The 65,671-nt window shown below is 41.1% G+C and overlaps 1 protein-coding gene across 1 annotated transcript; it reads right to left on the reverse strand.

The window, feature by feature from the left end:
- Window positions 1-9,811: 9,811 nt before the first annotated feature.
- Window positions 9,812-58,974, reverse strand: LOC310866115 (voltage-gated delayed rectifier potassium channel KCNH1; the record flags this gene model as incomplete). Its single annotated transcript, XM_083775473.1, has 11 exons — window positions 9,812-10,017; window positions 12,856-13,108; window positions 15,374-15,573; window positions 27,851-28,122; window positions 29,259-29,416; window positions 44,305-44,697; window positions 45,134-45,252; window positions 47,787-47,915; window positions 48,574-48,680; window positions 51,171-51,294; window positions 58,902-58,974. The coding sequence occupies 11 exons, from the start codon at window positions 58,972-58,974 to the stop codon at window positions 9,812-9,814; spliced, it is 2,034 nt and encodes a 677-aa protein (XP_083631599.1).
- Between the last annotated feature and the right edge of the window lie 6,697 nt (window positions 58,975-65,671).

Consider the following 65,671-nt stretch of genomic DNA (forward strand, 5'->3'; position numbering starts at 1 on the left):
TGAAAAAACCGATGGGTTATAGCCCATCGTTTTTTGAATTTTTGAATTTTTTTTAATCCTCGTTTTTCATAATTTTGGACAATATCGTACGGCATACTATAGCACGCCGTTTTTCATCATTTTTGAGGATTTTAAAAAAATGAAAAAATGAAAAAAACGATGGGTTATAGTCCATTGTTTTTTTTATTTTTGAAGAAAAAAAAATATCCTCGTTTTTCATCATTTTGGACCATGGGCTATAGCCCATATCGTACGGCATACTATAGCACGCCGTTTTTCATCATTTTTGAGGATTTGAAAAAAATGAAAAAAAACGATGGGTTATAGCCCATCGTTTTTTGATTATTTTTTTTTATCCTCGTTTTTCATCATTTTGGACCATATCGTACGGCATACTATAGCACACCGTTTTTCATCATTTTTGCCATTGAGCCCCATTGTAAATTTGAAAGCACTATATTTCTAAAACTATGAAACATTTCAAAGATTCCTTTTCAGGCAAACATGTCCACCGTAAGATGAACCTAAGTAGGCTAGAATGGGGTTGCTAGGTGTAAGTATGTAGGACGAGTAGCATGCCAAAGTTTGTGCTATTGCCATAGAGAATGCATTGGGCGTTTAAGTTAAATAACTCCTAAACTACAAAACATAAAAATAAAAAAAAGTTCCAGCATGTGTCTCCACAGTAAGCTGAATAATAAAAAGTGTGAATGGAGTTTCTAGGTGAAAGTGACTTTTGACGTGCCTATAGAGCTGCCATTGAGCCCCATGTTAAATGTCTCAAATTTGAAAGCACTAAAGCCTATTTCTAAAACTATGAAACATTTCAAAGATTCCTTTTCAGGCAAAAATGTCCACCGTAAGATGAACCTAAGTAGGCTAGAATGGGGTTGCTAGGTGTAAGTATGTAGGCTTCTCTGTTGTTAGCAAAACATGCTAATGTTTCTCATCCTCCGCAACACCCATTCTCATACACCGCTATACTTTTAAGTATGTTGCGGTAGAGAGAACGTCATCATTTTGGACCATGGGCTATAGCCCATATCGTACGGCATACTATAGCACGCAGTTTTTCATCATTTTTGAGGATTTGAAAAAAATGAAAAAACGATGGGACATAGCCCATCTTTTTTTGAATTTTTGAAAAGAAATCCTCGTTTTTCAACATTTTTGACCATGGGCTATAGCCCATATCGTACGGCATACTATAGCACCCCGTTTTTCATCATTTTTGAGGATTTGAAAAAAATGAAAAAAACGATGGGTTATATATAGCCCATCGTTTTTTTATTTATTTTTTATCCTCGTTTTTCATCATTTTGGACCATGGGCTATAGCCCATATCGTACGGCATACTATAGCACGCCGTTTTTCCTAATTTTTGAGGATTTGAAAAAAATGAAAAAAAAAAAAAACGATGGGTTATAGCCCATCGTTTTTTGCATTTTTTTATTCTTTTTTTATCCTCGTTTTTCATCATTTTGGACCATGGGCTCTAGCCCATATCGTACAGCATACTATATCACGCCGTTTTTCATCATTTTTGAGGATTTGGAAAAAAAAGAAGAAAAAAAAACGATGGGTTATAGCCCATCGTTTTTAGATTTTTTTTATCCTCGTTTTTCATCATTTTGTATGTAGGACTAGTAGCATGCCAAAGTTTGTGCTATTGCCATAGAGAATGCATTGGGCGTTTAAGTTAAATAACTCCTAAACTACAAAACATAAAAATAAAAAAAAGTTCCAGCATGTGTCTCCACAGTAAGCTGAATAATAAAAAGTGTGAATGGAGTTTCTAGGTGAAAGTGACTTTTGACGTGCCTATAGAGCTGCCATTGAGCCCCATGTTAAATGTCTCAAATTTGAAAGCACTATATTTCTAAAACTATGAAACATTTCAAAGATTCCTTTTCAGGCAAACAAGTCCACCGTAAGATGAACCTAAGTAGGCTAGAATGGGGTTGCTAGGTGTAAGTATGTAGGACTAGTAGCATGCCAAAGTGTGTGCTATTGCCATAGAGAATGCATTGTGTTGCGGAGGATGAGAGGAATGCTCTCATCCTCCGCAACACCCATTCTCATACACCGCTATACACTGCGAGGATATGGGCTATAGCCCATATCGTACGGCATACTATACTGTAGCACGCCGTTTTTCATCATTTTTGAGGATTTGAAAAAAATGAAAAAATGAAAAAAACGATGGGTTATAGCCCATTGTTTTTTTGAATTTTAGATTTTTTTTTTAATCCTCGTTTTTCATCATTTTGGACCATGGGCTATAGCCCATATCGTACGGCATACTATAGCACGACGTTTTTCATCATTTTTGAAGATTTGAAAAAAATGAAAAAAACGATGGGTTATAGCCCATTGTTTTTTTTTATTTTTGAAGAAAAAAGAATTATCCTCGTTTTTCATCATTTTGGACCATGGGCTATAGCCCATATCGTACGGCATACTATAGCACGACGTTTTTCATCATTTTTGAGGATTTGAAAAAAATGAAAAAAACGTTGGGTTATAGCCCATTGTTTTTTTTATTTTTGAAGAAAAAAAAGTATCCTAGTTTTTCATCATTTTGGACCATGGGCTATAGCCCATATCGTACGGCATACTATAGCACGCAGTTTTTCATCATTTTTGAGGATTTGAAAAAAATGAAAAAATGAAAAAACCGATGGGTTATAGCCCATAGTTTTTTGAATTTTAGATTTTTTTTTTTATCCTCGTTTTTCATCATTTTGGACCATATCGTACGGCATACTATAGCACGCCGGTTTTCATCATTTTTGAGGATTTGAAAAAAATGAAAAAATGAAAAAAACGATGGGTTATAGCCCATCGTCTTTTGAATTTTAGATTTCTTTTTAATCCTCGTTTTTCATCATTTTGGACCATGGGCTATAGCCCATATCGTACGGCATACTATAGCACGCCGTTTTTCCTAATTTTTGAGGATTTGAAAAAAATAAAAAAATAAAAAAACGATGGGTTATAGCCCATCGTTTTTAGATTTTTTTTATCCTCGTTTTTCATCATTTTGTATGTAGGACTAGTAGCATGGCAAAGTTTGTGCTATTGCCATAGAGAATGCATTGGGCGTTTAAGTTAAATAACTCAGAAACTATAAAACATTTCAAAGAAAAAAGTTCCAGCATGTGTCTCCACAGTAAGCTGAATAATAAAAAGTGTGAATGGAGTTTCTAGGTGAAAGTGATTTTTGACGTGCCAATGTCTGCCATTGAGCCCCATTGTAAATTTGAAAGCACTATATTTCTAAAACTATGAAACATTTCAAAGATTCCATTTCATGTTAAATAACTCAGAAACTATAAAACATTTCAAAGTAAAAAGTTCCAGCATGTGTCTACACAGTAAGCTGAATAATAAAAAGTGTGAATGGAGTTTCTAGGTGAAAGTGATTTTTGACGTGCCAATGTCTGCCATTGAGCCCCATTGTAAATTTGAAAGCACTATATTTCTAAAACTATGAAACATTTCAAAGTTTCCTTTTCAGGCAAACATGTCCACCGTAAGATGAACCTAAGTAGGCTAGAATGGGGTTGCTAGGTGTAAGTATGTAGGCTTCTCTGTTGTTAGCAAAACATGCTAATGCTAATGAGAGAACGTCATCATTTTGGACCATGGGCTATAGCCCATATCGTACGGCATACTATAGCACGCCGTTTTTCATATTTTTTGAGGATTTGAAAAAATAAAAAAATAAAAAAACGATGGGTTATAGCCCATCGTTTTTTGAATTAAAAAAAAAAACAATCCTCGTTTTTCATCATTTTTGACCATGGGCTATAGCCCATATCGTACGGCATACTATAGCACGCCGTTTTTCATCATTTTTGAGGATTTGAAAAAAATGAAAAAAACGATGGGTTATATATAGCCCATCGTTTTTTTATTTATTTTTTTATCCTCGTTTTTCATCATTTTGGACCATGGGCTATAGCCCATATCGTACGGCAGGGATGACAAACTCAATTACACAGTGGGCCAAAATAAAGAAATTGGTACAAGTCGAGGGCCGGACTGTGTTTCAACACACGGGCCATTTTTGGGGAGAGGGGTAGCTGAAAGTTGACCACAAGTGATATACTTTCACTGCTAAACAATAGTGAAGAGAAGACGCATGCTTGCGCTTGCGGGCCCTCGATACGTGACAATGCACTCGCAGTGCACTGTGGGACTTGTAGTATTATGGTGGTCCGTGCAATATACCAGAGGGCCCGTTCTAATACTAATTCAATATCATCCCGCGGGCCAAAGATAATTCATTCACGGGCCTGATTTGGCCCCCGGGCCTTGAGTTTGACATATATGTCGTACGGCATACTATAGCACGCCGTTTTTCCTAATTTTTGAGGATTTGGAAAAAATGAAAAAATGAAAAAAAAAACGATGGGTTATAGCCCATCGTTTTTTGAATTTTTGAAAAAAAAATCCTTGTTTTTCATCATTTTGGACCATGGGCTATAGCCCATATCGTACGGCATACTATAGCACGCCGTTTTTCATAATTTTTGAGGATTTGAAAAATATGAAAAAAAGAAAAAAACGATGGGTTATAGCCCATCGTTTTTTTAATTTTTTAATTTATTTTTTATCCTCGTTTTTCATCATTTTGTATGTAGGATGCCAAAGTTTGTGCTATTGCCATTGAGAATGCATTGGGCGTTTAAGTTAAATAACCAGAAACTATAAAACATTTCAAAGTAAAAAGTTCCAGCATGTGTCTCCACAGTAAGCTGAATAATAAAAAGTGTGAATGGAGTTTCTAGGTGAAAGTGATTTTTGATGTGCCAATGTCTGCCATTGAGCCCCAATGTAAATTTGAAAGCCCTATATTTCTAAAACTATGAAACATTTCAAAGATTCCTTTTCAGGCAAACATGTCCACCGTAAGATGAACCTAAGTAGGCTAGAATGGGGTTGCTAGGTGTAAGTATGTAGGACTAGTAGCATGCCAAAGTTTGTGCTATTGCCATAGAGAATGCATTGGGCGTTTAAGTTAAATAACTCAGAAACTATAAAACATTTAAGTAGTGAAGTAAAAAGTTCCAGCATGTCTCCAGAGTAAGCTGAATAATAAAAAGTGTGAATGGAAGTTTCTAGGTGAAAGTGATTTTTGACGTGCCAATGTCTGCCATTGAGCTACATTGTAAATTTGAAAGCACTATATTTCTACAACTATGAAACATTCCAAAGATTTGCACTTTACAATAATGACCCGTTATAAAGCATTTATAAACGTTTATAAACAGTTTGTAGACTATTAACAAATCATTAACAACCTGTTTGTTTACATTTGTAAATGATTACTAAAACCTTTATAATAAATTTACAAATCATTTATAAGGTATTAGTAAGTATGAATAAGCCATGATTATTAAATAATTTGTAACTGATGTTATATAATATATACAAGCTATTTGTATACTTGGGAAATGTGTTTGTTCATGTTTAACATATACTTTCCTAACATAAACATTCCTAAAATATCTATAAATCCTTAGTACATGTAATTATGTGCCCAAAAGTAAAGTGACGACAGACACTGTTAGCTGTGCTGTGTAGCCTGTGTTACATGAGAATTCACTGACATGGAGTATGTTGTGTCATACTCCATGACTACACAGCACAGCTAACAGCTGTGCTAACAGCTAGCTAACATGCTAACCGTTTTTCAAACAATTAAATAAACAATGACATATTATACCATGTCATACAAAAACGAATGTTACTGTGTAAACACTGTGCATATCTGGCCACTTATATGAAGTTTAGATGTTTGTAATTAATTTGTTTGTGCCTGAGCAAACAGGAGACCATCTTACCCTTCCTCTGTCTGTACTGAGGATTACCCACAATGCAACACAACATCTTCAACATAAAATGTAGGGTTAAACGTGAACAAACACATTAACAGACAGTTGAAAATTATGAACTGTCGTCACTTTACTTTAGGGCACATAATAACATGTACTAAGGATTTATAGATATTTTAGGAATGTTTTACAAAGCAATATGTAATACAATATGTTAAACATGAACAAACACATTAACAGACAGTTGAAAATGATGAACTGTCGTCACTTTACTTTAGGGCACATAATTACATGTAGGCCTACTAAGGATTTATAGATATTTTAGGAATGTTTTACAAAGCATAATTATGTTAAACATGAACAAACACATTAACAGACAGTTGTAAATGATAAACTGTCGTCACTTTACTTTAGGGCACATAATTACATGTTCTAAGGATTTATAGATATTTTAGGAATGTTTTACAAAGTATATGTTAAACATGAACAAACACATTTCCCAAATAGCTTGTATATATTATATAACATCAGTTACAAATTATTTAATAATCATTTACAGATGTATTATACATGGCTTATTCACACTTACTAATACCTTATAAATTATTTGTACATTTGTTATAAAGGTTTTAGTAATCATTTACAAATGTAAACAAACAGGTTGTTAATGATTTGTTAATAGTCTACAAACTGCTTATAAACGTTTATAAATGCTTTATAACGGGTCATTATTGTAAAGTGCTACCAAAAAGGCTTCTAAATCCTAAAAAGATTCTGAAAACCTATGTTTCTATGTCAGTGGTGCTCAACCTTTTTCATGTCAAGCACCCCCAGAATTATCTCTACTGGGCCACGGACCCCCATCTCAAAATATGTTGTTCCAGGGACCCCCCAGAATATATTAGTATTTTAGTTAAAAATGTTTGCTCGGAAATATATATTCAAAGATTTTCACCACATTTTTATGACTTATCAAAAATAGCAGACCTACAAGCTCGTAGCGCGCCACTCGGTGGCACGCTATGAGCTTGTAGATCTGCTATTTTTCAATAGCTAAAGTAGAACAGGATGCTTAAAACACCAAAAGGGGTCCCCGCCCAGAATGGGTTAAGCAGTATCCTTTCAATCAACGTTTTCCAAGCTGTATAAATCCAGAATGTATAGGACCCTAGTGAGTGGTCTGTTCAACACAATATAATGAGATTGCTTTTCCGGGTGCAAGCAACCCATTCATCGCATTCAGTTCAGTCTCTGAATAGTTACTGTACTATTACAGTAAAATCCTTACTCCTCAGTGGTCCAATATCTCTCTGAGAGTATGAAAATGTACCCATACACCATACTGCTGTTGCATGTCACTGCTGAAGTGTCTCTGAATGGAGAATATGACAGTGGCTTGAATGTGACACTATGGGCTGGAGTTGAGCTGCGTGAAATCTTTTCAGGCGGCTCTGGCTGCTTGTTTGACTGCATACATACAGTAGGACACCAGACCGGTCCTACATGCAGACGTCCTGAGATTGATATCACTGGACTCTCGCAACCTTTTTGATTGACAGCCACATTTTATGCTTGCAAATGTTCCCATGCTCTGGACGGCCGCGTAAGTGAGCCGGATGTACTGCACATTTGCTGACTGTCTCCTTTACTTACCAACCATGACGAATATATATATGTGTGTGTGTGTGTGTGTGTGTGTGTGTGTGTGTGTGTGTGTGTGTGTGTGTGTGTGTGTGTGTGTGTGTGTGTGTGTGTGTGTGTGTGTGTGTGTGTGTGTGTGTGTGTGTGTGTGTGTGTGTGCGCGTGCATGCAGCATTCACTCTGTCCGCTCCGCCAGGCTCTGCCTGCTCTATTGGTGAGAGATTCGATAGTGGATGTACGTTCTGTTTTATATACACAGATTCAAATGTAAAAAGAACCACCGCTCATCTGCTGAAAAAAACTAAGTGAGGTGCAGGTGAGGGATAATGAGAAAAATAAAGGGAAGCTCCGCACACTCAGATCTGCTGACCTACTGACCTTGCTTCAGGCCTGAAGAAGGTCAGTAGACCGAAAGCAAAATAAATACTTTGATTGTGCGCAGATCTGAGTGTGCGGAGTTTCCCTTTATTTTTCTCATATACACAGATTTACAAATAAAGTCACATACATGACACATGTCAGTTGTTATTTTCTCGTCATTCGTCATTGTTGATTAGATAGTCTCTTGAAAGTTATCACGGGTTAATTGCCCACCTGCCCCTGGCAGGTAAATAAAACTTTCAGGCAGGTGAAGATTGCTTTCAGGTTGCCCCACCGGGCAAGTGCTCCTTTGAGAGGGGACACAACTGTCTATAAACACAACACAAGATATCTGTCTACACCTGAACACAGCCAGAGCGCTCTGTCTTCTGGTCTGCATGTAAAATAATAGCACTATAATGTGCTTTTTCACTGTTGCTACACTTAAAAATATCAAATAACATGTGAACCCATTGTCATATTGCCCACATACATATAGATATGTTGGTATTTGGCATACAAATGTAGGTATACTGTATGACATGTTTTAATGACACAGGCCCAGAAATTAAACACATATATAAAAAGGTCAAATTGAACGGTAATTAAAATTTGACCTCAATTGTCATTTTATAATGGACAATTTACTTGTAGGGCAAGTGGGTGTGACCTTTGGGCAAGTAGAACATGACCTGTACTTGCCTCTGAGACCTTTAGTGTCAACCCCTGTTATCCCTAGAGAGCTTTTAGATAATTGAACTACAGTAAACACAACAATGCCAACAACAATTGGGAAATGTTTTGGGAACTTCATTTAGCAAAGTGGTTTAATTAAAAATGTATAACTGTCTTAATGTGAAATGGTAACCTGGCAAAAAGAAAATGTGAAGAGAAAATAGTAAGGAACGAAAAACTGTATTCAGTAATATCATTAAACCGTCATTAATTCCACTAGTTCGACATGGAAGCCTGAGAAATGTTATTCTCTCCTGAATTACTTCCACTGTATAAATATGACTTCCACTGTATTAAGGCTGATGAACCGACTATAGTGAGTGAACACAGTCACTAAGCATTTTTCAATATCAAGCATCTTTCATTAAACTGAAATTAGAATCCTTAATTCTACTCATCATTTGAGACCAGCATCTGGTAGTTGAATCGTTTTGTTGTTGTTGTAGTCATTTATTGTTCCAGCATTGTTCCAGCATGTTACTTGCCAAATGTCTGATGGAATATATTTTGTAAATAATATTGTGTTTGGTCAATTCTGTACAGAATACTAAAGGATATTTTGCTCTCAATTATCATTTTCTTTTTTCTTTGGTTTTCCCCCGCTCTTTTTACCCCAATGTTTTTTTGATTGATTGATTGAAATACTTATTAACAGTTTGCAGAATTACAGTACATTTCAAGCACAAACTCAATACAAAGACTGTTAACTGTGAGTGGACGACCCAATTAAGCATGTCATTATGCCAATACCTGAATTCTCCATAATACTACATAACAGTGCTGTCCCCTACTGTTTGGTTTTGTGGGGTTTTCGGACGGGTTGCTCCTACAACCACATGCCTCTTCCAGTACACATGGAATGTCCTGCAGCTTTTGTGAACCACTGGATGGACATGGAACTTTGCACTCACACTCCCACAGTTGGCCATGAGGAAGAGCCAAATCGGCCTCATAGGCCCCTTTTCCACCGGTTGGTTCCCAGCGGGAACCGGTAACTAGTAACTAGTAACTAAAGTTTTCAAATAATTGTAGTGAAGTGAAAGTACAAATTGTGGCTCTGAGATGTAGTGGAGTAGAAGTAAAAGTACTGGGAATTGGAAATACTCAAGTAAAGTACAAATACCTCAAAATGTACAGTACTTAAGTAAAAGTAATTAGTTACTTTCCACCACTGCCTGAGTGTGAGTGACCCATGCACTCAGCGCAAAAAAAGATGTAAATGCGAGAGCCAATTAACTCACCCTCTTCCGCAGGTTGTACGTGAGAAGCAGATTCCTCGAGAAGTGATTGGAGAAAGCTGTGTAGAACTCCAGCACCTTTTGCAGAGCGTCTCGTTTGATGATGTGAAGGTCGCAGTATGTCAGCGCTCGTACGTTGGCGCACGCCTGGGCCAGTGTGACCTCTTTCCAAAACACGTCCCCGAAAACATCCCCCTTTCCTGCAGAGCAAGAAGAGACATAACTCAGCTTTGTCAGGTCCCCTATTACTTTCTGCAAGTGCAGCGCACTTCTTCCAAAGTGTTATCTGTTGGGAGAAAAAAATATTTCAGTCTTTGTCTGAGGAAAGGATAAGTGATCTGTGATTGATATGCTATGTTGTCTGTTCTGGCCTGTTGTCACATGGTCTCCAATCATCTTCATGCAGTATACTGAGCTCAGACAAAACTGTTCTAGCCAGTGTGACACAGATCAAGTTCTTGATAATAAACCATGATGTATTATAAATATTTTGAACTGGAACAGAATCAACTGCTTTTCGTAACACAATAGTAAATGTACCTACAGTATGCTTGACTCCTTACAGTGTGTCTAAATTAGCCTGGTATTACCACCTGGCGAGGGGGGAGGGGTTTACCCAGGATATGTCTAATGCCTGAATAAGAAAAATCATATATATACCTTCAGTAACACCCCTCAAAATGACATGATGATGGTATAGAATGCAGACATTGTAATAATTTCAAATCTTTCGACTAGTTTAGTAAAGGTATTCAAAAAAGGGAGTAAGGATGCACTTGGATATACCCTTAGTTTAAATCAGTGCTGGACAACCATGTCCGTTTGATCTACCAGTAGATCTACAGAGTAGAGAACTTGAAAACCCGGATGAAGCCATCCATTCAATTATTTGATAGCAACGGTAAGGGAAATAAAAGGGGGATATTTAGATTTTCAGAGCAGCATAGAGGAGCACATGGTCCTAGTACAGAAGGAAAGCTCCATCTTGTGAGTCCTTGTATTTTACATTTTGTCTTAAGAGTGCCATTAGGCTAATGAGAACCTGATTCATACTGTAGCAGTAACAGGTTTATCATCGGAAGCTCCATTACACTGAAGTGAACCCTCCAAAGACGCACAAGCAGCCTAAGAGAATATTGATTGCTCCAAAGACAAACCAACAGCAGGTTATTGATGGAAATCAGTCAAGGCTACAGTATTCCATCAATAAGTGTACCATCAATTAATACAGTATACAGTTTGGGCTTATCAAAGCATGCTTTTTAAATGGCCACTTTAGTGAGAAAGAGCATGGCAGGGTCACGCTTATACGAAGATGCATGCAATTTCCATGCTGTTAAATTATTTGTGTGTGTGCAATATCGTCCCTTATTGGGAAACTATAAGACTTGTCTTTTGAACTGATAAGGGACACACTTTGTTCCTTTTTGGGGGAATCAATCAATGACACACAACTTAAAAGTTCAAATAGCACATAGGAAAAAGGTATACCTCCTCTAGATATTGTTAACAGTGGCCAAAAAGACTATCACAATAAATTGGCTAGGAAAGCACCCTCCATGAAATTAGAGACATGGAAGAAATTACTTATTTGGTGAGGCTACAAAATGAGCAATTTATTAAGAAATGGACACCCTTCGCACGCATCGAGATTTAACATTACCAAGATGTATTTCTACAAAGAGATTATGAATGTTTAATGTGATATATGATTGTGGGTAGATGCGCACTGTGACAGTATTTATAAAAACATGTATGGTACGTTCTGTAACTCACTATTTATCATTCTCTTTGATTGATGGACCCCCTCCCTTCCCCTCCCTTTTCTTTTCTCTCTTTTTTTCCCTTTCATGAACGTTGACTGAACTACTCGATACATTTCTTCACTTTATTATTATTATTATTGTTAGTATTAGTATTTATGATAACGGCAATGATGACGGCAATGACAATAAAAACAATAAGTTGAAAAAAATAATAATAATAAAGGTTTTAACTTTGAACCACTTAAACCCTCTCTAGACTCAGTAAACTGAACCTGAGTTGTGTCTGTACTTGGACTGCTTCTTTCGGTCTACCGTCTATCTACAAGCCCACAATGTTGTGAGTTTGTAGATCTGCTATTTTAGGCTAATGTTTCCACCAGAATATGGATGCTGGGGTTCAAGTGGTTAATATCGACGTCCCATATTTTTTCTTAGCAAAAAGGCACGCAGAATGGGGACTGCCCATAGATCCGAAGTCCCGTTAGTCCGAACATGCACTTAAGGTTGGCGAACATGCACTGCTCCCGTGCTTGCGGTTAGGTTTAGGTTAGGGTTAGAGATAGGGATAGTAATTTCAGAACAATGAACCTTCTGACTAATGACACGGCACCCGCAGAAAAAGGGTGTCCCTTATTTGAATTTCAGGTAGTTGGAATTGGCAAAGCTAATTGTGTTGTGCTTGTTTAAATTAAGGTTAAATATGCAGTTTTGTAATATGCAGATCAAATAGAAATTAGCGAGGTAGGTGCAAAAATCCTATTGGGACAAACGCCATCATGTGTCCTGAAGGGGGTCAAAAGGCGACTGCCCATAATTCCGACATCCCATTACTCCAACTATACGTGGCTTTGCGTGGCGGTTTGGGTTAGGGATAGGGTTGGTAATGGGAGGGAGGCGGACCAACGCAACGCCGGAATAATGCGCAGTCAACTATGACACTGCACCAGGCAAAAAGGGGAATATATGATTTTACAATTCTGTCCCTATCTGGACATAACTCGGACAGCGCTGAGTTGACTCATGTGGACTTTGACATGCTCGGCATGGCTTCTTGCTCGCCTAAGCTTGCTCGGCGGTGCCTCCCTTGGCTCAAGTCCAATGCCTTTTTTGTCGGACTGACTTTGTTGGACCGTCAAAAACGCTGGAACTGGACTTATCCCCCCCCCCCTTCCTCCAGGGTGACACATAATCTCATGGTTTCCAGCATCCCAATTCTGTCTCTTGAAAGGACATGATGCAAAAACAAACTAGATTGAAAAAGGTTTAACTCACCTAAAATGGCCACCACCTCATCATCCTGAATAACCTCCAGTGATCCTGATACCACGAAGCAAAGGCTGTCCACACTTTCCCCCGCGTGGTAGATCAGGTCACCAGGCGCGCAGTGGATTGTCTGGAACTCCATGGCCAATGCTCTGAGGCACCCGTCACTCGCTAACCGGAAAGCTGGATGCTCTTTAAAAACCTTCCGGTTTAGATGAACGCAAATATCCGCTCTCATATCTTTGGGACAAATCTGCAACACCTGGGAGGAGGAAAAAGCATGCGGAATTGGTGGGTTGATGGATTCATGCTCTGCGACTCCATGATGATGAAAAAACGACTACCAAGTCCAAAACTACTGGAAGTGATATGCCTTGCCAATAAATAAACTAAAATAAACTAAAAATAGCTTTTGTTATGGTCAAACTAAAATGTTTATTAACAGGAAATGCCTTGTTTGAGCATTTCCTTCTGAGAGCAGTTTTTGTAGGCATTAAAGGGACACTTCGCCCTTTTTGGCAAAAAAAATATATACGTTAATGACGTTTAGAAGATTTAGAACACTTTCCTGGGGGTCTTTATGTGTGTAATATGTGGTTTTAAATATTTTTGATTTTAGCAGTGAGCCCAGTGTCTCTGATGTCATGGACACTAGGCTCACTTACTTCCTGGACTACAGCCCTCCCCCTGTCCAGGAGCAGTGCACCAAAGCATTATTTGTTGATCACAAGGGTTGTTTACTTTCCTGCTGGCGCAGCTACCATACGTCATGTAGACACGTCAATATGATTGACAGACAGTCCCAATCCAAAGTAACTTGAAAAAGGGGACGGCTTTCTTCAGCGATTGGGCTACAGAGATCCCAGATGGAAATACGTTGTGAAACAAAATGTGATTGTGAAGCAAGCGTCTCTTCCATCTGGCGGAGTCAGGTTACACCCATGGTACACCAGCCTTCTGATGCTATAGCCTAGAGTGCACCACCATTTTTTGGGCAGTATATGTGCCATGCTATAGCGGCCTACCCTGAGCGCATCCCATCTTCTGGCTAGAATAAGTAGTTCACTGTAGATTGAACTTATTATAGCCTATAGAATAAGTAGACCCCCCCCCCCTGACAAAATTTGAATACACAATACTACTTGTACACCTAGTCACCTATTATTCCGTTTATAGGCCTACTTCCTGTTTACAGGAATTAAGAATATGAAAGCATTGAAAGCATGAAAGTATTGGATTCCTGTCTGTTGGTCAGTGTTCTGGCATTGAGTGAGCACCTTTTGTCAGATTCATTGCACCTGGGAACCGTCTCATTTCAGGTGGGAAGGATTAATTGAAATGTGACTAAACTGCAACACTGGATCTCAGAGGAGTGATACTGTACACTGACCGGCGCAACCTGTTTGTGAGGGACTACTTGTTGGGGATACTCGCTGCACAGATAATTTTATGGACTCTTACTTCCCCTAACCATTTAGTCTAGCTTTAGTTTAGACTTTGTGAAACCTGCACGTTTGAACGTTTTTTTTCTTGGTGTGCAGAAAGCCTAATTTCACTCTATATATGTTGTGCCTGGGACCCACATTTTCTTGTTTTGTGCATAGAGGAACTCGTTTTCTGCCTTCTAGGTCTGTGAGAGACTATAGACCACAACATATATAGGTAAGGAATACCGTATGCGTTAACTCTAAGGCTTCACTCACACCTTTCCATCAAGCATACAACATTGATGCATGCTAGATGTAAGCAAAGGGTTTGTTTACATCTTGCCCAATGGAAGTCACATGGTTTGACACAACATTTGTGTTGTATGGCTTTCGGCTGTGTTTCGACTGCCCCCCTAGCTCCCCCTCATACAACAAAAATGTTGTGTCAAACCATGTGACTCACATTGGAAATGAATTGAGAGCTTGCATCAGTAAACAAGTCTCATAACAACAAGCATATACATCAATCTGTTGTGCACGTGTGAGTTAGGCCTAACTGTGTAAAAGGGAAAGAAGTCCTGTATGTTTATGTTATGTTCAAAGGCCAATAGCAGTGCTCTTGTTATTGAACAGCATGTTGTTCAAATACTGTATTCCACCACCACACAGTGCACAGCTTGCTGTCTGTTATAGGGCATTACTTTAAACCAAATCTCTTTGAAGGTGAATATCATGCAGAGACAGATTAAGTGACGATTTTAGACCTCTGGTTCGGCCTGGAGCCTGTTGATAAAAACACACATACATGGCTTTCAGTATGCAAAACACTCACGGCATGTCACTATTATGTGTGGAAGGTGACCCAACAAGAGACTAATTAAAAATAAGTTCTCCACAAGATCTGTGAGAAATGGAACGTCAAGCTTCAGTGACTGCTACTTTGTATATTTGCCACATCGTTTACTTATTCATTACCAACCAGGCAAGCTAGAACAAGAAGGGAGGCATTTGCTTATGTGCCTGTAACTGAGAAATAAGAATAACTGTGATCGTGAGGGACAGTATAGATGAATGAATGCATGGCTTACAGATTGAGATACCTTTTCAGTATCTATACCCCGCGACATCGACCACGTGGATGCAATGTAGTCCATGACTCTCTCGCTCAGACCCTTGGGGACCTGGTAGAGCTTCAGGAAGTCCCGGACGCTGTTCAGCATCTCGTGGTAGCGGTTGGTGTTGGCGTACATCTGCTGGAAGATGGTCGTCACGTTACCGAAGATTGTGGCATAAAGAAGGGCTGCAGGGGGGAGAGACAGAGCGGAAAGCTGCATGAAACCATTAGTGTTTTTCTCACCCGGCCGGTGCTGTCTATGGAGAGTTGAGCTTTTGCACCATTCGATGCTGTAGCAATTCGTTTAATTAATTTAAGCATGGATGAGACATTCCCTTCTTGTTACATCATGTCAGACTCATCACTCTGCATAGACAATGGACAACAAATAGGCTACTGCCTACAAATACTGCCCACGTAATGACACATGGCATGTACTTGCACTTGCTATGCGACACGCATGCACACAGACAGACAGACAGACAGCACGCACATGCGTGCGCACACGCACGCACACACACGCGCACACACACGCACACACACACACACACACACACACACACACACACACACACACACACACACACACACACACACACACACACACACGCACACACACACACACAACACAAGTTGGTCATTAAATAGAAACATACAGTATATGATTTGGACTGGAATATTGCAACAGCTGGGGTGTGTTTGGATCAAAGGCCTCAGATTCTGCTGTGTGTAGTGTAGTGTTCTCTGGGCAATGAGCACCTAATTAGCCCCGCTGCTAGAAGGTTTTGAGAGGAAATGTGCACACACACGCACGCACGCACACACACACACACACACACACACACACACACACACACACACACACACACACACACACACACACACACACACACACACACACACACACAACTGCACGTTTCAATTGTCCAGAGATAATGACAGCAACCTGTGTGTTTGCATTCACAGGCGTGCAAGTGCACGTCGTTTGTGCATGTTGTTTGTTTACAACACAATGCATATGAAATGTCGGAAAACTGTACGGGGAATATTGCAGATAATTGCTATAAACTGCTCAAGGCCAGTGAGAGCTATAGACTGGAATCCCTCAATGTACAGTAGCCTACAGGTACAGTACAATACAGCACATGTTGATTGTGCACTGTCTTTAATGCACGTTAGCAAGAATCAGTGATTAAACTGACATCCATCTCCATCTTCAACCGCTTATCCGTAGTCGGGTCGCGGGGACTACAGCTCCACCAGAGTGCTCCAGACTTCCCTCTCCAGAGCAACATTAATGACTTCCTCCTGGGGGATTCCGAGACGTTCCAAGGCCAGTGAGTCGATGTGTTTCCTCCAACTGCGCCTTAGTCTGCCCCCCTGGGGTCTCCTCCCAGTGGGAGACGCCCGAGAGGCATCCTAACCAGATGCCCGAACCTCCTCAGCTTGACCTTTTGGTGTTAGCATTATGTTATGCTTTAGCTATTGAAAAATAGCAGATCTACAAGCTCATAGAGCTTGTAGGTCTGCTATTTCTGAAAAATCAAAGAACGACTGACATATATAGAAACATAGCTTTTTCAGAAAACTGTCAGGATTCAGAAGACATTTTTAGAATCTGATCTCAGGTCAAAATGATAAGATCAATAAAAATAAAAATAAAGTGTTAATAAAAAAGGGCTAATAAGGGAGATGCCAGCCACCCGTCGAAGAAAACTAATTTCGGCCGCTTGTATTCATGACCTTATTCTTTAAACTGACAATGAAAGGATAAAGGAGGGATTTAACTATTGATATTTTTTATCCCCTCCTTGTTGTTAGAATGATAACTACAGTACCATGCAAAAGCTGCTTTGTTCGAAAGTCAGTTGTCAGAAAGTAAGGCCCCTGGCCGACAGTTGCTATGGCAACAGAACATATGTATACCTCCACCCCCCCACCGCACCCCCCACCCCTCCGATCCACCGTCACACTATGATCTGCTGCTGCCAACACCGATCCGCTGGTGATGGTAAAAATAGAACACTATATCAGCACATCCATATTTCATAGAAAACTGCCGTGGTACTAAAAAGGGGAGATTGCAATTCTCTGAACAAGTCTGTGTGGGCGTGGGTGTGATTTTCCACATTCTCTACGAGAATTTGGCTCTGGCGACGGAATAAAAAGCTCTCTGAGAGTTTGACGGTGCCCTGCAGGGAGCCTATGTTCATAATCTGAAAGGCGGGCGCCGTCACGACCTCATCAGAGGGATGGCGGCGGTGGCTGCATGCAGAAGATATACATGTACAGCAGAGCGTGCAGGTGAAGAGTTATTGCAGTGGGATTGCAGGGAACCCTGGGATGAATTGATCCAGTGGTGCTGGTATTGCTTGGAGTTGCTACTCTCTCTCTCTCTCTCTCAATAGCACTCTGCCTGCGCTCACAGATATAATGGCAGTGCACTGTATTATTCACTATACACCATAGACACCTTATCCATTTTTAATATGAAAAATACTTGCTGCACAAACCTGCTCTCCTTTTCTTTCACCTTTTAGATGTATTTTGTCAGTGATAGGGGGCTCTCCTGACGAAATGCAGAAGGGACAGCTACAGTTGCTTTCACTCATGGTTAATTGTTTATGTAATTATTCCTCAACAAAATGAGCTGTGTGATACCCTTATAGCTCTCCTGATTATTTGTTTTGACAGTGTAGTATGAACATTGCTGACATTGTATGTTGAGCCTTCCAGACATACATTCTTTATTGATGGTGTAGATTAAGCTGTCCGCTTAGAAACTATATATTTATAGAATTCTAAAAAACCCACGTCACCTGGGTCTTGAATATTCTGATTGGCCTGGGCCGTGGCTCAGCGGTCCAGGCACCTTGGCTGGTAGTCCAGTCTGTCAGTGTGCCATCTCTCTCCCCCTTTCCTGTCAGCCTACTATCTGTCCCTCTATAAAATAAATAAAAATAAAGGCAAAAGCCACAAACAAACATTAAAAAATATATATACATTCCGATTTAAAATCCCATAAAAATGAAAAAGAGAGTCCAGCAAGTGGCGCTGTATCATGTATGAGGGGATGGCATATAAACCTCAGGCCGGGAGCGAAGGTAATTATTATGAATGGTGTCTCTGGTAATGCAATGTCGTGGTTTGGTTTCCTTTGTTATTAATTGAGGAACTGTAACAGTGATTAAAGGCTAGTCTTGGTCTGTAAGATGGCTTCCCTGGCCCAGGCCGTAGCGTAACGGTCTGGGCACCGGACTGGTGATCCAGTCGCGGTGTGCCGCGGGTTCGACTCCCGGACCCGACACGGCCCTTACCGCATGTCATCCCCCCATCTCTCTCCCGTTTCCTGTCAGCCTACTTTCTATCCCTTAAAAAATCAATAAAGGCGTAAGCCGCAAAAAAATATCTTAAAAAAAAAAAAAAAAAAAAAAGATGGCTTCCCATTGAAGCTGATCATTGAAGATGATCATCCCACTGATCATATGATCAGTAATTAATTATGGCCATTATCATATCGTGTATAATTATTTTAGTCTAAGTTGGAGGCAGTTTTGTCTGTCATAGTCCAATGCGGCTGAATCTCGAACAGTCCGGTGCAGTTTGTAGCTACCTTAAACCCATTCTGGGCGGGAACCCCTATTGGTATCTTACCCCCTCAGGCCGGGCACCCATATTTGGGTTCTGTACAGTATGTACAGTATTCAAAAATGTTGAATGCTGCTATATAAATATTTGAAGTTTTTCAGAAACCTTAGGTCAGGATTTAGAGGCATTTTTAGAATCGGCCTTAGGCCTAAATGGGTTAACACCCAGACCCATTTGGTACACAGCAGGTAAACTATCCCTGTTCATGCATCTACAAGCATTGGTCAAATTACTCATGGAACTCAACTTTTATTGTGTTCCAGATTGTGCTGTTCTGCACTTCTGCTGCTTGAGAGAAAACAACAAGATGGCAGCAGTCTCTACGCTGATGGCCTGACGTTTTATCTTTTAATTGTAACTCATGTATACGTTTTGACATTTTTTTCCCCTCTGTAACATCTTATATTTGTCGTGATGTCTGACAGACAGACAGACAGACAGACAGACAGACAGACAGACAGACAGACAGACAGACAGACAGACAGACAGACAGACAGACAGACAGACAGACAGACAGACAGACAGACAGACAGACAGACAGACAGACAGACAGACAGACAGTTTGTGAAATAGGCCATGTAAGAATACTGGTTAGGCTTTTGTTTAATATATTTCTTCAATAATGTATTACATTACCCAGTCAAACTGGGGAACAGAATTCCATTTAGGTATTTTATTTGAGACCATAAACAAATGACTGAAATATAGGAGGGGAAACATGACCTGTGTCCTGCGGGCCTGGGGATGGTGTATGTGGCCAGCAGTTATTGAGCTGCTACTAGCCCATTTAGGCCTAAAACAATTGTTCTAAATCCTCCAGTTTTCTGAAATAAATATTTTCACGATTAAAAAAAAATAGCAGACCTACAAGCTCGTAGCGCGCCACTCGGTGGTGCGCTACGAGCTTGTAGATCTGCTATTTTCCAATAGCTAAATTATAACATAATGTTTAAAACACCAAAAGGGGTTCCCGCCCAAAATGGGCTAGATGCAAATCTAATCTTGTGGTTTGTTACAATGATACAAGGCAACAGACGTCATTTATAAAAACTGCAGGGATTCCCCCCAGTGTCAAAGGACATATGATAGGCCTATACTATCATACATGCTGACATAGAACGTCTGCATGAATAGCAACATTATTAATTAATTTACTTTATTTCGTTTAATGATGTGGATGTCATAAGAACCTCTACTAACCTCTATCTGCCCATGCCGTATTACTCATTATGGGTTTAAAAATGCTGTTTTGTTTTGATTGCATTCTATATACTTCATTTTCAAATGACCTATACCGGTATCAAGTAATTGGACATGCTGTTTAACTGAGCATGTGATTATTAAGTTGATACGGTACGTCAAGTTTGAAAGTTTGCCATACATTTAGAACAGACGAAACGGAAACGGTGTCACTGCAATGTAATAATTTGGTCTGATTCTGTGATATTTGACCAGTAATTTCAATACAGTAGATATTTAATTAATACCCCTTTCTACACTGTTGCGGCTGTTGCCATCATAAATCTGTATTATTTTGTGACAGCTAGAAGACAGAAAGAAAGAATGGCTGTCTAATGACAATATGACACTGCAACTCGCACGCAGAAACTCACAATAAGACAGTTACGACAGGTCTTTCAGAAAAACCCTCAAACACTGTTTTATCCTTGTGTTTGTGTGTAGTGTACACTGTGTTTCTGTGTATGAGTGCTCTGCTCGTATACACACAAATACACAAAACACAGTGTACACTACATACAAACGCAATGATATGAAACAGTTTTTGAGGGTTTTTCCTGAAAGACCTGTCGTAACTGTCATATTTAACTTTTTGGCTGTCTCATTTTAAAGGAGGGGTTAATAGCCTCTACTAGCAGAGTAAGTAGGTTGTACATACAATAAGCGACGAACATTTGAAAAGGAATATTGTCAGAGCTATTACATTTAGACCCGAAACCCTGTTGACCTCAGGATACATCACTGAGGATACGTCCCAGGTGCATCCATGCGATGTATTTTTTTGTTATAGTTCTTCTATTTATAGTGACTCATAGGAATAGACTATGTGACAACCAGGTATAGTCTGGTGACCACCGGAGAGACGGGTGACAGCCGGAATGTAGACGGCACCCGGGTGAGCAGTATGGGTTAGCGCCCCAGCCTGTGTCCTCCGTGAGGAGGAAGCCCAACAACCCTCGGTGAGGCCTTTAGGAGGGCCATGCAAGCAGCAAGTGGAGCCGCAACACCATTGCCCACCACTCCTGAATGAAGTGTCTGGTGCTGGGACTCTGGTGCAAAGCACAATTTCCTGGGCCTGGTGAGAGTAGGAGTGGACCTGGTGAGACGTAGGAGGGGCCCGGACAGGAGACAACCCACAGAGCCTAGTCCTTCCATGCGCCAGAAGTGTACCTCCCAGCCCTGGCAGAGTAGTTCTGGAGTAGTTCCAACGGATTATGTGGCCCTGGTTTTGCCCTAGTAGGACTGATTGAGGGTAGCTACTGGGACGTAAGTCGGGACTTGATCACCCCGGCTGGGTCGCCTGAGTGAGGGGTATGATGTTGGTAGACCCGATACCCCGTTGACTTCAGGATACATCACTGAGGATACGTCCCAGGTGCATCCATACGATGTTCTTTTTAGTTATTTATTGTTTTACTTTTTTCAAAAGGAGATGGCTATTTGCTTTGTATTGTACAGGGTAAATACAGTACCATCCAAGGATGGTACTGTATTTCTTTTTATAAATTGCTCAGTCAAGACTGAGCAATTTCTCATTTGGATCAGAAATAGCAATCTTTTCTGAATGCATTTTTATAGAAACACATTCTATCCCAAACCCATCTGAACTGACTGCCTTATGGAAACAATCGTTTAGCTGATCACCTCCGGCCTCTGTGCTAAGAACATCCTAAAGTGCCATCCAAATGTGCGTTCTGCCCATCCAATCAAATGTTAACAATAAATGTTAGGTGAACAAATTGAAAAAATCACACCCGTGTGAAGTGAGGGGCGCTAATATATTAAAGTCTATCTCATGTTGATTAGGTGATGTAATGGTGACGTAAAACAAACGGTGCAAACACAAACATTAAACGCCATTAACAATAAAGGGACAATATGGTGTAAATGACACATTATGACGTACATTTTCCCTTCATTGTCAATGCATTTACAACACAAACATTGAACTAAAGACAAACATTAAACCTGTACATATAGGAGGGGCTAGCGCCCCTCAAAAATAGCAGAGGATACTTCTAGTGGGCCTACCGTTTCTAACTTCTGATGGTGTGGACACTGGGCAACCTACAGCCTACAGTACCTCCTATTGTTCACTTCAGACACAGAGCTCTGGGGCTCCAAATGTCGATGTAAACTTTTGAAACATAGGTGTAGTCTCAGACGCCTCTTATCAGTATAGGCTTAATATGAGTTTCCTGTAAAGGGATTATATCAACATGTAATGATAAAGCCTTTAGATAAGTAAACACTCTCCCCTGTTTGAGTGCCTGACAGAGTCCTCTGGAATTCCAGGAGGTAAATGTAACACTGCCGACCAAATTGAATTACTTGCTTGCATACAGTATCGCAGGATCAATAGAAATACAGTTACAAAAGCGCATATTGAAACAGAGGCTTTCTGGTAAGAGAGCTGTACTAACTGTAAAAAACACAGTGTAGCTGCAGTATAATATTATACATAAACTTTCTTTAGGACAAAATACTGGACCCCCAAGCCTCAATGACCTCTGCCATCGGACAGGAGTCCACTTAAAATGGGCTAAAAAAACCAACGAAAATGTGCCCATCTCTGATGGATTAATAACAGTCTCCAGTGTGAGGAGGCTACACTCTCACCGACCAGGGAGGAGAGACTAGACTACAGGAAGAAACAGCTACAGTAGAAGGGTTCTGCTTAGTACGAAACAGGCTGAAGCCAAACAACATTGCTGTGGACTTCGACTGCAGGGAAAGTTGGCCTGTGTTGATTCAGCTGATCACTCTGTTTCACATTCGATGTACAAAAATGCTGTTATTGGGGAGAATGTTTTAAAAGTCACCATCAAAGCAAGACTGAAGTATTACCAACCAAAATGGTAAATGGTAAATGGTGCATTTATATAGCGCCTTTATCCAAGGCACTTTACAGAGATTGTGCATTACATTCACCCATTCACACACACATTCATACACCAATGGCAGCGGAAACCATGCAAGGCACCAACTAGCACATCGGGAGCAATTAGGGGTTCAGTGTCTTGCTCAAGGACACTTCGACAGTAACTCTGGGGGAGCCCGGGTTCGAACTGGCAACCTTGCGGTTCCCATCCAGGCAGTCTACCCCTGAGCCACCGCCGCCCGTACCAAGTACAATCAATCTGGTATCCCGACATCCTCACTCACTTCAGACAACTCTGTATAAACCATCATGATTCTGAATACCTAGGTGTTCAGAATGAATGAATAGATGTAGGGCATAAACATTATAAGTACCAACCATTACATGGAATCATAACAAACCTGGGGTATCAATGTAGATTCGCCATATTATTTGGAAGGCTGGGCCATCCTAAGTGACCTACCTGGCATGACAAGAGCAAGAGAGCAAAGAGATCCCGCACACTGTCTGGGACTTTCAAAAACGATTCTCAACCAATTTAGGCCTGAGGCTGATTCTAAAAATGCCTTCTAAATCCAGCCCCTGAATCGCAATTCGCTAGCCATGGACATTAAAAAAATATGTTCTTGAATATTAAAGTGAAATTAAATGAAAATTCAGGCCAGTGTTGTTCAGGCTAGGCGGGTGGACCTCTGGCATCACTCGACACATGTCCACGTCACTCCAACCCAGAGTCCCGATGGACCCAGGACCATGGCCACTTATAACTCAAGAAATCACCATATACAAACCCGACTACAAACACTAAACACGTGTCACATGTGCCATTGACAATGAAAGGAGAATTTACGTCATGTGTGTCTGAACAAATCAGGTTTTTGTGGCAACACAAAATGCCATTGACAATGGAAGGATAACTTACGCCATATGTGGACGAGAAAAATCAACTTTTCTAAACATAGTGCAACTGTTTGAATTCAACTCAGGGCTTGTTTATGATTGATAAGAGCGTCCCTCACTTCACACAGGTGTGATTATTTTTGTTCCAGACTGGACCTCTTTCTTTGATTAGATTTTTATATTATTATTATTATTAAACTAATTGTAGGAAATACTAATAAAAAAGTTGACATTTATTTGTGACCTCAAACAAATGGTTCTGTGACCTGAAAATGGGTCCCGAACCACTGTTTGGGAAACACTGAACACTGCATGATATCGGTCCTAAACAGCTGAGTAGAATGTTTTGCTCACCGCAGTATACACACTCCCCTCTCCATGTATGAGCGTGACTGAAATGTAAGATTTATACCCTCAAACAAAACTCTGAATCTGCATGATTCATGCAAGTCACCAAAATGTGCAGTGTATAGCACTATCATGACCCCATTGTGGTTATATTCTTAGAGTGTGTAGCATTAGCACCTCTACGTGCCTCCAAAATTAAAGTAAAAAAATCACACCCGTGTGAACTGAGTGGTGCAACTCCCCCCCCCCCCCCCCCTCTCTCTCTCTCTCTCTCTCTCTCTCACATTAGCAGTCAACAGCGCCCCTACTGGTACTAATAGTCATACTCGTGCTCATTAACGTCACACGGACACATGCAGTAGGTGAACACATGTGAACACGGACATTGCTGTTCCTTGGAGTGGTTGCACCACTCAAAAAAAGTATCTTGACTATACTTGCATACATTTCTTGTTCTATTATGTTACAATAGTTCTTTCTCAATACGCTTTTCCCCACCCAAAATGTAAATCCTGGCTATAATATATAGCCACTGCTCAGAATGTATACTGTATAGCCCACTTTAACCCCAGGGATAGTTTGTACATAATGGAGAGTTTAGTCCCTCATACAAATAAAACATCAATCATTAGCTCCACCTGCCTGATCTCCTCCTGTCTGGCTGTCTTTGCCCAGCTGGTAAACTTCCAGATCAAATCATGCATGCATGTGGTTCAGAAACAATCAGTCTATAGCTAATTTGCAACAGCTTTGTTTTTGGCTATTTTGGGGTTGCAGCTGTGCAGCCTCTCTTCAGACTGACAGTGGTCCCGTACCTTCACTTGTTCTGTCAATCATGAGCGGCAGCTAGCTATAGCGCTGTCAAAGTTGAACAGAATTTAACTTTGGATGATTGCTGTTCAAAAACAGACCACCTGGCCGCCGCTGTTCCATTGGAAAAATGGAAAGCACCACATTAAATGGAGTTGGAACAACTGATGTTCAGGAGGAGGAGAAACGCGCATTGGCCCTGCCCTTCATGCCACTCTCCGCCCTCCACGTCAATCTACCTGCCCCCATTTATACCTGCCCAGTACCACCCAGAATCCTCCATGCTTCGCCCGCCTCGCTGCGTCGCACACCAGCCGCCTCCCTACAGGCTTCTCGCAACCCACCCCCACCCCTTCACCTCCATAGCAGCTCCTCTCCCCGCTCCCCCCAAAGGAGCTACTACATCCACCTCGCCAAAAGTGGATCAAACGATTAAAACAAAACTCTCTCCTCTCCTTATCAGGTTCCTGCGGGGGGATATCGTCCATGCGCACCGTAAGACGAACGCCTTATGACGAACGCCACACGACGAGTGCCATTCGACCTCCTCCCCAAAGGAGGGGGGGTCGGCGACCCCCCCGGAACCTACACATCCGCATTCATTCATCCCTCCTTCATCCCTCCATTTCTTCACTGTCAATAAATTCCTTAAACCTCCCCAATGGCGTGTTTATTCCTACTAGTGAAACACTCATGTTTACTTTGCTAAACAATTAAAAAAAAACAGCGTTGTGCACAGCCCATACAGTGTAGCTGGCTGACACTGGCTGCTGACTACTTGACAAGTGTTGCTCTTTTTTAAGAGGCAGAGCAAGAATTGTTTTTGCAAGTATATGTTTGTGTGCAGACCTGGGAGATGTTTTATTGGGGTGAAAATCCATTGATTTCAAGGTTCATGTTTTAGGTTGTTATTAGAGAAACTAAAAGGTGAGTGTTAATTTTCTTTCATTTGCTGCTTTCTTTTGTTTTTGGGATGTTAGCAGTTTTTGACAGGGGGGCAGGGCATTCGAGCATGGGGCTAAATATGTGTTTTTTTTTTACAAAATATTATGGCGATTAATGAATGTGACAAACTGACATATTGATATACACACAGTATAAGCCTTCCCCCAGTAGGCTACCTTCACATTCAGTAGATCCTGTGATCTTATGTGGCCAGATGTAATTTCTTGGGTTTTTTAGGACTATAGTAAATAATAATAAAAAGTTATCACCATAAAGATTTGTAAAAAAAAATACATATTTAGCCCCATGCTCGAATGCCCCCCCCCCCCCCCCCCCCTGTCAAAAAGAGCTAAAATCCCTAAAACAAAAGACAGCAGCAAATGAAAAAAATTTAACACTCATCTTTTACTTTCTCTAATAACAACCTAAAACATGAGCCTTGGTTGAAAAAAAACTAAAGTTGTCCTTTAAGTACGTTTTGAGCTGGAAAGAGGGTCCAGAGTCTCTGGGATAAAACTTTGAGATGTCCCAATACCGATACCAGTATCGGAACGCTGCCCGAAATCCCCTTATTTGGTCATATCGGGTCATATCGGGATCGGCGAATATGCCAGTCTAACCACCGATCCGACACAGGGCAGACACTATGCCAGGTAAATAAAATGTTGAGTTTGATTTCGATTTGCCCAAACTGCAAGTGCATGTTTGAGTGAGAAGTCACAACACGAGATATGTAGCTAGATAGCTATAAACACAACACGAGATATCTGTCTCTAAACACCTCCGCTCTGCTCCGTCTCTCTCCCCTTCTCTCTCCCTCTCTCCACACACACAGTATAACACCACACGCACGCACCTACGCACGCACGCACGTCTGCAACATGCACACTCAACGTGCAGTGGCTCAAAAAGCTCATTAACTCGAAATACATAATAACGAAAACACCTGCAGACTTTTGACGCATGTTCCCTACGGTTCCAAAGCTCCGAGGTGGAAAGCCTGGTGACGCATCACGATGTTAGTCAAAGTGTAGATAGCATTATGTGTCAAGTTAGGCGAGTGTCAACCCTCGACTTCCGGTCGGTGAACTTCAAAATAATAAGACTTATTTTCCCCCTTTTGTTATTATTATTATAGGGTTAGGGTATTGGCTAACACAGAAATTGTGGTATCGGGATCGATTATGAGCACATAATCATTTGCCCCTATACAGCCATATGAGCATTTGTGCCTGTCATAGACATGCGCAGAGCAAGTTCAGTCAGGGAACCTCAGTTCAGTCGCGCTGGCCGTTAATTGGGCCGCCGCAGCATCAGGCTCTCATTCACATGATTCACTCAGGCAATCACACACTCACTCCATCTCATACCGGCTACTTTAACCGGAGGTTTTGCATTCCTCCTCCTGCTTCATGCTTGCTTGCTGCTGCTATACTGTATACCTGCGCGCTGCTGTATAAAAAGTGCTCACCCACCTCCACCCCAGCTACCACCTGTCATTTTGGATCTACTGTTTAGGTACGGGGGATTCGGAGTCCCTATGGTCGGGACTGATACATCGCCAAACCATAATAAATATATTGTATTGCTTATCATATATTCAATAAATATATATATTACATCCTTCTTGAGTTGTCTGACTGAACTGATGATATACGAAAGAAGAAGTACATTAGGACTTGATATACTCACATCCAATCATCATCATGGCCACCGCAAAGATTTTCTCCCCATCCGTAGTGGGAGCTATGTTTCCAAAGCCGATGCTGGTCAGACTGGTCATGGTGAAGTACAAGGAGGTGATGTAAACGGAGTCTTTGTTAGGGCCACCCTCCCATTTCCCTGAGCCGCTGGCATTGAAGCGGTACGGCGTTCCCACTGTCTCGGCTAACATGTAGAGCCAGCTGTCCACGCGCACAATGTTGGTGTCTTCGTCGATGACCTCGTAGTCGCCAATGCTGTACCTGTTTGAGGGAAATGTATTAATGTTGCATTTCACGACCAGAGGTGGCGTTTCTATAAATCATCAAGTTCATGTCTCTCTTTAGTTGCATGCATATGGCCTCTTAAGTGATAAAAAGTGGTCATTAATGTGTGTGAGGCTGTCAATTATTCATAAGAAAAAAAAGAAAAAGAAAGATTGGTGTCATGACTCGAAATACATGCTACATGGTACATCACATACTTCACATACGTATTACTTGGCCCGGGAGGTGCTAACCATGAGAGTAGAGAGATTGTAACTGGGTAGAAATATTACAGGCTGAAAATGTTGCGAAGCTACGCATTTTGAGCTTGTAGATCTGTAGCCTCGGAAAACGCAGGCATTTTGTTTTCAAAGGAAGAAAATAAGCCTGGGTAAGCCAAGCAGGAAAAGTGGCATAGGAGTAGGAGTGAACCTTGTATTTCGCTAAACCAATAACAGCGCAGGGGGGCGTTGCTCCAAATTATAGGCGACGCCAGTGTTCTCTGCTGTTGTACTGGGGACGGGAAGGGAGGAGGAGGGGAGGGGAGCGGGGGGAGGGATGGAACTAGGGGAGGCGGGCTCATAGGTTGGTGAACCAATAGGAAGTCGGAGTCGATTTCCAGCGCTAGATCTGTTCTACGGCCAGAAAAGCATAGGTCTCTTTCAGATTAGTAGATCTGCTACTTCAGGGGCGCCCGCTGGCCTAGTGGTCCAGGCGCATGCCACATATAGGCTCTGGCGTGTCGCGTGTTCGAGTCCCGTTCATGGCGACCTTTGCTTTACGTGTCTCTCCCCTTCTCTCTCTCCCTCTTTCCTGTCTATCTTCACTTGATACTATCAATAAACGCAGAAAAGTACAAAAACAAATCTTTGAGATCTGCTACTTTAGCTGTTTTTGAATTTGAATCCTGAAAAGTAACAGTTTGGGACATAGTGGTTTCCACCCGACAGAGACGACAATATGAATATAATAACCTGAGACGATAATAATATACTACCGTCATTTTACCCTGAAGAAGGAAAGTTAGTTAGCTCTTTGGTTTTTCCTTCCTCTGCGTCCATAATGAAGGCTTCTGCTCTACAGTAATGAAATATAATAATGAAATGACACGCATGTTTTCCGTTTAGACATACCAAATGCAGGCTAGCCAGTGGGCGGCCAGGCCAAAGACACACACCAGCAGCACCAAGACGGCCGCCCCGTACTCAATGTAGTGGTCCAGCTTGCGGGCGACCCGACCCAAACGGAGCAGACGGACCACCTTCAGTGAGCTGAAGAGACTGCTGATCCCCTAAAGGAGGGACACGGGAAGAGATGGAGAGAGAGAGGCACATCATGTCACCGTGGGCTCCATATCAACGGTGGGGAGAAAGCATTGCAGTGAAACCTACACTTGCCCTCTCAGTGCACTATTAACCCATTTTGGACTGAGGTCGATTAAAAAAAAAGGCTTCAAAGTCCTAACATTTCTGGAAAAACTCATGTTTCTATGTCAGTGGTGCTCAACCTTTTTCATGTCAAGGACCCCCAGAATTATCTCTATTGGGCCACGGACCCCCATCTCAAAATATGTAGTTCCAGGGACCCCCAGAAGCCAATATTCTTGTTAGAAATGTTCGCTCTGAAATATATATTCAAAGATTTGCACCACATTTTCACGACTTTTCAAAAATAGCAGACCTACAAGCTCGTAGAGCACCACTCGCGCTATGAGCTTGTAGATCTGCTATTTTTTTCAATAGCTAAAGTATAACATAATGCTTAGTTAAAAACACCAAAAGGGGTTCCCGTTCGGAATGGCTTAATGAGCCATTTTAATGCCATAGCAACGCCAGCCCAGACATTCTCTGGAAATCTCCCATTATGCCGGGCAGGAGACCTCTTCAGCCAGATTAATATGTACCGCAGTTAAACCTGCGGTAATTTCATTGCAACCAAACGACCTCATATTGTTCAAACCTCCCGAGCCAGCTAAATTACATTACATTTTGTAATTGTTTTTTTGCCAGGCCGTCAGGCCCGGGAGATGAAGACTATATCCATTTATAATGTTTTTCCATCCTTCATTGCCGTCGGGTTCTTACGCCTGAAGGCTCTTACATACTCCAGTTTTTGGTGATAGGTTATTACCGTTTTAGGTGATAGCTTATCACCTAAAACGGTGATAAGAGAAAGAGTTGAGGCCATCACACTCGTGGTGATGTCCTTAAGGATTGACCCCGCCTCCCTGCGGTTCACCCAACTTCTAGACCAATCAGTGAATGGGGCGATAGCTCCAGAGTGAAAAGACTTGTCTGATAGTAAAAACAGAGAGATGGGTCTGTGTCCGCGGTGATAGCTGATCATCACCGCGACTGACGTAATGGTGTAGTTTTCCAACCCTTTAAAAACTACACCGCGGTGATAAGCTATCACCAAAAACTGGAGTATGTATGAGCCTTAAAGTCTCTCATGGCCTTGTGGTTAGAGTGTCCGCCCTGAGACTGGGAGGTCGGGTTCAATCCCCGGCCGGGTCATACCAAAGACTGTAAAAATGGGACCCAATACCTCCCTGCTTGACACTCAGCATCAAGGGTTGGATTGGGGGTAAGTCATACTAGCGTCATGTCCAGGGGGTGTACTTGTACATCAAGCTGCCTCACGCTACAGAAACAGGAGATAGGCTCTTGCCCTATGGGCCTCATGGCTCGGCAAGGCTACTTACTTATAGTCTCTCCCTTGAGGAAGGAGGCAAGGTTTGGATACGAGGTTGGAGGAATCGATCGAGGTTCAACATGAAAATGCGAAGCTCCCCGCTCCCTGAAGTGTTATTTTGAAATGACGGCAAATTGCTTTCAACGTGTTACCAGTTACGCTGGTAATTGCTCAGATGATTTATGATAAGAGCGCCCCTCACTTCACACCAGTGTGATCTTTCTCTATTACGCATAGGAATTGAGCTGTTTGACATGCGTTCTCCCATAGATCTACCCCATGACGCACGACAAACTGCGGGATTGTGTAACTAAAAATCAATCAAACCAAACCATTATTGAATTTGTAAGTATAATCACATTATCAGATGGTCAAATGTTTATAACGAGAGGTGCAATTTGTGAAAAGGAACAGAGGAATAGAGAGTGAGAATAGGATACATTTTATTCCTAAAGAATAAAGACATGAACAGTGTACAATATTCCACAACAAACCTGTGATAATCTGTAGGACGTGCAACTACTTAGAATAAAAACTGCTGAATGAATAAAGCAGCTTTGATCACTATCATTTCAGTATCTCGTCCAGTCTAATTAAGTGGGTCACTTTCACTCTCAAACCTTGTACTGTAAATATAGAATAGGGTAAAGAAGCAAATAGTTCTTAGCATTCGGCCTTGTCATGTTTACATGATTAGAACGCTAACGTTTCAACGGCTCCAAATCATCCTTTTGAAGTCTGCAGAGCTGTTGCATTCCATCTCCCAGACATCATAATTAACATCTCATATACAGTAGCCCAAGGGGATGGTCCATTGCGGTATCCAATACACAGATATCAATTCTCAAAAGGCCAGTCCACTATACGACAAAACAAACATATTGCTCACATTAACAGCATGGAAAACACAAGGTCAGTGCGGGCACAGATAGTGTGTGTGTGTGTGTGTGTGTGTGTGTGTGTGTGTGTGTGTGTGTGTGTGTGTGTGTGTGTGTGTGTGTGTGTGTGTGTGTGTGTGTGTGTGTGTGTGTGTGTGTGTGTCTCACTCAGATTGCACTGCAACACAGATTCATGGCGTTAGACGCAAGACCCGTCTAGTGTTACTCAACTTAATGTGACAAGTGAAAGTTGCTCTGTCAAATTTGTACCGCAGTACTTACTCATTTTCAGCCTATCTTCATTTAATGAATTCGGTTATTTTTTAATAACTCAACTCAATAACAGACCGCTGTCTAATCAAAGATGCCAGCCATGAAAACAAACAATATAATTTACAGGTTCTCCCAGTACCGGCAGAGTAGTTCCGGAGCAACGTGTGGCCTTGCTCATTCCTTGATGGACTGATCGAGGGTAGAGCAACTGAGACGTAAGTCAGATTTGATCAACCCCGGCTGGGTCGCCTGAGTGAGGGGTATGATGTTGGAAGACCCGAAACCCTGTTGACCTCAGGAAACATCACTGAGGATACGTCCCAGGTGCATCCATGCGATTATTTACAGCTAAACAATTGTTCTATGTTTTTGAAAATATTTGAAGAGAGAAATAGACATTAACGGAAAATGTATTCTATTTTATCAACACTTCCCGTTGTTTTCCGAGGCGACCCCGTTGCACTTCTCATACATTCCGGAATACTTTCATTACCGTAAGCAATGAAATCCTTAATTTTGTCCTGACGTCTCTCGCTCATCCCCTGGGATTTGGAATAACATTGGGTCATCTCAAAATCATCTCACATAAGCAATGTCGTCCAAAAATAAACAAACTATCTCTGCGATACTATATCGTATACGATAGTCTATATTAGTCACTCATATCTGATACATGTTTCTGGCGAAAAGTTAACACATTTCGTGGCAGTTGATTATTCATATGAGTATTTAGTTGAGTAAGAAAAACGTCTTTGATGCTCTATAGCAGCGGTTCCCAAACCTTTCTGGCCGTTCACCCCTGTTACCTCCTGACCTAGCTGACGCACCCCCACATGGAAGTAAAAATTGCATAAGCTATATAGAGACATATATTTCCTATACACATCATATGAACCTGAATATGGCATATATATGCAGCATAGGCTATATTATACATATAGGCCTATTTGCCATAATATTGGCATAATATATTAATATATTTTAAATAAAACCATAGCACCACCATTAGCCTTTTCATATAAGGTTCTTGCGCACCACAGTTTGGGATCCACTGCTCTGTGGGAAATCAATGGGGAGCGGGGTCATTATTGAGAAATGAACCCCTTCAAAGTGATTATTAGACTCCTCCGCTATCGCGTGGCGCAGTGGCGGTCTAATCACCCTGTCATGCCTTATTTCTCAACCATTGATTATCCCTTGCATAATTGGTCCTCACTAATGCTCGTTATAATATGGTAAAACTTTTGTCTACACCTGGTCTGTCTCAGGGGAGGGATGTGGACAGAACAGAAACACGCCTACTGCAGTAGCCATGACCACCATTATATAAAGATAGGTTGAAAATGTTTTTGAGGTATTTAAACGTGCTTTTAAAATGCTGATATAATAATAATAATAATAATAATAATAATAATAATAATAATAATAATAATAATGATAATAATAATACAATTAACAAGAAATTAAGTAAAATGTCTTTATAATATCAATGCATTGCATTGCTGTATTAACATTTTAACCAAAAACGAATTTTCCAGAAATTTCAAAAAAAATATCATTTTTGTGGTCCTTTTTGGAAATATTGAGAACCACTGATATAGAATCATAGGTATTTCAGAAAACTGTCAGGATTTAGAAAACATTTATTTTTTTAATTTCTACGTCAGGTCTGAATGGGTTAAAGGGACACAGGTAGACAGACAGACATTCATACACATATATGACATACAATGGACACAGGTAGACAGACGGATACAGAGATGTCTATATATGGGCACAAAAGGGACACAGACATATGGGTACAATGGGTACTTTGACAAAGCCCCCGATGCTATGACTGCATCATATCAGTCGGATGCAGTGCAGGTGTGAGATCTGCGCAGTGGCCCGAACCTCTAATAGTCAAAATAGCAGATAAGTTACAAGTTCACAGCGTGTCGCAATGCAATGCATATAGTGAGCTTATTTCAAATAAGACCTTACATTCATAATCTATTTTCCCTTCCTAGAAATGTAGTAAAAAGTAAAAAAAAAACTATCTGTCTTTGAAATTGTAATGGAGTGGAAGTCATCAAAAAATACAAATACTCAAGTAAAGCACAGGCCTATACTCAACCAGTGAACCACTGATTATAATATAACATTGACGTTGACATGCTATGGAAACAATCTGGCCTTCATGTGTCTGTCACTGTCTAGCTCAGGACAGCTCAGCTGTCTGCTGTTCATATTCCAGTTCAGGACAGGACAAATTGGTGAATGTAATGCACAATCTATGTAAAGCGCCTTGGATAAAGGCGCTATATAAATGCACCATTTACCATTTACAGCCCTGTCTGCTGTTCATATTCTATGTGCCGAGGGACTGTGACAATATTACCGTTGCTGTGGTCAATCGGCCGCGGCTTGGCGCCTGGGTGTAGACTGTCCAGTTTCATATGTCACAGCCCCTAGTATGTCTTTGCTTCCTACAGGTTCTGAGTTGCTAATCAGTGCATTGGGAGCACCTGGCCAGTAGGGCCAGTGTGCTCTCTAAAGGGCTGGGAGTTGGCCGGCCTCATACTCTCTCTCTCGCCTTCCATTTTATGGGGCAGCGGTGGCCGAACGGTTTGCGGAGCGGTCTTGATATCGGAAGGTCGCTAGTTCGTATCCCCGGACCGGCGCGTTAAAATTACCACTGCTGAAGTGCCCTTGAACAAGGCATTGAACCCCTACCATGAAATGTTCTATGAGCAGGGCCTGGCTGTAAACAAGTTCTTGAGCTTAGTCCAGTTACCCTGGGTAAACATAGTAACTTTCTTTCTTTCTTTCTTTCCATGAGAGCAGCAGCATTTGTTTGCACCATTCAACACCCCACACTACACTCACCACTCACCTACTGATCTACTGATTAACACACTCTACTTGGTACTTTAGTATTGTTTGATGGATATTAAGTTGTTTATGTTGTAAATAAATATTGTCTTTGTAGATTCTGTTCCACACAAGATGGGACAGGGTGGTACCACTGGGATGCCTTGTCGGTATGGGGGACTCAGGAGGACCACTGAAGACCAGGGCAAGTGGTACCACTTGTGGAAAGCCTCACTGGCCCCTTGGGTAGCCTAGGCCTATGTCTTTGCTTCCTACAGGTTCTGAGTTGCTAATCAGTGCATTGGGAGCACCTGGCCAGTACTCGCAGTGTGCTCTCTAAAGGGCTGGGAGTTGGTTGGCCTCACTCTCTCTCTCACCTTCCATGAGAGCAGCAGCATTTGTTTGCACCATTCAACACCCCACCCCACCCCACACTACACTCACCACACATCCAACTCACCTACACTACTGATCTACTGTACTTAACACACTCTACTTAGTACCTTTTCATTGTTTGATGCATATTAAGTTGTTTATGTTGTAAATAAATATTGTGTACACTTTTAAACAGCGCCGTGTCTTCCTCCTTTTGTCATGGCCTAAGAGCCGAGTCATGACACATAATTGCAAAACACAGTTTTAGGATACTGTTGCACTTTGTTGCAAGTTGCAACTCATTGCGTTGTGAACAAATCACAAAATTTGTAGGAGTAATTATAAAAAATGTTTAATAAAAATTGGTGTCCTGGTGGCGCTATAATAGGGCAAAGTTAAGACACGCAAAATACAGCCCTAGATGTCAATCTTCACCAATCGGGATGGAATATGAAAAATCAAACAGATCCGTCTTGAGTATAGAGATACGTGTACAGATTTGCAGACACGTGCAAAATATGGTCTCGGCCTGGCGGAGGCAATTATAACTAGTTGGGATGAAAGGGCGAATGAATCGGCGGTGGCTCAGGGGTAGAGTGACCGGATGGTAACCACAAGGCTCCAAGCTCGAACCCGGGCTCCCCGGAGTTGGTGTTGAAGTGCCATTGAGCAAGACACTGAACCCCTAATTGCTCCTGATGTGCTGGCTGGTGCCTTGCATGGTTACACTGCCGTCGTCTGTGTATGAATGGGTGAATGTAATGCACAATCTATGTGAAGTGCCTTGGATAAAGGCGTTATATAAATGCACCATTTACCATTTTGGTTGGTTGAATTCTTGAATACAGGAATACAAAATCAGCATCAGAGCCTTTTTCCCCTGTCATACAGTATGTGTTTGTCTGTCTGTACGTCTGTCCGTCCGTCCATCCGTCTGTGAATACTGCCGGACCGATTGGCATCAAATCATGCCTGCACACTTGCAGTAAGTTAAGGAAGACACATCATGGTGATGATGATACTGTAAGAGCTCGCTTTAAAATTTGGCATATAACTCTTGAACCATATGTCTACAGAAACAAAAATATTTTATCTGGATTCCAGCTTGGACCAACTTCCCATCTGTGCCTGATTACATTTTCTACATTACAAGTTTTTGCTACTACAAAACTCACTCACTCAGATTTGTCATATTCTCCATTATTAGAATCCGTCCTGGTAGAGATCTGCGCTCAGGGGACTGGACTTTTCTAGTTATTTCCTTTGTTTGCTCTGGACAAGGGTAAAAACCTGCTTCTAATCAGACTTCTGTGTTTACATAAAGCTAAAAATGATAATACAAATAATCAGTAGGAACAAAACAACACAATGCTGTACAGTACATGAATCTAATTAAGTAACCATTAACAATAGCTGGGAATCTTTCCACAGCACAGACTAGTGAACGATCAACTCATCTTCAAAGATTTTCCGAATAACCAGTTCCTGGTCCTAAACTAAGACGCTTATATGGTTACTGTGTGGATACTGGACCCGCTACACAGTACCAAACAGTAAACAAAATGTCTTATACACACATAGTGCTGCACAATATCTCACCGGAGATGGAAGAGGTTATACACGACTGGCACCCTACAGTATAAATGTCTACTCAGCCTCCTCTGCATATTGAAACACCCTCTCAGTGATAAATTTAAAGAGACAACACCAATCGCATCAGTGTGCTGTGCCGTTGGTGAGTGTATAGGATTTCTTTCCTTTGGTGGTGGTGGTGGTGTGTGTGTGTGTGTGTGTGTGTGTGTGTGTGTGTGTGTGTGTGTGTGTGTGTGTGTGTGTGTGTGTGTGTGTGTGAGGGGCAGAGGGGGTGCAGGTATTGATCTTTCTAATGTGCTGTGGTGTGCAAGGAGCACACGACTGCAGCACTGATGTCACTTGATCTGACCTGGCTGCCATGCAGTCGGAGCCCTCGGCCGGGCCCTGACATCAATTTCCAGATGAGAGGTGCCCCGCTCTATTAGATTAACAGTAAGGTTATTATGGATCTAGATCTGAAGTCATTATTCCTAAACTCCATAAAATCATTTTTTTTGTAAACAAGCAGGCTTTACCTGAATCCTATAACTCGATATATCTTAAGTCATCTGGTATCCAGTCAGTAAAGTCAGTCACTGAGGACTTTGTTAACGATTGCATAATGATTTATTTTATTTGTATTTTTGTATTTTTGTATTTTTAATTTTTTTCCAAATGGCAGATGTCATTCATGAATTGAAAGTTGTGCACATATACGCTTTGCTTTGTTTTGTTATGACTTGATATGATATCCAACAAAATATCCATCTATAATCCATTTTTTTATAACAAATTTATGACATCTGGCAATCGTTTTAGCTCTGCATAATGCATTCGTTACTTAGTGCATTCATTACTTTGGTGATGGGTCCGGTTTTCGTGGTAAATCAGTGCAATAAATAAAGAGGTTAAAGCCGATCTGAAGCAGTGTAATGAGGTTAATAATACATTATATTGTTAAGGAGCTCCAAAGATGTTTGTCTACTCTAGGACATGGCAAGCTTTACTATCACATTTGATCAAGTTTCTAGACTATAATAACTTCAAGCAAACAACCGCTCCCATAACTGACTAGTTACACTATTTCATATACAAACTAATTTCTATTTCACACTAATGTAATGACTTAATTGAGTCAGTTATCCAAATTAGGAAAACAAATAGAAAAAGTGCTCCAGGCCAGGTACATCATCGACAGTGGGCCTCATTGTAGAGGTGAGAGGAATCGCTGCATTCATGATTTGAGGCATTTTGTTCAAAACAAGCCACTCCTGAAAACTTTAGATGCCAATCACAGCCAATCACGGTGGAATATGAACAAGTCGATGTTGATCACATGATAATGTGCACCGATTTGCATGTACAAAATATGTAGGAGTAATATTTAAAAACATACTGTATAAACAAAAACGGCCTCCTGGTGGCGCTATGACAGGCCGATGTGAAATAATTGGGACGGAGGTTCTGCTCTGGTATCCAGAGAGTGTGTGTGTGTGTGTGTGTGCACAGTTTCACATCGATATGAGTGCCGGAGATTAGCTGTCCAGTGTCCACAGACGGACGGACGGACGGACAGACACATGGACGGACGGACGGACTGACAGGGTGCAAAACATGACCACACCTTTGACCTGGCGGAGACAACAACAACAACAACAACAATGGCCACTGAACACATACAGGCATGAAAATACGCTACTTTCACAAACAAACAAAAATAAGAAGTACACTATATAATTTTAGCATATAATTTTAATATAGTGTACTTCAATAATGTTCATGCCAACGAACACATAGTTTGGTGATATGAAAATAAAATGTATTGCAGTGTAATTGTTCTAAGGGAATTTGAACATAAAAGTAGTACAGTAAGTATATGGTCACATAAATCAGTCCTCTGTGTGACAGGGCTGTGTGGAGGAGAGAGAGAGAACATGAATCATGATGGTATATTCTAATCAAACTGAAGCCTACTTGAGTGACAGCGCGGTGGTTCCAATTCTTCCCATCACGTCCCATGCATTGAGAACAGGCAGAAGAGGGAGGGGCCATGCAAACAGAACAGAGGAATAAAAAAGAAAAAAAAAGACGAAAGTGAGAGAAAAGACACTTCATCAATAATAAGTGGTGAATTCAACGACGACAAAACTAATATTCAATAAGTGTGCTTGCTATTGAACACAATACAAAAAAAAAAAGACAAAAAAAAACATAAATTATGTAACAGCTGCGGACCAACAGAGATGAAATTGTAACGAAGTGCAATGTCCTGTACAAACCCAGATGATCTAGAGGTTAATCATCAGAGAATCAAGGCTTGGATAAATATACACACACAAGCCATGGAGCCGACAGAAGTGCTCTTGACCAACACGTAACTCTTTCAGGAGCAAACCGGTGGATGAATGGATAGTGAATAGTAACCATAATATGACATCTCTGGTTTGACTCCAGCAGGAGGTATGTATGTCTCATGTCTTTCACCTCTCTGCCCTCGGCTTGCTGTCTCTAGTCTACACTCTTCACTATCTGAAGAAAATCCTGTTCCAATGCCAACCTAATGCAAATAATCGTGACAGACAGGGCCTTCTCAGTTGCCACCCCCTCCCTATATGGAACACATTCCCAGCTCACAAGGCATGCTCCCACCCTCACCATGTTTAAAACCACACTCAAAACCCACCTTTTCATACTCTAATCCACTACCTAATCATAACGCCCTTTTCTTTGCCTTTCTTTCTTCTTTCTATAGTTATTAAACTTTTAACTTGTTTTTTCCTAATAACATTGCTTTCATTTTGTATAGAGACTTACATGCGTCCACGTGTGTTGTTGCGTTGGATCGCTATGGATAATACTGTTAAATGCTCTCCATTGAGTAGAGGCAGATAAAGAAAGCCAGGACGCAATTGGTTCACAACATTCTTACTGTACAATACATGATGAGCTGTGTGAATGTGAACGCACAAAAATAGATACGCTACTTATGGAAATTAATGCATCTCCTTTTCTCTCTGTTTCTCCTCGCGGCTTGTCTTTCTTTGGAGACGCATAGCAGGATTTTTCAAGTGCTCGAAAATGTTTTGTGCCGTTTGATTACAACTGTTTACGTTTCTTTTACCATTGTCACTTAAAATGCTGACCGAAATTTACGAAATTTTAAATTGTATGGATTTCGATTGCAATCAGTGTGAGAGCATTGTGAACCACCTCCGCGTATCTAAATTCGAATGAAAGTAAATGCTAAGGACACGCGTACGTTTGCGCTCTACGTTAAAGAACTGCGCCCTCTGGTGGCGGGCGGGTGGTGTTACAGCGTGACACACACAGACAGACATGATCTGCTGGGTCTCATAGTAAATGGCTCACTGCGTTCGCAAAACAAACTCTGGGCATAAGACAGCAGTGTGCTCTGCTAGTGCCAGACCACACATCATTTTAAGACATCATTTTGGCCGACACTGACACTAGACAAAAAGGCCATGGGGGGGGGGGGGGGGGGGGGGGGGGGGGGGGGGGGGGGGGCACCACAATCAGTATGGTTCACTGTTCACCCCAAATTCGGGCCAATTAGATTAGGAAATCCGAGCCTGTGGTTGGCAATAGAGGAAAGGCCATGAAGGTCAACAGAATCAATAGGGGGCCATATCCTCTGGGAGCATATAGGTGCACAGCAGATTCTATGGCAATCAAGTTAATCTTTTCGAGATATGCGTGATGGACGGACCGACTGACATTGCTATTGTTAGAGCTACAAAGAAATTAAAATACGATAAACATGCCTAACATCATGGCATAACAGTTATTCTGAAGGGAATTCCGGATGACCTTCATAGTGATTTCAGATGACAAACATGCCCTTCTCCTGACATCTAGACTTGTAATGTGATTTGTCTGACCCGGGGCCTCTTGACCCCTTCATGCTGCTGATCTGTTGAAAGACTAGAATGAAGTGAAGTGCTGCACCTGCAACTACTGCTCACATGAGTGCTGATGACTGCCCACAAGCCAGTCTTTTAAGCGTGACCACAGCATTTCAGTGCCTTAGTGCATTGGGAAGCAGACCGCCTGCCCCCCCCCACCTAAGAGCCTAACATACACTCTGCTGGCCTCTGACTGACACATTGGGACATTAAAAGCAATGACAGCATTTTACACACATGCTCTGTCCCAGAAATACGTAGTTTCACACACGCTTAAAACGCAGGCACTATAATGTGCTGCATAACACACTATGATCCATAGATGTAACGAACACTGGCAAGCAGAGCCCAGAGGCTACATTTAGAGAGAGAGAGTGTGTGTGTGTGTGTGTGTGTGTGTGTGTGTGTGTGTGTGTGTGTGTGTGTGTGCGCGTGCATGCGTGCGTGCGTGCGTTAATTTGTGTTTGTCATTAATTTCAAGTGTATGCATAGTACAGGCCAACTCTCCTCAGGCACAATGATGACATCTCAGAGATGGAGGTGAATTTCAATCAGATGCAGGAGGTACAAGTGGTGTTGGTTGTAGGCTTATTGTGTGAATCTATATGTCATGAAACAATGCATACTGATATCTCTGAGTTTCCTGTAAACACGAGGACTCCACCTGTAAAATGAAGCTATACATGAATAGACAAGCCATCCTTCTTTATATATTTTTATCCCACGATTTGTAACCCATTTTTCACCCCTGTGTCAATCATCTAATGTGATGCTGGCTCTACACACCCTCCACCAACCTAGTCCCCATAATTATATGGGGGACAAGGGGAGAGCAACGGACTTTAACTCATGCCTGAGTGTCCAAGTTGCTCCTTTACCCTGACAGGGGGGAGTTTCCCTGGACGTAGCGCGTGGAAGGAACACGTTATTCCAACCAGTTCCTTTCCCCTCCATCAGGCGCCCCGGCTGGCCAGGGGGAGGCAGACAAGCCATCCTTGAAAACGCCAACGAACAACACAAACGGTACAATGCAATATAAAAGAGCAATTTGTCATGAGTGGACGTCAGTGCTAAGTCTAAGATGTAATATCTATTGTGCTGAATATAATAGTACTTTTGCGATGGAAATATCGTATTATAATCAGGGACTTGACTATTTGACATTCAATGTTCTTTTTCCACAAATGAGTCTTGAGAAATGGGGGTCGTTTTATAATCAGTCGTCTTATATTCAGCACAATGCAGTAAATGTTAAAGTAAGACAAAATTGACCGAAATACTTGCTTGAGAAAGTATAAAGTATAAAGTAAAACTATTCTGTTTTGATCAATGTAATAGCAGTGATGCAATGGCAGACTTTGGCACTTTCATTTCATAGCTCATGTAATGACTAAAACTAAAAACTATTTCAATTAAAGTTAAAGAATGACTTTACTTTTAATAATCCTTTCTGATTAATCATGAACTGGATACCTGCTTTCATTTATAAACTGTATTGTACTGTACTGCTTGTTTTTTGTTTTTTTTTAATCACACCTGAGTGAACTGAGTGGTGCAACCCCCCCCCCCCCCCCCCCCCCCCCCACACACACACACACACACACCTCCCTCTCTCTGTCTCTCTCTCTCTCTCTCTCTCTCTCTCTCTCTCTCTCTCTCTCTCTCTCTCTCTCATTAGCAGGCCACAGTGCAGCACTATCCCTCTCTCTGTTTCTGGCACAACAGCGCCCCTACTGGTACTCATTATACTGGTGCTCATTAACCAACACATACAGTAGGTGAACACACGGACACGGACATTGCTGTTCCTTGGAGTGGTTGCACCGCTCAAAAAATAAATAACATTGAGGATGCCCAAACCGTTCGTCTCTGTCTGTCTATGAGCAATCATTGGCCGGACTTTCGTGAAAGTTGTTGGAAATTATCAGTAGCTGAAAATTCATCAGTTGCCTCCCCTGAAGTGATTATTAACTTTTCGGGGGGGGAAGGGCACAGTCAAAATGACATAATCAGTCAAAGGGCATATTTTGACAATTGCAATCTGTAGTTTATTATTATTGTAGTTTATTAAAACTGTAAACAAACAAACACAACATATATTAAAATAGTCTTGTTACTTATTTGGAGCAAAGTGAAATGGCTCTATTCATCTTTTACCTTTTGAATTTGACTTACACCAACAACTCTGTCTCTGATCCAATGAATTCTACCCCATCTTGTTTACACCCTGTCTTGTTTAAACCACAGCGACTGAACAAAAACACTGACACTCTATCTACCTGTCTACTGTATCTATGACAACACAAAGATTTAAAAATTGCACAATCCATTTGTTTAACTTGAAAATAGCCAGATATTCTCTTAAATTTACATTTCAGGCCACAATGGGAAAAAAATAACAAATAAGTCTCATACATAAACGTATGAGAAGAGCGTGGTACTTTTTTATTGAGAGCTGAGAGCTCCATAATGCAATGAGGCAAATTGTTGCCAAAATGTGCCTTTTATGACAGTCTGTTATCATAAAGGATTTGTGAAAAGGGAACAACTATTGGTATATCGCCAGCAATTTGGACTGACTAAGTTCAGGATAAATTCTTAGTTTTAGATTATATAACCTTAAAGTCTGAATTTACAAAACAGTTTGTTCTGTTTAGAGTAAGTCTGTTATTCTGCACATACGTAGACATGCATGCATGGCCATGGGATACATTACCTGCCTCTCCAGTGTGGGATTGTTTGCGATGTCACATTTTGACAACTGTGTGAGTATCACCTGTGAATATTTGGCATATACAGTAGCACTGTAGCACTCTCTCAACCACCACAATGTTGCACTGTAGTGATGACGAGTTAAGGAAGGGGTTCCCAAACTGTGGTGCGTGCATCCCTTGTGGCGCGCAAACGCCCTCTAGGGGGTGCGTGACATGAAAAGGGTAATGGCGGTTTTATGTTATTTAACACAAACTGCAAAATCCAGTAAGACACTGTTGTAAGGAGATGTATAGAGCAGCTGCGGGAGTATACAGCAGCTGCATGTCTCTCAGTGCAGTGACATTCTGTGATTATTTTGCCATATCATCTTAGAGAAATGATCATTTTCGGACCAAATACAACGAGACTGAGCGTTGGGGGGGGGGGGGGGGTGCGTCAGCTATAGGTCAGGAGGTAACAGGGGGTGCACAGACATATATGTTTGGGGACAGCTGATGTTAAGGGATAGAATAATATTGGTTTCAAAGGCTAGTACAAAAGGTTCACGGTTTTAAATCACATGCTGCACCTTCCTAACAGTTCCCCAACGGAGCAATGTAGTTTACAGGACTGACATGATAAATATTGACAAATGCTTTGAAACCACAAATGGACAAATGGCTTCCTCAATAAAGAGCTATTTCAGCTCTTTGTGTATCTGTATAAATAAAGGTCTAATAACAAATGACCCAAACATGTCAGAGACAGACTGATCTGTTCATGATTAATGAATGGGTTACCAAAAACTCTCAACTATCCCTATCCCACTGACTACACTGTGGTAGAAAAACATTTTCTTAAAAAATATATATATATATTTTTTTTTCCCCGAGTTCCAAAGAAAATGATCCACTAACCTCATCTACGTTCTCAAAAGCATTGATGACGTCGTAGGGCAGGCACGACAGCAGGTCAATGACGAACCAGGTCTTCAGGTAGTTCATGCGAATCAGCTTGGGGTCCGAGATGACCTCGCCCGCGGGTCCCACGAACGTTGTGTGAAAGTTCAAGACGATGTCCACCAGGAAGATAACGTCCACGATGCTGTCCACCACCAGCCACGTGACATTGTTCTGCTTGGTCTTAAAGGAGACATTGTAGGGCACCATGATGGCTGTGTAGAAGGTGAGGATGAGAATGACCCAGTCCCAGGTGGTCTTGAACAGGCAGTAGTGGAGGATGATGTGGGGGGGCGTCTTGGGGGTCTCCTGCTTGTACTGGGGTAGAATGTCAGAGCCGAGCTGTAGTACCTGCCAAGAAGAGCGCATTTACAGCTAATAAATTAAGTAATCAGACATAACTGTACATAGGCCAAAAATACCTGCAGGGGGACAGGCATGGGCCTGGACACCTCTTGTTTCATCCGCTCAAGAATATCCATCCTGTTTGGGTAGCCTAAAATAAGCTACTAGCTCACTGGCACACCATGACAAAGCTAGAGAACCGAATCCAAACATACATCGTTTCTATTAAAGGACATGTGTATTTCAGAAGCTGATTATTCGTGGTCTATAGAAACGTATGTTCACGATAAAAACCCATACTGACAGCAGTGCGCTATTTCATCAACCGCGGAGTCATTATCTGGAAGTCAAGATTGCTTTTCCGTGAAACTCTACGTCTACGAAACGAAGCTCTACTTGTTCCTTGTCATCATTCATAAAGTAACTTATCGACATAAAGTACCTCAGCTAAGCGGGAGTGCTTGTGGACATTCTCTCCCTTGTGAACGGTGGGCTGCAGCTGTTGCAACACGCCTCTGCTGCTGGTTAGGGCACGAGTCAGACGAGCAAACTTCCCCCAACCTGAGGATACAAAACATATCAGGAACAATGTGTCAACTCATAAGGTGATCATTTCTTCAGATCAGATTATTTTCTGTTAGACATTCACAGATGCATGCAAAATATAGAAATTTGCATTAATATAAACATATACTGTATACCTCAACTTTACATTACAGACATATTGTAATAAAAGAATAGTTACTGTAGAGATCTATGAAACAGACTATGGCTGTGTGTATAAAACTGCTTCTCATGTTATCATGCTATGTGAATTAGTAGATAGTTTAAATACATTATACTGTGTCTAGCAATTCAATTGGTTTCTTTTTTGCATGTATACAGACAAGGGGAAGTACCATACTGTAGTATTGGGAAGCATGGGTAAGGGTTTGAACTTTGAACAAATCTGGCAAGAGCTCAGGTAAAGGAGCTCTGAGTCTTAAAGCTGCACTATGTAACCATCCTATTCTACCCCAGATTTGAACCTGGTTTCATTCGCAATGCTGACATTTTTACCATTGAGCTAATAGAGCCTGCCTGCTTGCTCAGGGGATAAATTGAATCTTGAACAATCTGATCTTGTGTCTACACTCTACAGTAGGTGAGACATGACCTTTGACACAATCTAAATGTCTCAATAGAAGAAAAGGGAGACCAAATATAACCACCCCAATTCTATAAGTTATATTGTATTAATAACAAATCCTACCATACAGACTGGACAAAATGAAAATGTATTCATAAAAAAGTGATGAGTTACTGTAACTACAGCATTATGAGACCCAGATGGGCTAACTCTATGGAACCGTATATGACAATGTCAGCTGGCACAAGATGCTTCACACTTGGGTTACTCGTGTGGGCTTCAAAGTGGTTCTACGTGTGCATTACTGTAGGTGTGCCTCAACTAGGTCATTTGAAGCGACACCCAAGTGGACCCTAATTGGGCTTGCCCATGTGGGTTTTAATTAGATTCTACCAAGGCCCTAGGTCAGACCGAACCTGCTCATTTCTGTGGGGTTGACATGGCGTAGGTAGACTGGAGATGACGTCAGGTTACACTTATTTTTTTGTTTTTTTGTTACGCTGATTGGCTGAAGGGGTTGTTTGCAACACTGTAGTCCCGTAACCAGAGTCAGACTCCATTTGCATGTATGGAAATGCAATTTCTGTGACGTGGCCAAAAAAAGGCCTTTTGACGAATGAGTGTATGAGGCTGTGAGCTTCAGTTCCTGAGTTCCTGAGGGATCCTCACGGCTCTCTACCATATTGCCGAATTCCGTGAAAAACGACAGCACAGAACTGCCAAAACTGCTAAACTGGCGGAATTTTCACGATAACAAAGAGGGTCTATGCCCTTTGGGCTTGACCGCAAAACATAGTTTTCCATAATCCAGTCTGGAAGTGCACTGCGGGGTTCGACTCCCGATTCCGATGGCCTTTACTGCATGTCACCCCCATCTCTCTCCCCATTTCAGCCTACTGTCTGTCCCTCCATAACATTTTTAAATAAAGGTGAAAGCCAATTTTCTTTTTATTATATAGCTGCAAGCAGAGATACAATGGGACCAAGCAATGACAAAAATTCACACCCGTGTGAACTGAGCGCTGCAGGCTGCTCAGCAACACCACTGGCTGGCTGCAGTTATAGTGCTCAGTGTGAATGGCCCTTTTAGGCTGATGCAGCTGTTCGTACGACAGGCAGACAGGCAGACAGACAGGCAGACAGACAGACAGACAGACAGACAGACAGATTTTCACGTACAAACTTCCTTGACATGAACACAGAGAATACACACATTTATCGATAGACCAAGTGTAGCGATGGAAAAAACAATGAAACCCTGCAGTTTGGGTTGGCGCCCCAGGCTGTGTCTTCCGTGAGCAGGAAGCCCGCCAACAAACCCACAGTGAGGCCTTTAGGAGGGCCATTCAAGCCACAAGCGGAGCCTGCAGCACCACCATGCAGAACCATTGCGGCTCGAGAATCCACCACTCCTGAATGACGTGCCTGGTGCTGGGAGACTGGTGCAATGCACAGGTCCTGGACCTGGTGAGAGCAGGAATGGACCTGGTGAGATGTAGGAGGGGCCCCGGACAGGAGTCGACCCACAGAGCCTAGTCCGTCCACGCACCAGTTCCTCTCACTCCCAGTCCCGGCAGAGTAGTTCCGGAGCATCGGATTGTGTGGCCCTGTCTTTCCCTAATGGGACTGATCGAGGGTAGCTACTGAGACGCAAGTCGGGACTTGATCACCCCCGGCTGGGTCACCTGAGTGAGGGGTATGATGTTGCGAGACCCGAAACCCTATGATGACCTTAGGCTTAGGATACATCACTGAGGATACGTCCCAGGTGCATCCATGCGATGTATTTTTGTTTAAGTATTGATACAATCGATTATTTACATTTCCATATACTTTGACGCAGTCACTAGATCGTTACACCCCTAGTTGGTACTGTAGCATTGTCTCACAATGCGAAATGTAACTTTAAAACACATCTGACGGGAGATATGGAAACCAGACGGGAGATTAATTTACTGGTGCCAACCTTTAGTAGAGTCGTCCTCGATGGGCTGTTTGAAGGCTGTGATGTCACTGAACTGGCAAAGAAATAGAACAACCTTCTCCTGTTCATTGCGAATGGGAGCAATTTTGACAAAGAACCAAACGGGTGTCCCTGAAACAAAAGGGGAGAAAAAGACGATTGATACTCATTTAATCAGACAATGGTATTAAATAAATAAAGCCGAAATCCATATTGTACATCATAAGTATAATGTTGAAATTGTACTAGTCTTTGAGAACCTTGAGAAACATTTCTAGTAACACCTGCTGGTACCCACTGATCTTTGTAGTCGTCTAGATGGCAAAAAATCGTCTAGAAACTGGGGTAAAAATAGTCTAAAAATGAAAGTTTTTTAGCAGTCTAGGCTTAGATTAGACGTTGAAACAACGTCTAATCTAATAAAACAACGTTGTTTCAACGTCTATATATAGACGGTCTACATTTAGACCACAACGTTGTTTCAATGTCTAATCTAAGCATAGACTGCTAAAAAAAACTTTCATTTTTAGACTATTTTTACCCCATTTTTTAGATGGTCATTTAGACGTCTAAAAGCCGGGAATTGCTCAGTGGGTAGAAAAAGGTTATAACATGCAAGTGGATATAAATACATGGTCTGATTCTCAACCAATTAGTACTTCTGCCGAGCTAGAAATGTTATGGGCTGCCTTTGAACTCTGCTGTGCATTACAGAGGCCAGGAATACATTAGCATAATAAGAGATTGGAGGAAAACAACATTTATCTCTCCACTTGACGAAGCTACTTACTGTTTTTCTTGTACATTAGTATTTCAAATGAATTCATCTCGTAGTTCTCAAACGTTAGTCGCACTTTCTCACTTGTGTCCTTGTCTGTGAGCTCCCCATACATGAAACTGGAAAGCACAAAGGAAAATATAATTTTAAATATTTCATATCCATTTGGCATAATGAGAAAAGCAGACTTTCAAGCATCTTTGCACCGCATTGCAACTCTTAAATGTGTGAATTATTTTTGTAACAGAAGACAGAGGGTGAAATATTTTTATATTTTTTGTTCTATTTTGTGCCGTTTATTTTATATATCAACAAATAGGATACATCAATGAGGATACGTCCCAGGTGCATCCATGCAATGTATTTTTGTTTTAGTATTGATACAATCGATTATTTCCATTGCAAAAATGATTCGATACGATTATTTGCATTACATACATTTAGCATACATTTTCATATTTCCCTTAAGTGCATCTTAAACACAAATATTGGTATGTACAGTAATACATGCCCATCTCCTCTACAACTAAATATGACAATTCTGTGTTATTCACTGCATACTTTTAACTTGACTGTGAACAATCTCCATGTGCAAATATCCACTGTCAAATTAGACTATATGGAATTTCATTGAGTAAAATTTGATTAATGATGGTTGAAATAAATCATGACGGCATACTTTTTTCCCCTTCTGAACGCCTTAATTGGCTTTATGCAAAAGAACCTCACAAAAACGAATGAATGCTGAATAGAGGGTCAAGCAGCAATGAGCAATCATTTAACCACACACTGTACTGACGTTCATCTCACTTTGCTAGTTAATGCCATCCTTGGTAGCATCATGTTCTAGCTTGATCTAAATATAACTGGAGTAATATGAAATGCAAATTAAGGGAAGGGTAATATTAATTAGACTATCTGAGGGCTGTATTTTGCGTGTCTTAAGTACCAGGTCTTATTACTTAACTTAAAACCTGGAGGCGTGGATCAATGCAATTTGGCCAAAGCGCATTGACCACGCCTCCAGATCTTAAGTTAAGTAATAAGACCTGGTACTTAAGACACGCAAAATACAGACCTCTTAAGAGACAGAAGTGGTTGATCCAAAATCATTGACAAAGCCTTGCTAGCAATATTCAGTAACACATGGTCACAGCATTGCTTTCAACTATAGATAAAAGTGTGAGTGTGAGGCTTGAATAGACACATCAATTTAGCAACTCAGTGGCCTTGTAGTTATTGCCCTGAGACTTCGAGGTCAGGGGTTCAATTCCCGGCCGAGTCATACCAAAGACTATAGAAATGGTTCCAATGCCTCCCTGCTTGACACTCAGCATCAAGGGTTGGACTGGGGGTAAATCCTGCAACATCATGTCCTGGGGAAGTAGTTTTACATCAAGTTGCCTCACGCCGTGAAACAAGAGATAGGCTCCTGGCCTGTGGGACACATGGGTCTGGAATCGTTGGTTCCCAAGGCTACTTACTTATTGCTTTATAAACAGTTTTTGTAAAGCGGTAAGCCACACCTACAATATTATTCTTCTTAGACTGATGCAGTGGCATAGAAGCTAGGAGTAGGAACAAACTGAACATTGTCGGTGTCACTAGCTCAGACTGCTTATGTTAAGTTAAGGACACCGTTTTTGAGTGGTGCTAGCCACTCCTATACGCAGCTATGTGTGTCCCTGTGTCTGAGCACAAACAGCTGAAACACCTCGCGAATACCACTAGATGGTATTAGCGTTGAGCAGCGTCACACACACACACACACACACACACACACACACACACACACACACACACACAGAGGCCAGGGAGGAGGGCGTGTACATTACAGTACAGTACTACAGCACGAGTACAGTCAGCACCACTCACTTCAGACTGGTCTGATTTTTTTCCCCCGGTTGACAAAGGTGCCCAGGTGAGCGTATACCACATCACTTCTTTTGATGTCAGGGTGGGAAAATGCAACTGTTGCGCACCAACAATAGCTGGAAAATGACCTGCGACAACGCACCGAGCAGCTCACCCGATGCTTGTCGCAATTCAAATAAATATGAAACAAACATAATGCACCAGTCAGATAAGTACAGTAGCGTTCGAGTGGTTAATTGGCTGTGAGCTGACAACTCAATTAGTGTTGCACAGCACACATTTCGTGTGCACAGCCCAGTGTTGCACAGCACACATTTCTCACATATATCCTACTCTGTTGCACCAGGTGACTCTCGAGGCCCTTACCCCGGCTTACCAACAAACCACACCTCAATGCCAAAGTTGTTACCCCTGCAATATTAAAGTCATATTGCATAATAGTTCGGACAGTTTAATAGTTCCACCGCCAAAACAAACGCTGTAGGGTCCTCGCATCAAGGATATTTTGGAACGCAACAACATTGTCAGAAGTGGTATGTATTAAGTTGAATGAAATAAATAAATAAATGCATTGCCGGTACATTGCCCTTATGCATTGCCGGTGCCTGCGTCATGTTGGTGTGAGTATTGGTGGGAAAACTCGTGACTAAAAGTACGGTATAGAGAGGTTTAGTTGAAAACGTTACACAGTATGACTTTATATTTATGCTGAAATATCTCCTCGCCTACCGTACCTGCATGTGCTGCTTTTCTGCATGACTTCAGCCCTGTGGTACCCCGACAACTTGCAGAAACCATCATTGCTGTAGACAATGGGCCAGTCCACTATCTGTGCATTTCCAAGGACAAAGTTGGTGTCTGTTTAAAATTGAATGGGAAAGAAAAGGCTGAATACTTGAAGGTGTTACATAAAAACTGTCAGCAATAACATAACATTTGACAAAACATTAAGCTACTGTATTGCATCAACATGGAAAGACCAATGCCAAATGCATTTGATCTCAAACAAAACAAATAATCTGGGCTATTAAATGCAATGGAATAACAGTTATTCAAGAAATGACTACACTTACAGTAATATGCTGTAATATGTGTCTTTAGAAATAATCTTTGTCCTCATTGAACATTACCATGAACCTTGCAAATGTGATGTTATTGTATGATAATGTATGATTGAGGAGAAGTGCCACTGAATGCCACATATTGTAGCACATGTTCACTCAAATTGAATTCTAATTACATTTAGCTGAATAATGAATTTGAAAGATGACATGGTATACAACTCATAAACAAATAGGGGAAAAAGACATTCAACATGAATACTAGCCTGGCTAATAAGCCAGACTGTAATATCACACAACACTGTCGCCGCCGGCTGATTCGGTCTGGCTGATGATGAATACACCTTGCATGAACGGCAGTCCCTATACTCCAGAACACACAAATAACTCTAATAAACACCAAACACAGGCATTTTTTATTATACACCACACAGACTATATCAATTCAGTCATGAGACATCACCCAAGTGCCTCAGATGGAAAGGGGGACACGTAATCATGTTTGGGAAATGCAAAAAAAATCTAATCCTCTAAAATCTTGAAAGAAATGGACTCCTGATCCTCGCACAGCTATACTGTATCGTAGGTGATGTCAAAATATTGACACATTTTGATGGTCCTGAAAAGAAACGTATTTTTATTAGCCATGACGGCAGCAAAAAAAGGTGTATTCTATGTCATTGGAAATCAGAGACCCCTCTTCTCACTAAACAACGACAGCCTCTCCCCCTGCCGGCTTCCCACCAACGAACATGGCCAATTATTGTGTCTGTTGGAGCACCCAACCGGCCGGGGGCACCTACAGTATGAGAAACCAGACCCTAGTCATCACTATGGTGGGCTGGTGCTTTACCCTTGCATCACCCAGACACTGTGTGAAATCCCCTGTTAAGGTCTGTGACATTGAAAGTGACTAATTAGTTGTATACTGGTTTGTCTAATTATTCAAACGTGACATAGCATCCCATGTTACCAGTTTTAAATTGAACATGAATGTATATGCTCTTTCATAGATTTTCAGCATTTTTACAGATACATTGATTCTCGTCTTTTTATTCGTCTTTATTTGTATAGCCTATTTAAAAGGATATGAAGATATAAGTCAACATGTATAGCAACTGAAATAATGTAAAATATTATGGTATACCATTAAGATATATGATATACCGCTACGTGAATGTTCCTTATTGTTACTAAGCTCATTCTAGTGTCATAGAGTAATGTTTTCTTGGACCTAAGAATGGTTCACCTCAAATATGACCAAACATCCTGCAGTGCAAACTGGTGGTTTTATTGAGATGATTTACCCATTGTGCACTTTCACTGCTTCTACTAATGTCACCATGTGACTAAAAATAATAACACAAACGTAAACATGATCATATACTGAGTACAATACAGACTGCATAATATCTCACTGACAGTATTATGTGTGTAAGGTTTTAGAGCTACGGCCACACAGATTGTTCAGCTGTCATTTCAGATGAATATTTCCACTTCTGAAACAGACAAACTATGGATGTGAAAATAAAATGTGAATATGTTTGTAAAAAATAAAATTAATAATAACTTTTGCACTTTGAAGACACGTTATTGATGCAAAGATTCAATGACCACCTCACAGGGAAAGAAACAAAGGTGGAAGAAAGTGAAAATAAATTGAAAACTATGTAATTGCCATAAGACACACATTTCCAAGACAGGTATGGACACGCACGCACGCACGCACGCACGCACGCCAGCACGCACGCACGCACGCACGCACGCACGCACGCACGCACGCACGCACGCACGCACATGATCTAAACTGGTCAACATCTCTATGATCACATCACAACAAAACACATTGACCTGACAATTAAGCACATCAGTCTATTGACACAGAATGACAGAGAATGATAGTTCCATGCCAATGTGTTATTTTACAATGGTCATGTGCATGTTATTGTCGGTAAACATGGATAAGTTATTTTGGCAGTAGCCCTATGAATGTTCATTTAGTATTGTGTGGCAACACACAGTTATGGTCTAACATATCAAACAAATGTGTGCCTTGTAAATTAACAGCATTTGGTATAGAACATTTTGTGATGTACACTACAAAGAAAGGAATATTAGAGAGGGGAAACATAGGCAACACTACAAACTATATGTATTATAATACCTGTCTGTCTATTTGACAGTGTCCAAACTGAAACATTTAAAAAGAAAAAAAAATAGGTTAATAAATAACAGAGAAAAACATCATTGTTCGCTTAATAAAGGATGTGAAGTGACCACCAAGATGGTGATATTATAATACTCCTAAACATGTGTTACAATAGGCTGCTATGACATGAACTGGTGCAAGTGCGTTGTTCTGGCCAAGACAGGCAGCAGAACAAATTTTGGTTTCAGACGTAAAACAAACATAATCATAAAATATCAAGAAAGATCCTCAGCATTAGTCATCAACATCAAACAGGCAATATGAATCAAAACAACTACAGCATTACTATACATGCATCCAGTGAGACCAGCTCCTGAAGATGCAGGTCATTTTGCATCTGATTCCAAGCACAGTGATCAGCATACTTAACCCATTCTGACCTGAGATCAGATTCAAAAAATGTCTTCTACATCCTGACAGTTTTCTGAAAAAGCTATGTTTCTATGTCAGTCGTTCTTCGATTTTTCAAAAATAGCAGATCTACAAGCTCGTAGCGCGACACTCGGTGGCACACTATGAGCTTGTAGATCTGCTATTTTTCAATAGCATGATGCTAACACCAAAAGGGGTTCCCGCCTAAAGTGGGTTTGCACTGTGCTTTACCCAATGCAGTACAAGCTTTAGGGACAGATAGTAGAACTAAATCATGGGAGAGAAGACAAAAACTTCCCATACTTGTTTAACATATCATGTAGATATCCATAGGCAAGATAGAAGAAGACCAAAATAGCCGACATGGCAGATCATCAAACCTGAGCATAAGACCAATGGCAAGTAAGGGCTTTATTCTGTAATACATCTCAGGGCTCAATGGTAGACAGTAGGCAGCAGCAACAATTTACCCTTTGGCCTCAACAAGGACTTCAGTTGTTTCGCATCAGTTGCTGAATGTGAGGCTTAAATGAGGGAATTATCAATTACAATTCCTACTTATAATAGTGGGAAGATACAGATTAAAGGGATATTTCACTTTTAAATACTAACCATTCCAAAATAAATCACACCTGTGTGAACTGAGTGGTTCACCCCACCTCTCTCTCTCTTTCTCTCTCTCTCTCTCTCTCTCTCTCTCTCTCTCTCTCTCTCTCTCATTAGCAGGCAACAGTGCAGCACTCTCCCTCTCTCTGTTTCTGGCACAACAGCGCCCCTACTGGTACTCAGTCATATACTGTACTGGTGCTCATTAACCAACACATACGCACAGTCGTTGCACCACTCAAAAATATATTAAATATATTTAAAAAAAGAAAAAGGAAAGGAAAAATCACTCATTCTAATGTGTGAGGGAGCCGTGATTTTTCCATTACTGTTTTCATTATTATTTTTTCTTTCTTTCTTTTTTTAATCTAAAAAAGCCCCCAGCTGACCAGGCGGAGGCAGTATAATAACCATAATCACTGCATGTTTTTTTAGGGGACACGGGGAGAACATGCAAACTCCACACAGAAAGGCCCTTTCGCCAACCCCGCCTCTGGATATGGGAGCTGATGAAGCGGAGGAGAGAACACGCCCCCAGCACCCCCCAGCAGGAATCGAACATGGGACCTTGTTGCTGTGAGGCGACATCGCCCCTCTTTTATTTTTTATATATTTTTTAATGTTTACTTTATTTGAAAAATCGTAGAGCCCTGAAGAATGCATGGAGGGAAGATTCAGGGTGTTTGATTTTGTTTGTTTTGTCACAATTCAAAACAGTGTTCAAAGCAAGTTGTACCTGACAAGAGCCTGGTTTGGAGTATACACAGAGCAATATATCACAATATTACCAGAATAACATTTGTGTTGGATTTTTATTTTATTGAGACTGATTACATAATGAACAGAAGTGGTCCCAGGACCAATCCCTGGGGCACTATTACTGTATTGTGGAGAAGCAATCTAACTTTATTTATATTGCGTGTATGTTTATATTTGTTCCTTAATTAAACGCAATCACTGCCATTCCATTCATGTTCAAAAGGTGTGGAAAAACACAGTGAGACTTGTGAAACTCATGGGTAGGCATTGGTCATTTAGCCTTTCAGTCAAATTACTGTATACTATTAGGATACTGGGATTTTGTGTCTGGAGTCTGGACTCTGGAAAAATCTATAATTTCAAGTGCTACATATTAAAGGCAAATTTGATCTTGAAGAGGGATGTTAATGGCACTGTACTGCCGTCCAATCTTGATTCAATGATTCTATGGTCTGTAACATTTTAATGACTGATTTCTCTTTTAACCCATTTACAGAATATTGGTGCCATTTATACGTGGGCCAACTATTTCCAGTGTATTTACAGGAATAGTCTTGATCAGTCCCTGCACTGACAGAGCGCATGGTGGCATGGGTGTGCTTCACATTTTGTGAGACATTTACCTGCCATTGTTTTCTAGTGCGACTTAAAATGAGTGAGCTAGTTTGCGTGTTCACTGTTCAGTCTGTCTAGCTCAAGCACACTTTGACAGGACAAGTAGTTGATACTTGGATACACATTGGCTGTTGATGGTATAAGATTGAGACAATTTTGGTTAAAAACTCGAGCTAACATGAGAGTTTGTAAAGCAAGAGACCTTATTTACACATCAGAAACAAGAACTATTCTAGGCTCATGTCCCTACGGGTCTGTATAAGAGGATGGCTTCTCTTTATATATCACAGCAATAGAGAACCTCAGGGGAAATAACCAAATTGACATGTAATTTAAATTATTCCTTTTATCTTAGGAAAGCTAAATAATGACTTGCAAATATAGAACACATTTCTATCTAAAAGCGAGACATGGATGTAATCATGTAACAATCTATTCCATCATGAATGGAGCTCTTCCAGGCAGATCTACATTAACATTACTAATTTGAGGGTGAAATAAATGAGTATACATTTACTAATAATCTAGACTTTTTTATATTATATTATATTATTATATTTTGTTCCACACTGAACTGCCCAAGGTCATTGCAATAACAATATACATTTGATTTTCAGAATTGAAATGGTTTACAAATCATAGATCCAAACACCCAGAGGTGTGGATAAGGGGAACTTGGTTTCAGGTTTCCCTGACCAACTCAGGGGGACAACGAGAATGAAATAAAACTAAATTATTTATTTCCCACCCACCCAATATGAAAGTAATGTAATATAAATCTACACGGGGACAACTCATTTGTACTATATTACTTTTCAGCTCCAACTGCATCATTAGTAACATATCGTTATGCACATTGTCTTATACTGGACGCAAGGACAGTGAAAATGACCCACCAGGTTCTCAACTGGGTGCCATTTTTTTGGGAACAAGTGGTGTCATAACAATTGAGATACAACAGGGACACTCTTACTCCATCACTCACACCACTCTCCTGTCCTTCCTTTCCTGCTGTTAGACAGAAATGTAAACAGCAGGAAAGGAAAGACTGTAGACAGGAAAGTGGTGTGAGTGAGTGATGGAGTTAAGAGTGCTCCTGTTGTATCTCTATCAAGATTATGATGACACAACTTGTTCCCAAAAACATTCTCCATACCATATGTAATAATATGGAAATTACATAAAATAATATTACTAACATTAGTCTTTAAAACTTCATAATTACAAACTCAAAATCAAGCTCTTGTCATTTCAATTTGGTTTTTAAATGTTTTTACTAAAAACACTATTCTCGACCATAAATGTGAATATGCAAAAATGATTTAAAGTATTCTCAATTATTAGAGAAATTGGAAGCTACTGTGTGAGTGGAAATGGGAATGACATGGGAGGTTTCAAATGTCCAAAACATAGAACATACACACTCTTGTTAAAACTGCATAGTCTGAGGATGATGCACATAGAACAGATGTTAAGTTCGGCCTTATCAAACAACATTGGACATTGTACCTCAACTTTGCCAAAAATACAAATACAGCTTTTACAATGTGTAATGTATTATTTTCTTTCTCTCCCCTTTAAATGGAGAAGAGGTGTTGGATAGTATGTTTTTGGACAACTAAAGGGTGAAATTGTGTGAGGCCAATCATTAAGAGGAGATATTACAGGTAGAGAGGCAAAAATGCTGAATATACAACAATATATTCTAACATTGTTCTATTGTGAGTTTGTGACTCATAGTTCTCCTTATGAAAATATATTATCTCATAAAATATTCACTGATCTGCAGATTATGCAAAACACAATATTGACGTAGAGATGAAGTCAGAACCTTTTGGTTTGTTTTATTGAGATGATAAATAACTAATTGTTTGGTAGCCTAATGTAATATTTTGTCAACATTATTGTGACCGTATTATGTTAAAATAGGCTACACTTAACACATGTTAATATAATAATAATTTAGTTATAATACCACATAACATGGCAATGTAGTACGCTATGTAGACTCATGGCTTCACTTATGAGATATGAGTTTGTGTGCCAGGCTTTAGGCCTATAATGTTGTATTTCATAAAACATTTGTATGATACGTATAACAATTGCTTGCAATTATGTTTAGATAAATGTACAAAATTGACAAACTGAATTATTTATTTTATATTGCCTGCAGTAAGCATAGTCAGGTTATACAATTTAGGCTTTTGTCTGAATTCAAACAAAATCGAGAATTATGAAGATAGTCTACTGTATCTAGTTTAGAGAGACCAACCAAGAGAGCATTATGCATGGAAACAATCTCTTACAACAGATCAGTTGTGTCTGAGCTTGCATTATAGGGGTTCAATTCCCACCAAGGCATCAGTAGACAGATATTGTAAATGCAACATATGCACTTTGCAGGATGAGAGAAAACACACACACACACACACACACACACACACACACACACACACACACGCACTGCACTGATGTTTAGCCTAGACTTTTCCTTCATTCACCAGAAATCCCATGCTACAGTCTACATTTTCCAACTGTAGGCTATTACACAATACGAATATTGATATTCTGAAACCAATATTTGGGGTATGCTTACGACTGAGGAGTAGGTAGAACATACAGTACGTAAACATAAACACAGAAAGATAACTTCACAAAGGGGCTGGTGGCCATCTGATCACAACTGCCCAATACTTGCAACTCCGATGCTTAATTAATTGTCTGTTTAAGCTAGATTCGTATAGTATTAGAAATGTTTGATAATCGTTTCTAAAAATGGACTGGATGCTGCTGTCTTTGTTGTAAGTTTTAATGTAGACTACAGAACTCCATCTAATCCTTACCGTTCGATCGCCTGACAATATTCTCCAAAAAAGTGTTCTGAGGGGCCACAAGTCCTCTGCGACCCCCTGCCATCCTGTCGCTTCACTCAGTGCTCCGTGGGTGCATGGATAAGGAGGGAGATCTTCTATCCAGGGGCGTAGCGCTGCTCCAGACGTCTCTCTTCATGGTCTCCCCTCTTTTGAGACGTGATGCGGGTAGTTGGGGAGGGTTGTGTGCTGGGATGGATGTGGTATACGGTGCAAGAGCATCCCTGCGCATCTCGGGGAAGGAAAACAACGCGTGAGCGCACATCAGCATGGACGCGCATGGGAGTTTAGGAGGAAGGAGGGGCCGTGGGACCAGATTCTGACGAGTTAATACAATACAATATGCTTACGGGTCCATCTGCTGGCCATGCGACAACACTACACTTAATTAACACGCGTCCCAGCTAATGCACTGTGTGAAATGTGAATGCGACAAAATAATTAATCACCCGCACCTGACCACCATTGGTCGACTCGGTGTCAATGGTCAACGACGCATTTTGGCCAATAGCGGTGGCCGGTGGACCATGTAAAGCCCAGAGCTTCAACTCCCAAGACAGACAGGCTAAAGACAACATCATGTTCTTATTTATCCCATGGGAAAAACATTCAAGAGTCTAAAGAGAAAGAGAGCGAGGCTGGTCGGTCACTGACAGAAACCGTAATGTCCCAGCCCAGCTAACAAACGGGTGGGGTGGGTGGGTGGTGTGGTGACTGGGAGGGAGGGAGCCAGCCAACACACGCAGGCATGCAGCCATCGTTCGATCACGACTCGCGTCCCACAACGACGTACAGTAGGCTATACTGAAGAAAGATGGGGCTGAAGCCTGAATTGCGAAATGCATGCTTTGAGATGGCGAGGAAACTATATCCATCCTGCCACTCTCTTCTGGACTTCGAGTCTGACTCTGCGACATATATATGGAGAATTTCTCGCATTTGATCAGAATCAGAAGAATATTATTGTCATTGTATAAGACGACATTGATTGGCAATCCAGTTCAAGTGCATTAAATAGTATTTAGACTGTATGGCGTCTCTTGTTCCCATTTGTGGGAACGAGTAATTTAATAATTTACAGTATTTCGAATTAGGCATATTGTATGATAAGCTATAGTGAATATTATATAGCTTATAAAAGTCCGGTAAATTGGTGGACTATACTGATTGAAGGTAGACTGTATCCTATACATATTTGATTAACAAGAAAATATAGTACCCTACAAACAGAATTTGTTCCATTTCCACCAATGTGTAGCTTAATATGCCGGTTGCTGTAATGGTAAAAGATTCAGGGCCCAGGGGACACTTATGTAAGAAAATAACACCCCACTTTTTAAAGTGTGATCACTAAACCACACTATGCATTATCTATGCGACGGTCTTGTCTGTCAATACCATTAGTATAATTATTTGGGTGCTTTTACAATATATTTCTTTCACTTTTTTGAACCATTGAAAAGGCATCAACTCATACAATGAATGCTATGCCTGCTATTCCATAACAGCGAGCATTTAATATAAAATGTATTAAATCTACAAATAATTCACTTTAAAGACAAGATATTAATAAAATAAACATGTATAGCGTGCATTGCAATGTAAATCATGTATGGTCAGTTGGTCACTGCCAGATTGTTTCACATTGACACTATGAACACACAATGAACAAATGACACAGCTGACATGATTGCTTATGTTTTTATGATATGGCAATTTATTATGAATTTCAGCAATCCAGCTCCCAGGGGTCTAGCACATTTTAAACAGTAAAATATACTTGTCGCTTGGCTGATACAAGCAAGCCAGTCCAAACTACTTTACATATTAATAAAAAAGAACCTGTCTGCATGACTAGTGTTTCTTATGGGACAGTGAAATGTTGGTCAAACAACTCCCCTTTTCTGTGTGACAGAATTAATATAGTCTGGATTTGGTTCATAAATCAGCAAGATACTTTTAAGAGACCCACTGCAGCATTAATCGGCATACAAAACAGAGATTGCCTACATACATAAGTTACACAGTCACTCATGACACAGGATATAAAGTATGTCACAACTGAGCAGTTAACTTGACCATGTTTTGGTAGTGTTCAGATGACCCAAGTGGTCTGTGATGTACTTGTGTTCGGGAAAGTTCCTGCGGAAGTTATTCTCCCTGATGTTATTCCACCTTTGTGCTCTCCGCTCAGCAGCATGGCCAAACTCCTGCTCCCGAGTCATGTACGGCCTGCTGATCCAGTACTCGTTCTCAGCCTCGCGCTCCAACTGCGCCACCATGTTGCGTTTCATCTGCCATGTGATGGGTCGAAAACGACGGTACTTTCCAATCCACTGTTTCCCCGGGACACCTTTCCGCAATAATGCCATGGTCAGAAACATGATGATGGATGTCTGGAAAGACAGGTCACAGTAATGACTTTTGAGTGATAATAATTTGCCACCAAATAGCAAATTATAGACAGTAAAATCAGTGTTACAGGTTTCTGTATCGTTACAACTTGCGTACAGTTACGAGTACAGTATTATTTTGTTCTGGTTTCCTCAGACATTGATCAATTTGGAACTCTTAGTGTACACAATGTGACCAAATTACACTTTAAGGGTACCTGACCATGAGTGAGGATCAAGTGGTATAGCTAAATGCATGTGGACAACATTGAACCTTCATTGTCATGTTGAGGTTATTCTGCAGATGTACGTATCGAGTCTCGACCTATAGAATATAGCTGCCTGATATTCCATACATGGGGAACACAAATTGCCAGGTGCTTTGTAGTTGGGTGGAGTATAATTACTCACACCTGACAATGTAGTGTGCCCCATACCTGCTTCACTGAATAAGTTTACATGTGTTTAGTCAGGCAGTACAACTAGCTGCTGTGAAATGCCGGCCGCTGCATAAAGAGAGCGCGTCTGTGTGAATCTATAGGACATGTTTTCTGACATAACTTTGAAAATGGATTTGACATGACAAAGAGGAGCTGACCCCAGGTTTGGTGAGTGTGTACCTACAATATGATGTGCTGCAATGGAGGTCGTTTGGGAATCAGAGGGCCCCGGTGGAATCACGGTGTACAGGTAACATTGGTAGTATTTTGTCAGATCAAATGTTACAATTTTGAAAAATGGTCTTATGTTAAAAGTACAGGCCTATACATGATGTGAACATGCACGGTACATTATCAGACTTACCGGTAATTTTATCCTTCAACTTCTTATACCCTAATATTAGACCTTAAATGGTTGAATGTTTAAGCATGTTCTAATCATGTATACTTTAACCCCCTTTTACTTTAAAGGGATAGTTCAGATTTTTTGAACTTAAGTTGTATGAAATACTTGCCATTAATATAGTGGTTGCAACTGTATTAATTGATTGCCCGAGTCCCATGGTGGGAGTTCTGCTCTGGTTTTGGTGAAATATCAAGTAGTTCCAGTCATTTTGTGGGGGGCACTGGGGGCCACGCAGTGAAAGTAAAGTAATCCACAAAACTAACGTCATTTGTATTGTTGACCCATTTCTAAAATATTAGTGCAACTTTCGTTCTTTTTTTACCCCTCTATCACCCAGAACTATGTTTTTTGTGTCCATATCACTACGCCCAAAAAATAGTTCCATGTGATAGAGGGGTCAAAGTTGAACGAAAGTCACGCTAATAAATTACGTTCGTTTTGTGGATTAATTTACTTTTACTGCGTGGCCCCAGTGCCCCCCACAAAATGACCGGAAGTACTTAATATTCACTAAAACCAGAGCAGAACTCCCACCACGGGACTCGGGCAATCAATTAATACAGTTGCAACCACTATATTAATGGCAAGTATTTCATACAACTTAAGTTAAAAAAAATCTGAACTATCCCTTTAAGGGGGTGCACTGCCCACTAACTTGGTGGCGCCCACCTATCCCCCGTGCCCACCTGGTCGTAAGCAACTTACCGTAGATGCTATCTCCCCCCCACCCCCTTTTTACCTCCTTTATGTTGAATTCCTGTTCTGTTCTTTGGCTATACTAGACCTGTACGTGCCCATCAGCTACCGGCCTACTTGAGAACGATGCAACTTGGGAACCTAATAATAACCCTTGTCAACTTGTCATAGCACCCGTTTTAACTATCTGGCTGTGTCCCTTTTGTGCCCATACTGTATATGGAGATCTCTGTAGTATCAATACCCGTTGTCATAGCACCCATTTTAACTGTCTGTGTGTCCCACATGGATGGAGATCTCTGTATTTGTCTGTCTGCCTGCCTGCCTGTTGTCTGAAGAGTGCAATCAAATGGCTGGGGCAGAGGCTGGAAATTGCACAGGTGAGAGGAATTGGCCCATTGTGGTGGTTCTGGAGAATCGGGGGACTCGATTCGAGTCGGTCCCTCGATTCTCCAGCACTGCACACTCCCTGCGGGGGTAGGTGGGGAAACATTTATAGTAGGATAGATCTATATTTGTACGTCTCTAAATGTTTTGATGAATTCAACAAGGTGGACCCTCTTGTAAACAAGTGTAATGCTTTATTGGGTCGTCCACTCAGTTAAGTCTTTGTATTGAGTTGTGCTTGAAATGTACTCATAGCATGGGACTCACTCCCAGAGTCCCATGCTATGATATATGTTCAAATTCAAAACAATAATAAAAAGGTCTGTGGTACAGACAACTAAACATTTAACTCTGGAAATCTGTCATCAGTGACACTGTTATTAAAACAGAACTCGGTAGAATCTGCACCTGGCTCGCTGATAACAAACTATCCTTACACCTGGGAAAAACAGAATCCATCCTCTTCGGATCAAATAGTAAACTCAGCAAGGCAGATGGCTTCTTGGTTAGAGTGGGTGACAATATTATCACACAAAAAGATCAAATTACCTACCTAGGTTCCATCCTGGAGGCCAATCTTTCCGGTGATAAAATGGACACCAACATAATCAAAAAAGTCAATCAAAGAACAAGATTCCTTTACAGGATCTCCTCACTGGTCAGCAAAAACACCTTGAAGACCTTAAGCCCTTGTACAAGGTTTCTTTGACTATGCATCCACCTCTTGGTACCACAGCACCTCAAAGGCCCTCAAAACAAGGCTCCAGACCTCCCAAAACAAACTGGTCAGGCTCCTACTTGGCCTCACCCCCCGAACCCACCTCACCCCTGCCCACTTTGACAGGCTGGGATGGCTTAGGGTCGTCGACAGAGTACAGCATCTTGCAATGGGTCTGGTCCACAAGATTCGATACACCACCAAGATACCCATGTACCTGTCTAAATACTTCCTTAATGTAAACGAAGTCCACACCCACAACACCAGAGGGAGTGCAACAAACCATGTACAACCCAGATTCGGCACAAACAAGGGACTAAATTATTTTCGCTCCTATGCCACCAAAATGTGGAACGCCCTACCAACAGTCATTAAGACATGTGAATCCCTTGACTCCTTCAAAACCGCTCTCAAAGGGCACCTACGGATGGCTGCAATTCAAAACTGGCCTCTGTAAAATCTGAATCCCCCCCACCCCACCCCCCCCATTTCCCCTCACTGTATATTGTATCTTTTCCCTTTTTTGCTTCCCATATGATGAATTCCTGTTCTGTTCTTTAGCTACATAGAAATGTCTATTTGTATGTCTCTAAATGTTTGTATGTCTTTAAATGTTTTGATGAATTGAACAATGTGGACCCTGTTGTAAACAAGTGTAATGCTTAATTGGGTCGTCCACTCACAGTTGACAGTCTTTGTATTGAGTTTGTGCTTAAAATGTACTGTAAATTCTACAAACTGTTAATAAATATTTCAATCAATCAATCAATCAATCAAACCATAGCCCTATAGCTGATAGCTGTCCTGGCCAAGGACATCTCCGACCGCTACCATTCGGCACTATACTATAGTGGAATTGGGAAACAAACCACATAACGGTTCCTTACCTTACAATTTGACCCGATTAAGTTTTCTCAATATGAGCAACTTCTATTTCCATTCAATGACAGGCGACTATATAATTCCAAATGAAATGCCCGATCGTGCGTCTAAAAACACTTCCGGGGTCAGTGACGTCTAGACTCTACGCCTCTACGGCACATGTTAGGGGTCAAAACAGTCGAAATGGGTGAGTTTGACTAAAGCGCCATCTACCGTCAACGACGGGTAAAAGTTGTAGGACTTTGATTGAAATTGATTGAAATATTTATTAACAGTTTGTAGAATTTACAGTACATTTTAAGCACAAACTCAATACAAAGACTGTCAACTGTGAGTGGACGACCCAATTAAGCATTACACTTGTTTACAACAGGGTCCACATTGTTCAATTCATCAAAACATTTAAAGACATACAAACATTTAGAGACATACAAATAGACATTTCTATGTAGCTAAATTCATCATATGGGAAGCAAAAAAGGGAAAAGATACAATATACAGTGAGGGAAAATGGGGTGGGGGGGGTGGGGGGGATTCAGATTTTACAGAGGCCAGTTTCGAATTGCAGCCATCCGTAGGTGCCCTTTGAGAGCGGTTTTGAAGGAGTCAAGGGATTCACATGTCTTAATGACTGTTGGTAGGGCGTTCCACATTTTGGTGGCATAGGAGCGAAAATAATTTAGTCCCTTGTTTGTGCCGAATCTGGGTTGTACATGGTTTGTTGCACTCCCTCTGGTGTTGTGGGTGTGGACTTCGTTTACATTAAGGAAGTATTTAGACAGGTACATGGGTATCTTGGTGGTGTATCGAATCTTGTGGAC

Source organism: Protomyctophum parallelum, assembly GCF_964188405.1.
Source record: "Protomyctophum parallelum genome assembly, chromosome: 10".
Classification (NCBI taxonomy): Eukaryota; Metazoa; Chordata; class Actinopteri; order Myctophiformes; family Myctophidae; genus Protomyctophum; species Protomyctophum parallelum.